The sequence below is a fragment of the Hibiscus syriacus genome, unplaced genomic scaffold (genome assembly GCF_006381635.1).
Source record: "Hibiscus syriacus cultivar Baekdansim isolate YM2019G1 unplaced genomic scaffold, ASM638163v2 tig00110015_pilon, whole genome shotgun sequence".
In the NCBI taxonomy this organism is placed as follows: domain Eukaryota; kingdom Viridiplantae; phylum Streptophyta; class Magnoliopsida; order Malvales; family Malvaceae; genus Hibiscus; species Hibiscus syriacus.
Window position 1 is genome coordinate 1,727,662 of NW_024062564.1, and position 59,871 is coordinate 1,787,532.

General features: G+C 33.5%; 3 protein-coding genes and 2 pseudogenes across 4 annotated transcripts; 3 read left to right on the forward strand and 2 right to left on the reverse strand.

Moving 5' to 3' along the window:
- Nucleotides 1-4,365: 4,365 nt before the first annotated feature.
- LOC120212641 lies at nucleotides 4,366-5,949 on the reverse strand. The gene is made up of 5 exons (XM_039210873.1): nucleotides 5,793-5,949; nucleotides 5,644-5,708; nucleotides 5,354-5,398; nucleotides 5,005-5,181; nucleotides 4,366-4,909 (listed from the first exon to the last, which is right to left on the reverse strand). Exons 2-5 carry the CDS (start codon nucleotides 5,656-5,658, stop codon nucleotides 4,433-4,435), a joined length of 714 nt encoding a protein of 237 aa, XP_039066804.1. The 5' UTR covers nucleotides 5,659-5,708; nucleotides 5,793-5,949; the 3' UTR covers nucleotides 4,366-4,432.
- An 8,631-nt stretch (nucleotides 5,950-14,580) lies between these two features.
- Nucleotides 14,581-16,492, forward strand: LOC120212735 (WD repeat-containing protein LWD1-like). 2 transcript variants are annotated; one of them, XM_039210950.1, is made up of 2 exons: nucleotides 14,581-15,711; nucleotides 15,982-16,492. In XM_039210950.1, exons 1-2 carry the CDS (start codon nucleotides 14,659-14,661, stop codon nucleotides 15,985-15,987), a joined length of 1,059 nt encoding a protein of 352 aa, XP_039066881.1. In that variant the 5' UTR covers nucleotides 14,581-14,658; the 3' UTR covers nucleotides 15,988-16,492. The 2 variants fall into 2 exon arrangements, with proteins under 2 accessions (XP_039066881.1, XP_039066880.1); XM_039210949.1 differs by lacking the exon at nucleotides 15,982-16,492 and having other exon boundaries at nucleotides 14,582-15,841.
- A 5,255-nt stretch (nucleotides 16,493-21,747) lies between these two features.
- On the forward strand, nucleotides 21,748-27,317 carry LOC120212736 (annotated as a pseudogene).
- A 1,198-nt stretch (nucleotides 27,318-28,515) lies between these two features.
- Nucleotides 28,516-29,590, reverse strand: LOC120212737 (flavonol 3-sulfotransferase-like). The gene has a single exon (XM_039210951.1). The coding sequence runs from the start codon at nucleotides 29,541-29,543 to the stop codon at nucleotides 28,539-28,541; it is 1,005 nt and encodes a 334-aa protein (XP_039066882.1). The 5' UTR covers nucleotides 29,544-29,590; the 3' UTR covers nucleotides 28,516-28,538.
- Nucleotides 29,591-40,680: 11,090 nt separating this feature from the next.
- Nucleotides 40,681-46,411, forward strand: LOC120212786 (annotated as a pseudogene).
- Nucleotides 46,412-59,871: the final 13,460 nt, after the last annotated feature.

The following is a 59,871-nucleotide window of genomic DNA, read 5'->3' on the forward strand; positions in this document are numbered from 1 at the left end:
CTCTTAGTTCATGCTGCTGTTGTTATTACTCGGTTTTTCTTTCATTTCTCCAATTTGAACAAGTGCTCTTTTATATTGCATTGTCAGATTATGCCTGACAAGTCGAAAATATCGTATGAAGAAATAACAAATAACCTTTGCACTGTAAGTCTGTTCATCTTTGTTCATGCATCCCCCCCGATAATACATTATGTAAGTATAGTTGATAGAGCTGCTGCAACTGACATTCATTAGGATGATGTCTATTTTTTTTAAAAAAAATTATATCTAACGTTATGTTTTGGTTTCCTTTTGATCACCCACTGTTAAAAAAATAACATAATTGTTGATCCGACATTTTTTATTTTTAAATGATGACGTGAAATTACCTTATGTTGATATGTCGACATCACTGTTAATTTTTTTACGGTAGGTGAAGTAACATCAAGTGTGATCTAAAAAATAATTAGGTGATTAAAATAAAATAAAAATTATAGTTAAATTACCCTGCTTTCTAATGATAATATGAGGTGAAGAAACAAGTAATATAGTCATAAGGGGTAGGAACTGATAAAAGAGATTTTAAATAAAGAAAAACGAAATTTCAGAAGATTTTAAATAACATTGAATTTGAAACACTCAGAAATTCAGTGGAGTTATCATAATTTATCAGCAGTTTTGGTTATACAGTTGACTCAAACAGTTCAAGCAGAAGCAGATAGCATTCTGTTTAGAGAAGCATCTTCAGCCCCAGCATGGATGGCACCCGTGCAAAACAGCTGCGTACCGCTCACAATTATCGTCAGCACTTCTAGAGTCTGCTGTATTAAGGACGGACGTAGAATTTTATGTTAGTAAATGAATTTATAAAATTTTAAGAGAATGAAAATTGATTAACAATAAAAATACAAATAAATATCTTTGGTCAAATTCCAATAAAACTTGGAATTACATGAAATCCTTTTTGTGGTTGGAAAATACAATTTAGGCTGTACCAAATTGGCATCTATCCGGCAAAAGTGTCCAAATAAGGATGTGGGAATGTTTAATTTTTAATCTAATGCACTCATCCGATTAATTTTTGATTTAGGGTGTTTTTTTACAGAATTTTAAGATCTCTCAACGTCTTTAGTTGTGTTGATTATTTCTTGGGATCTCTAGGTTTATTCGTCATTTTCTCCCTCGTCCCGGTGTTGTGGGTGTCTCCACCTCGGTTACCGGCCTCACCAATGTCATTCAATGGGATGCTCCTAATTTAAATGCAGCAGCTGCTTCATCCCTCCTCACTTGGGCACTCACTTTGCTAGCCACGGGGTTAGTGTCACTTGAACCAAATCTAATCCTTTTTTTTCCTTTCGCTTTTCCAAGAATTTAAATTGCAGTTACGGTTGCATTTTCAATCGCGTTACATTTATTACGGTTGTGAATATAAAAACTGCTATTGTAGTCATTACGAACATTAAACTCATGAATTCTTTTGAAGGAATTGATTTTTTTTTAAAAAAGAATGGAGTTGATTTTTTATAAAAAAAAAATAGAATAGCAAAACAATAGCAGAAGTAACTGTCACTATTATCGTAATTAGCCGATACTCGTTAAATTACGATCATGATCTACTGTTATTAGTGAAATTATGTTTTATACCATCATTTTTGGTAGTAACAATTTTGAACACTACCATTATCACCATATAACAACCGTTAGTCATGCAACTGCTATTTAAATACCTACTTATGTTTGATTTGACCCACCTTTTTCCTTTTTTACAGATTGGCATGCAAAGAGATCAACGGCAAAAGCTACAGGAGTCTTTAATTTCTAAACTAACGTGATTCTAACATTATTTCTTTATCTAACGTATTTTTTATAGTAATCACCTAAAGATCTCAGGACATCTCGGCGTCTTTAGGCTTAAATTTTTATACATGAATTACTGGGCGTCTTTAGTTAATTTTTTTTGCTTACTGTGCATTTTTGGCAATTTTACCAAAAAACACCTTTTCCTTAAATATTTACGTTTTAGACACCCTTTGAGATAATATTCCCGATCTAACACCCTTTGCAAAAAGGCACGACTCATGCATAGCTTTTAAACTTTTTTCTCGACTATAAATACACTCTCAACTCGTAAACATTCACAACAATCCTCTCAACTAGAAGAATGTCGTTGCTTCAGTACATATATCCAATATCATTGTTTCCGTTAACTTATACAAATTTTCATCCAAACGAAGTAGACCGCTTTCCATTTCCATCCAGCATGGGTCTCGCCTTTCTGCAAAGGGTGTTAGATCGGGAATATTATCTCAAAGGGTGTATGAAATATAAATATTTAAGGATATTTTACTGATCTAGTAAATTTTTAAATATTTCCTATAAAATTATTCCTGCATTAAATTACACAATACAATTATGTCTACCAATTATCACTTAACACTTTCTGATGTGTTTTTTACCCTTTCAAAATCCTATACGTATACTATATTCTAGGATTTTGAAAAAATAATTTTGCAGAAAGGCGACACATTCACCGCATAGAATATACTATACGTATATGATTTTGAAAGGGTCAAAAACGCATCAGAAAGTGTCAAGTGGTAATTGACAGACATAATTGTATTGTGTAATTTAATGCATGAATAATTTTATAGAAAATATTTAAAAATTTGCTAGATCCGTAAAATCATCTTAAACAGTGCCTAACAAGTAATTAATTTATGTTAAGGTGATATTTGTGTAAAAACACCAATTTTTTTCCATGGATTTCAATTGAAGACGCCTAGAGATCCCAAGAAATAATCAACACAGAGAGATCCCAAAATCCTATAGAAAATACCCTAAATCAGGAATTAATCGAATGAGTGCATTAGATTAGGAATTAAACATTCTCACATATTTATTTGGGCACTTTTGCCGCTTTTGACGCCCAACAAACAAAGAAATAGTAATTGCAAGCCGCAGTCGTTAAATCAGTGACAGATTCAAAAATACTTTTTAGGATGAATATATATATGTTAAGGATATAAAATTTTTGAACGAGGTAGACATAAATAAAATTTCAGGGTGGATATCATCAATAAAATAGGTCATAATCGAATAAATTTTAAAATTTCAAGGTGGGTACAATAAATTTTTAGGGTGGATACCATCAATAAAATAGATGACTAATCGAAAAAAATTCGAATTTCAGGGTGAGCCCGACCCTCAATTTTTTGGGGTTTTTTTTAGTGAAATTGATCCAAACATAACGAAACAATAATATTATTTTGTTCTTTTTAGAATATTAACATTTTTTATTTTTTTTTCTATCACACTATAAAACAAATAAAAAAAGATTAAAACTTGTAAAAAAAAGTTGATATCAACATTTCATTTCAAAAAAAATAAATCATATATATTATTCTTTTCAGAGTGTAACTTTTATTGAAATAAATATAATTTAGGACATTACAAAATATATAAAATAAAATTAAAACTTACAGTAAAGTAAAGACACAAATTACATGTGACAACTACACTAATAAAATAAAATATAACATAATTAAATATAATTGAAATGTGACGGTGAATATGATGAACTCATAACAGCAATTGCGTCATCTTTTTCTCCAACCAGTAATCAGTGTAATGAGTTAGAATAACTATGAGAATACTAGGATTTATATCCTTTTCTTTCTTGATATCAGTTTTGTGCAGGACTGGCATTGAAGCAAATACAAAAACAAACACATTGATACAACATGTAAAGGTTAATGACTACAAATTTTCGGCATATGATACCCTATTAAATTCTTTTTCTAACGTTTTTTCTGTTACACTTTTAGGTATCTACCGTTGAAAAAACCGTTAAGTAACATGTGTCACGTTTATATTTTTTTGAATTTTTTTATAAAAAAATATGATTTAAACATGACATATGTCACTTAACAATTTTTTTAACGGTTGACACATAAAAATATAACAGAGAAAATGTTAGACAATGTTTTTAATGAAAAATTCTTCAAACAATAAAAGTTAACTTTAGATATATTTTGAACACTTATTTTTATATTAAATCAAAAATAATATGAACCAAAATGACTATTTAATCTAGCATTATAAATATTTTTTTATATTATGCCAAAATTTCTGACTATCATGTTTCCAACCTAAATAGCCGTCGTTTCAGAACTGTAAAGAAGATTATTTTATCGGTAAAAAGGAAATTGACTACCAACACCCTTTAAGCAATTATATTATTTACCGTATAACATACAGAGCAGAGCAGAGCAGAGCAGAGCAGAGCAGAGCAGAGGATTTCTGGTAACAGGTATTGCCATACAGTCCCTAATTGTGCAAAATATCATTTCATCTTTTTCCACCAAAAACAACAAAACCCAAATTTCTTATTTTCCTCACCGAACTACAAATTATATACAATCATCAGGCTATCCATACAATGTCATCTTAACTTTCATCGACTGTTTCGAAAGAAGTTGAGATCCCACCGATGCTTCAAACCATCCATGATGTTATTAGAGGGGTTCCGTACCACTGTTACAGTGGCTTTTGTGCAACCTGACATGACCGGTTCAGATGAATTTTGGGTACTTTCTGAGGTATCACTACTTGTGTTCCCTGATTCCTCGGTCAATGGAGGTGTATCGAATGCGTGTCCCGAAGACGAGAAACTAGTATCAGGGGATGCTTGCTTGATGCCGACATCAGAGCCACTGGCTACTATGGTGGATTGATGATGTTCCACTCCGGTGGACGTGAACTCCAGGGGCACGGAGCTGCCCTTTTCTACTGTCGAACAAGCATCCCTTCCATTTATTTCATCTTTCCTTAAAGACTCCGAAGAATCAGCACAGGTCTTTGGTAGCTCTTCCATTTGAGGATGTGGTATGTCTAAGTCTTTTAAGGACTCAATTATGGCTTCCATTAACATCTGAACCGATCAAGGAAAATTTCACAAAGGATTAGGGTCAATTAAATAGCCATGAATTGTTCTGCACAAAGTGAAAGATGAATGTTTCAACTCACCCTCTCTTCTTCCTCCACATTACATGGAAAGCCTGTGAAGTCATCCAGTTGATATTCCACAAACCGATCATCATCCATTGTTGTTAGCACATGAGGGCCAAATGGATGACCATTGGATAATTCAAAACTTATCATATTGGATGGCGACGAACAATTATCATCATCGGTATTTTTATTCTGCAGCAACTACTGTTTAGTATCAGTAACACGGAATGCCTTTATCTTCCGCACCATTTGTCATTTTTTTTAAAAATCCTAGTGCCACCGTCAATTACAAGTGCTTTCGTACTGCATCCATTTGTAAATTCTTCGCTATGCATTCCACAAAGTCAAAAGCGGAGAAAAATACCCGACATCCAGGGTTATTTTCTTCAGATGGTATGTCAGAAGGAACCTGAGTATAATCAAAGCTGCAAATATTAGACACAATTAATAAAAAAGGCAACAATAATAATAAACTTGCATTTCCTTTTAAATTTATACGATAAACGAAAAACAGCAATGGAAGGACAGAACTGTTTACAATGATTTTGAATTCATTCTATTGCTTTCCAGTCAATTTAAGATGAATGTTTGAAGAAAATATATACAAGTCATTCTTGAAAAACGAAAAAAGAAGAAGAAGCAATTAGAACTAACCTCTGATCGACCCATGGGTCTTTTAGAACGAACTTGTTTAATGGCATCCGATGTGCTGCTAGTTGCTCGAAACAGTAAGACGGTGTAAGATAATACAATTAACGGGAGTAGCAAACCTAGGCATTTGAGAGAAGAAATACAAGTAGTACCTTCAGATGCAGCTGGAGAATCTGGGAAAAAGCCAACTTCAGGGACGGCCCAACTAGCCTGAATGTAAATCAGTTATGAATTAACCAAGAATTGTGGGTATGACGTCTGGGGACTTGTAATAAAACGACTACCACCATAGATATTTTTAGAGCAGAGCTTACCTTGCCAAAGTCATAAAAAGTTGCACCTGCCTCGTCCTCAGGAGGTTGCAGGACATTGTGAAAAAAGATATTTACGGAATCAAAGTAAAACTGACGGGGAGAGTTGTGATCTCCCTCGAATTTGATAATATTCTTATCACCCTGCAAAAGTAGCGAGGTAGATGGCATTGCCCGAAAATTCAAATGAATGTATGTAGATGACAGAAAACCATGTTTAATCACGCACAATGAAATTTGGAAGGTAAACTACCTTATTGGTCACTAAACTATTATCGTTTTTCTATTTTGGTCATCACGTTTTTCCAACTATTGAATTTCATGTTCTATTCACGTATATCATGCATGCCAAGTTTGAGTAAATTAAAAATATAAGTATTTATTTTATTTAAAAACTTTTCAACTGTGAAATATATATTAATAAAGTCATTACTTTGGATTGATATGACAGAAAAATATCATATTGATTCAAAAAATTATATGCATAATAAGTACAATGATATTCATAAATTCAACTGTTAGATTATTAAATATCAATCGTGGAAAAACTTATGGAGGTGTGTGAAACTCACTTAGTTCTAAACTAGTGTAAGTAGACCCGTCCCATCTATATAGGGTTAGGATCCAATTACACAATGTAATTTTTTTTAGTTTTACACTGATTTTAGATCTTTGGATGAGGGGAACTAAATTGTTGAGATTAAATCTTTTTTTTTACCCATATATAGGTAGGATCCAATTATACAATGTAAAATTTAAAAGTTTTACACTAATTTAAGATCATTAGATGAGAAAAAATAGACGGTTGAGATTAATTCATTATTTTTTTCTAGTAAATATATTCTCATTTCCTACTGTTAGTCTCAACCGTCTATTTTTACTCATCCAACAATCCTAAATCAATGTAAATCCTAAAGGTTAGGAGAGAAATAATAAATTGTGAAAAAGAAAAGACAATAGAGCTTCAAAGAAAAAAAGGCCCTTGCAATGAGTAAAGAAAAAAGGCATATATTTTTGAAGATGAAGAAGGAGAACTTCGTCAAGTGTTGTGGTTGTTGATGTTTCCCGAGTTTCCTTCTTTCCTTCAACAAAAAAAAAAACGAAAAATATGTATATGGGTAAACTATGCATATAGTCCGTCGACTATAGTATAAATGTTAATAGAGTCATCCAACTATAAGATGTTATAAATTGGTTACTCAAATAATGAAAGTTACAAAAAGGTTATTTCCATTAAATTTTAGTGTAAAATACCTAGATATATCCTCAATTGGGGTTTTCAAGTTTATTTAAACAAAATTCAAGCAATATTAGATTAAAAACCTTTAAATAAAGTAAATGAAGTTATATTATTCATAACCTAGCGAGTTATTATACAGGGCTTATAAAGAAAATTTCTATGATGGTTGCTCTTCTGACTAATTTTTTTTTGAAAGGACACTCCATTTGTGTGGTTAGAAAGCCAACAATAAAGTTTCAACTAGCTTAACCAAGTTCTGACTCATGCTCCAATTAAAAACTCAAAATGAATGTGAAAATTATTATACTGTGTTAGTGATGTCTCACACCAGGGATTAGATTGTGTATTAATGCAAGAAGGTGTCGTAATTTTACTTTACGATAACTCAAGTCGCATTAGCTTAGTTATCTGACTCATCTGAAATTGGCAGCCATTGTCTTTGCCCTAAAGATTTGAAAACATTATCTCTACGATGAAAAATATTACTTATTCATTAGTCATAAAAAGAGTCTTAAATAACTTATGAAAGAAGCAATCGAATCTCCGATAGAACACTTATTAGAATCTTAAAGATTAATGCTCTGTCGATAGATTATCACTCACGCAAGTTAAATGTTATTATGGATATAAATCCTTAAATAATCCTCTTTGATTTTTAACCATTGCAAGTCCAATCTTATCTTGTTATTTAGCTAATTCGAATTCCCATAATTGTAGCTCTAAAGGTTATGATGTCTGTTTTCAAGTCCAAAAGAATGAAAGCTTATTGGTTGAAATTCGAACCTGATCTGTCTTCCCTTCGAGAATTATAAAACTTCAGCAATCTAATGATAAAACTCTGAGTTATTCATGAACAAGATTGTTAAAGCCATTATTTGGTAGTCTCTAATATGATGCTTCATTTTCAAAAGAGTATGTGTTTTTAAGCCCAAAGTAGATATTCTTCGATAGCTCATTCTTTGTTCACCATGAAAAAGGATTTCGATGTTTAACTTATCAACAAGTTAGATCCTAACATCAATTGACTTCTGAATTTCTTCAACCAATTAAATTGTCTCAGTAAAATTCGAAAAGAATCACAATGAATTTTATGAGTGAATTATCATTATCCTCGAAGAATGATGGCTCAATTTGAGTTATTGTTTACCTTTCACTAAATAAAGCTCACTTTCTTCATGTTTTGAATGAATTATAGTTTAAATAAGCTAGTAGAGTTGTATATCTCATAAATAACAATGTTTCACGGAATTTCTATCTCTATTATTTTTAATAGTGCTCAACACGTAAGACTACACCTTTTTTGCTTTAAAGATTCTTATTTAGGTGTTCAGTGTATCACCATTAACGCTGGTTTCACAACCAATCATGTAACCCCTCAGATCGATGCGGATAGCCCGATCCGATCTGCAGTGTCATATTAGGGCCACTGGAGCGACCCTCTGTAAAATAGCGGAAAATTTAAAACTTTAATTAAAACATGCAACTTATAAAATCATTTATCAGTATTCAGAAGTAAAATAGATTTTCAGACTTGTATATAAAGCAAAATACAATTACATGCCCCCTAAACACATGTACCATACTCTGCAACAACGCCGAAAGAACTCCCTTACGGAAGTTGATAGCTACACTGGTTCAATTCTTTTAACCTGCAATGGTGAGTAATAGAGTGAGCTTCGAAAAGCTCAGTAATACAGAACTACCAGATGATGCTACATGACATGCAAATAAATGGGAAGTCATAATTTCCTTATTGAATCAAACGTATACCAATTGCGGAATAATCTGGGGTTCCATTAGTAGTTCATTGAGTAGAAGCCATGAATCTCAGTTCATAAGAAACCTTTCATACTATCATGTTTTCATGAGGTCGAATAGGATGTCTAGTGTGTTCCATCAATACGATAAATTCATAATAGGTACACTAATCAAATGATAGTTCAGTAAATCCCATAAACCATACTGTAGTAGAGCTTTTTAAACTCGTATTTTCAAAACCATCGTACAAAGAGTTAACCTAAGGGAACATCTTAGGGCCTGAGAGCCTACCCAAGAAAGTTCGAGGCCACGGGGCCTACCTAAGAACACATCTTAGGGCCACAGGGCCTACCCGAGAATGATCTCAGGGCCGTAGAGCCTACCTAAGAGTCACATTAGGTCCATAAAAATTTTCCAGCTTGATCAGAGCTGTACTTTACAAATTTGTATCTCCAAGATACAGTTTATAAAATGATACAAATCCATAAGCCATCACCGTTAAGTCGGTGCTCCATAAAACAGTAACCATAGATTTCAGTGTACCACATGTTAAAATAATAAAACAAATTTTCAAAATATAAGGAACACACTAAAGAATCCAAATATTTTTCAGATGCATTTTGTAGTTATCAATATGGATAACATGAACTTGTGCAATTTGATCGGATTTCAGGAATAAGATCTTATTGAAGAGAATCGATTTCTAACTGATCTAATCAGACATTTCAGATTGATACTTTAGAATTCCACTAAGTTTCCATGTGCATCAGGAAAACGTTTAGGAACCTTTATACATAATAATTCTAAATTCAGATTTACTGCTAGTGATTCCATTACCCAAACAATCAGGGGTATTCAGGAATATACTTTGAATTCATAGGATTTCAGCCCAATTGAACCAAATGAGGTATTCAGAATCTTTTCCTTCTGCGTTACTTGCGTTTTCAAACATGACATAAGTGATTTTAGATGAAAATATAAAATCGAAGATTCAAGACATTTACAATATATGACTATCGATCGTATTATCAAACAACTCGAGTTACACAACTCCCAAACTTATGCATATCAACAAGTCAATTCATTATCCTTCCAGTGTATTCACTCTTTAATACCATAATGCAGATTCATAGATCATCCCCATAATCATCGCTGAATAGATATTCCAACGGTCTTTATTTCATTTCCACGTTTCAACGATATCAGGAAATATGGACGTACTTGATTCATGGTTTATAACCCATAAGGACAATTCATCATGTAAGTTCAAAGGTGTTTCCAAACTCATCCAATCACCTATTTAATCCTCAGTCATTGAGGTTACTTAGTTCGTTTAGTAAGCAAGTATATTCCGGTTACTTTAGAGTTTTCCAGAATAATTCAGACGTTTCTGAATTTCAAATACATGTTGTACTTCCTTTCATTTCAATTTAGTCATATTATAAAGTCATTCTGGTATTCGTGGTTGATTTGTCTCACGAATACCCACTTATTAGTACTGTATACGCTCTAGAGTTGAGTTGAGCCAAGTACTTCCAGAATTATCATCGATCCAAATTTGAGAAGATGAACAAACATTCAGGTGGTACTTATATCGTTCAGGTAATGATATAGCACTAGCGTTGGTTGATCACTTAAGCTGCGTTCCATAACTTTTACTGGTAGCACAACATCCATGTTTATTTGGATTTCTTAATTAATCCAATGCATTTACTTATTCTAGGTCATAAGGTCATTTTGGTCATTTTGGTGCTCAATGTTTTTCTATTTATTTCAAAACTTGAGTATATCCATTCATTCCTGAGCTTGGTGACATTCTTGAGTCATTTCCATTCTAGGGGTATTTTGGTCATTTTACAGATCCAGTGTATTTCCATCATTTCCTTACGTCCGATCTTATTATTTAATTTAATCTTATCACTTACTTCAGTCATTTCAAACAATTCTAACCAAAGAGCACATTCGATAAATCATTCTTCAGGTATTTACTCTATTCAATAATTTCCAGGTTAAATATCTTTTCAAATGGTACTAACGAATTTTCAGAAATTTTCCATATAAAGGTAGGATCCCAACAATCAAATCAGTAATTTATCGATTTAAAAACAAATTCTCAGGTTACTCTCTCATTCAGAGTCAACTTGGACTATTTTCAACTCTCAAAGACATTTTTGTAATTTCGCACCCACATACTTTTGGTAACAACTCTTAACGAAAATAAATATAGTTCAAAGATTCTATGCTTAATTGCTTACCTGAACATTCTCGGATCTTGAAATGATTGATTAACATACTTCTAGTATCTTGCATAAACCCTATTGGGTTAAAAACTGGTTATCCAAATTTTCAAAGCAAACTAGCGTTTCTTATGCACATCTATAGTTTTATCAGATCAATATATCCTTTCAGAGTTATTAATCAACTTCCAGGGACAATTTTTGTCATCTTAAAACATAAGGGTATTTTCATAATTTTACTCTACCGAAATATTCTCATATCCAAGTACCTTTGATGAAATAAATGTTACAGATCCAAGTTGATTCCTTCATAACTATACACAGAACTTGTAATTTTAATTCTAACAATCCATCAATTTCTTATAAAAGTCATCTAAACCATAATCAGTTACCGAATTTTTTTATCGTATTTGGATCAAGTATAGAAATTAATCAACTACACATATGAGACCAATATTATCTTATTCATGCATTTACCAATATTCACATGTTCCATAAAGTATAAAGAGGTAGTAAAGTATTACCTCAATTTTCGTGCAATACTGATCGACCATAAAATTCCATTCGAACGCCCTCGATCTTAAAATAATCTTCCAATATTTCCTCGGATTCATACCAACAGAAATTACATAAAAAACGGAGTTTAATTACGATAAACGGATCGAATCGGGTGATAAATCAGTGAAAAATAGCTTACCGGGTTTGAATTTGGCGAAACAGACTTCGGATTCGGATTCAGGACGTCAAAAGCATAAAATATGACTTTTCAAAAATTTGGAATTTTCGATCAAAATCAAAGTCAACGAGTTTGACTGGAAATTTCGAAGCCTTCGGGTCTGAATTTCGAAAAACGGACTGCGGAATCGGATTTGGAACGTCGAAAAATGTCAGGATAGGTATACTCGGTCAAATTCAAAGGTCATTTCAAATCCGGTCAAAGTTTTGGTCAATAGTGGTCAACGCCAGTCAACGGTCAATGGGTCGGGTAAACGAGTCGGGTTGTAACCGATCAAAACAGTTCCAAAACCAGTAAAACCGATCACTTTTGCCTTCCCCACCCGCAGTGGCAGCGCGTGGGGGCACGTGAACAGTACCTTGATGTCGGAAAATTCCTAAAAATTATTTTAAGCAATTTCGAGATACTTACAAAGTTCGGTTCAAATTTTTGAACGGCGGAGAGCTCGATTTCAACGAATCGGAAACTTTAACCGCTTCACCTCCTTACACGTCACCGTCGATGGAGACCAAGGATGATACCGGCGTACTCGAAACGATGCAAGAAACACGGTGGTGCGGGAGGTGTCGTAAACGGATCATCGGATCGTCGTGAATCGACGAAAAACCAATTGAAATTGAGTTATTACCGACAATACTTCCGATTGAAATTAACGACGAACGGCGACGATTCACGACGAAAGGTTTGAGGGGTTTTGTTCCTCGCTCGACAACGAACACGATGGTGGTTTCGGCTCGTCGATTGGAGATTGGACGGCGAGTAGATCGGAGTTGAAAGAAGGGTTGTTGGAGAGGAGAAAATTAGAAAACCATTCTGGAAACTGACGGGGGAGATTTATAATTCAACATATATAAAAAAATGGTTAAATTATGGGTTTAGTCACTCAATTTCCTGCACTTCTTAAAACGGTCTGCCAACTTTAAAATTTTACAATTTAATCCCCCAATTTCTTCCAAAAATACCAATTAAATTCACCACTTTATAATTTCTTAAATTTAGCCCCTAAATTGGAGGTGTTACAAATCATTTATATATGTTGTTTGAACTACCCTTGGTTGAATCCTAGTTTTAGTGAGTAATCTGGTTAGGGCCAGTCTTTTGGAAGCTAGTAAACTCCAAGTGATCAATGCCAAATGCAGGCATGTGATAGACCCGAGTATATAAAAATCATTCAGCTTCATTCTGTTCATGTGAATGGTTCCGGATGTTGAGGAGATTGAGAGATATGACAAATGTTGAACCTCACTTTAAGTACTAGTTTCTGATTAAAGATTTTTCAACTGCTTGGGTTTATTTCTAGTAAATTTACTTCCAATGATATGTGCTTAAAATAACGTTGATGGCAGCTTAACAATACTACGAATAAGAACAATTTGTTAACTAGCTCCCCCACCCTAAGAAGAAGAAGAAGAAGAAGAAGAAGAAGAAGAAGAAGAAGAAGAAGAAGAAGAAGAAGAAGAAGAAGAAGAAGAGTGTTAAGTCAGATGATTTAACAAGCCAGGTTAGTATTTCGTTACTGCAGTAACGACGGTTAATGACGAGTGATTAATTTGTTATAAATGGATAACATTAGTGATCAATTTGTTATTTTTAAACTTTTAGTGTGAAAAACGAAGACTTACTCAAACATTAATGACCATATGTATAAATTATCCTATTTTTTAAGTGTTTATACCTAAATAATAAATTTTAAATATTTTTTCAAAGTCCTTAATTCCATCATAGTAGATGAATAAAATATCTAAGACTTTTGATATGTCAAATTAATTTACTAAGACAAAGACAAAATATAAGATCTAACGATTAAATGTCACGCTTTATAAATTCCCTTCAATCATAAAGAAAATAAGACTCTCGGGTTCTTCACCTCTTTATCTACACCAACCATTTATCTACCAACTCCACGAAAAATCCCCTTCTACTGCACAAACTTGTTCTCTTTCTCTCGTTGCTTTTATCTCAAATTAGACTTTTTAGATTTTAGGGATTAAATTGATTAAATACTAGAGTATTGATTACTAAATTTTTAAATTTAAAATATATAAAATTTAAGGGTAAACTATACTTATGATCACTTAATTATGGGAGGATGCTAGTATAAAAAGGGATGGTGCACCAAAACCATAATCTTCATTTTTTAAAAAAATTGATAAAGAAATATACCAATTAAGTATATGTTAACATTTGATAGAAGGTTGATCTGATAGTTAAAAAATTAATAAAATTAAATATTGATCGTCAATTAGATGGTAACACATGTAATTATATTAGTTTTATTAGCTATCATGTTAGTTCGTACATCCAATATTGATTATAGATGACATAATTAATATCATTTAAATAACCAAATGACATAATTTATAAAATTAAAATATTTCTGGTTAAATTGAAAATCTCAATAGTTAAGTGATCATGCTGTTGTTTATCCTTTCATTAATTACACGTGAACTGTCGGTTTGTTAAAATCAGATGATCATTTTATAAACTTTCATAGTTGTAGGACTCATAAGTAAAGAACCTTCAAAGTTTGGACCAAAAGTGTAGTTTTCGCAAAATAATACAGATAACTTTATATCAGGCGCGTATTCAATCATTTACTTTTTATTTTTTTTATTTTATTGTAATTAAAGTGATAAAGAAAAGGAAAAAAATTGGTTTCAAGTGAAAAGGAAACGAAAATGGCAGACTTTATCCTCTATAAGCTTCAATTAATCCAATACGAATAGTAACAGTTGTATGGTATCGCCGCCGAAGATGGCCGCTAGCAGCGATCCCAACCCTGAGGGTTCCGATGAGCAACAAAAACGATCGGAGATATACACTTACGAGGCGCCCTGGCACATCTACGCCATGAACTGGAGTGTGCGCCGCGACAAGAAATACCGTCTCGCTATCGCCAGCCTTCTTGAGCAGTACACTAATCGCCTTGAGATTGTCCAGCTCGATGACTCCAACGGCGAGATCCGATCCGACCCAAACCTCTCCTTCGATCATCCCTATCCCCCAACCAAGACCATCTTCATCCCCGACAAGGAGTACCAGAAACCCGATCTTCTCGCCACTTCCTCTGACTTCCTCCGCATATGGAGGATCTCCGATGATCACTCCCGCGTCGACCTCAAGTCCCTCCTTAATGGCAACAAGAACAGTGAGTTCTGCGGCCCTCTTACCTCTTTCGACTGGAATGAGGCGGAGCCCAAGCGAATCGGAGCCTCCTCAATTGATACCACTTGTACTATCTGGGATATCGAGAAGGAAACGGTGGATACCCAGCTTATTGCCCATGATAAAGAGGTTTATGATATCGCCTGGGGCGGCGTTGGTGTTTTCGCTTCCGTTTCTGCTGATGGGTCCGTTAGGGTTTTCGACCTTCGCGACAAGGAGCACTCCACTATTATTTATGAGAGTTCGGAGCCCGATACTCCGCTTGTACGGTTGGGGTGGAACAAACAGGACCCAAGATACATGGCCACTATAATTATGGACAGTGCTAAGGTGGTTGTTTTGGATATCCGCTTCCCTACACTGCCGGTGGTTGAGCTGCAGAGGCACCAGGCTAGTGTCAATGCCATAGCCTGGGCACCCCACAGCTCTTGCCACATTTGCACCGCTGGTGATGATTCCCAGGCCTTGATTTGGGACTTGTCCTCCATGAGTCAGCCTGTGGAGGGTGGACTTGACCCGATCCTCGCCTACACCGCTGGAGCCGAAATCGAGCAGTTGCAGTGGTCATCTTCCCAGCCTGATTGGGTCGCCATCGCCTTCTCCACCAAGCTTCAGATTCTCAGGGTATGAGTGAATGGGATTGGTATGTTGGGTAGTACTACACTACACAGTGCTAAATTTGCTAATTCTTAGTGTAGTAATTGTACTCAAATTTATGGGAATAACAAGATTGATGCTGCTGTTGTGTCTAAAATCTCAAAACTGTTTTGGTTTCCGTTGCTTGGATAGTTGATTGAAAACATCTTCCTTATGATTATACCAATCTCTTTATTTTGCTCTATGCTTGGTGTTTACCATTCCTTTACATCCAAAACTTTCCCTTTTTTATTGTAGTTGTGAGAGAAAGAGAGGTGCAGATTCATTTTTTTAGAACGCTTGGGAAGCATTGATTTATGGACCTTGAACTGAAACACAAGATCAAGACAGCCACTCTTTGCGGTTTGGTTTACACAACATGTTCTTTGTTGTTCTGTTGGACAAGATGAGAGTGTTTTCAGTTTCTCTGGTTTTCTGCAAAGTTTAATTAGTTACTATAAATGTGATAAACGATGGGCATGAAGATGGGTGGGGTACCCTGGGCTGCTTTGAGATGCTTGTGTTTGTGTTAATGTTGAACTAGCTTTAGCCATAGAATTGTTATGAACATGACTGAGTTCTCGATTGATCGATGGAAAAACAAATCAGTTATAACCTTGCAGGTGGAAGGATAGAAGACAATATAGCAATGACATCAACGGCCAACTACATGATTGAAGGACACCGATTGGTTCATGTAGAGTGAAATCTAATGGCAGTATAGTTGTTAAGGAGGGAAATTGAAAAAGATTGTGGGGGTTATGAGGATCAGTGATCAGTGATCATTGGTAGAGCAATATAGAAAACATGTTTTCATATATCTGTGTCTTTGACCTCTAGCAGTTGTGTTAGTTTGATTTCGCAATTGGAATTTCTGTAACCTGTTTTTGTTAAGCGCGGTGAAGAGTGTCATGGAGAAGTATCATAAACCTGTTAGTAGATCTATACATTAGAGAATTCATTGCAATTTGTGTTTCACTAGATAGAGGATTAGCTTTGCCCAATTTCAATTTCTTATTAGTGATTTGCAGCATCCTCACTGGGAGTTCAAATTGGGAAGTTTGCAGTGCACAAGGACGCACAAAGACATACCTAAGAATTTATGTTAGGGGTAAACTTATAAAATTTTAAGAGAAAAATATAGTAACAATATAAAATATTAAAAAAATCATATAATAATTTAATTTTTTTAGGAAAACGATGGTCCCTGTCGGCCCCTTTGGTTTATTCTGCATGTGCATGTTCCCTTACTTTGCCTTTGTTAGTTTATCTCAACCTAGTAAATAGTCTTTAAAGGAAAAATAAATAATAATGTTGGCTGTAAAATCCATTTGAATTTTACTTATTTAAAGGTATTAAATAGTCTTAATTTAACCCTAGTAGTTCTAGCCTTAAATTTAAATTTATATAGAATGGATGTTTTTTGCCAACACAGAAACAATTAGTAATCAACTAGAATGCAAATCCTCTTGTAAGATGACAGAGAGCTCCACCAGAGGTTTCATGAACTCAACTGTACCAATGGAGGCACCACGATTCAATGCAGCCGATCGATGTGCAGCAGTGTTTTGTTCATGATATACATGCCGGAATTTTGTAACCCAATCTCGATCACGATGTTCGGAGATAGTAACTAGGGGTGCACAAAAAATACGAATATCCGATTTTGCGAAAAAAATATCCGAAACCGGATTTGGGAAAAACCGGTTTTTTTTAACCGGATCGGATTTTTTTAAACCGGTTATTTTAACCGGTTTGGAGGAAAAAACCCAGACCGGTTTTTTTACCGGATAAAAAACCGGTTTGAAAAAAACCGGTTAAAAAACCGGTTTTTATCCGGGAAAAAAAATCGGTCTGGGTTTAAAAAACTAGCCGTTAATATAGCCGTTTGTGACCGTTTTTGACCGTTTTTTTCTTTAAAAAATTACCATTTTACCACCCTAAACATGTATAAATAGGTTGGGGATGTATTTGGTTGATTACAACTTTCTCAAATCTTATTACACAACATTTAAACATCTCTCAAATCTTAGTTTTGTAATTTTTTGTTCATCATGAGTAACACTGCTGAATCTTCCGTCGGGGGAAACCTTGAAGTCGTGAGAGTGATCGAACACACTCGAAACAAAGATATTTGGGATCACTACGATTTATGTGAGATGTCAAATGGCTCGAGGAGGGCGCGTTGTAAACTTTGTCTAAAGTTTCTTGCATCGGAAGGAAACACAACGTTGAAGAACCATTTGACAAAATCATGCAAGGCACTTCGCTCAAGATCGGATCCTAGTCAATCGAATCTTACACCGCAAGGTGGTGTTTTTGTTTACGACAACGAAAAATTACGAGAAGCGTTTACAAAGTTCGTGATTACAAAAGCATTGCCGTTCGACCACTTTGATGATGAAGATTTCACGACAACAATTCAACAACTAATGCAACCACGTTATACTCAAGTAAGTCGTACTACCCTTAGAAGAGATGCTATAAAAATGTGGCGTACGGCGAGGGAAAAAATGATTTTAGGATTCCAAGAACACCGTTATGGTGTGTCGCTTACATGTGACGTTTGGAGTTCCCCTCATAATACCGGAAATTCTTTTTTAGCCGTTACGTCACATTGGTTAGATCAAGATAATTGGCAAATGATGAAAAGAACAATCGCGTTTGAATTATTCGGTGAGCCGCATACCAGTGCTAATTATTTACACTTTTAAAACGGGTAATTTGTCTTTATAAATTAGAAAATAAAGTTTTTTCTATATCCTTTGATAATGCATCGAATAATACAAACGCGGTTCCAAGATTGAAAATATTACTTTCACCGATTTTAGACGGTGCATTTTTTCATACCCGTTGCGTTGCACACATAATTAATTTATCCGTGCAAGCCGGTTTGGAGGTTATTGAGCCAATTAGATTAGAATTTAAAACAATGATAAAATCGATTCTTTGTAACAACAATAAAAGACTAAATGATTATAAACGATTTTGTAAGTCTGTTAATAAAAAAGCTTTGGGTCCTAATTTGGATTGTCCAACTCGTTGGAACTCAACTTGGATGATGATGCATACTGCCTTAAGGCAAAGGGAAACATTGCAAACATTTCACGATCGGCTTTTCTAGAGGGGTCATGTCCCAAACATTTATTCGGATTCGAGTTGGGAAACTATAGCCAAAATAACCGATTTGCTTGAGGTTTTTAAAAATGCAACAACTTTTTTATCCGGTGTTTATTACCCTACTAGCCCGTTGGTTCTTAATCAAATATTTTTGTTGGCTACCTGACTAAATGACTTTGAATTTGAAACCGAAGTTTTTCAAGAAATTGGCTTTGCAATGAAGGAAAAACTTTTAAAATATTTTAAGGAGATTCCCCCCATTTTTACTTGTGCCGCCGCTTTAAACCAACGTTAAATGTTGGTGGGGTTGAAACACTAATTGAACAAATTGCGTTTGCTTTTAATCTAACCGATGATGAACCCAACTTTGTCCAAAACCAAATAAATTATTTTAACAAATGTTTTCGAGACATGTTTGCAATTTATTTAACTAAATACGGATCAAGTAGTGTAATACACGATCAAATGAGAATGAATGCGGAATCATCTAGTAGACGTCCAAGTAACATAAATTTGAATCTTTTTAACACTCTTGTAAATTTCCAATCCAAACGATCACGTACTACCACCCCAAGTAGCGAGTTGGGAAATTACATGTCATGCGATTTTCTATCAAAAATGACATTTGAAGAGTTTGAAAGTTTAGATATTTTGGCTTGGTGGAAAGAAAAGGAAGCACAATTTCCGATTCTAGCCGCCATGACCCGTGATTTACTAACCGTCCAAGCTTCTACGGTAGCTTCGGAATCCGCTTTTTCTGTTAGTGGCAGGGTTATATCACAACGGAGATCAAGACTAAGTCCCGAGTCGGTGGAAGTATGCATTTGTTTAAAGGATTATTTGGATGGAGCGGCTTGTAAGCAACATATCACCACCCTAGAAGATGCAATTGATGCCGATTTGGAAGCAAACTTACACATTGAAGAAGTCGAACTTGGAATATCCCCTCCAAACGAAGAAGGCGAAGATGATGAAGAAGAGATGGCAATGTAGTTTATTTTATAACTTTATTTCAATTATCGTAAACTTTGTTTCAATTATCGAACTTGAAGTTTTTAAGTATTTGAATTTATCGAACTTGGAAGTTTTTAAGTATTTGAATTTATCAAACTTGGAAGTATTTAAGTATTTCAATTATGTTGAGTTAATTAAGTATTTCAATTAAGTATTTGAATTTATCGAACTTGAGGTTTGATGCTTTCTCTTGATTCTCTCTTGATTCTAGTTGCTTGATGTTTCTTGTCTTTGATCAATGGCTTCTAAGCTTGCTTAAATACACCTTGAATCACTTCTGAACGTTAGTGATAATTAATGAAGATAATATAGCCGTTTAAGTGTGAAAACATTTAATAAAAATGCTTAGAGCATGGGGGAATCGGTACCCTCTCATAGGGAATCGGTTTCCTCTCATAGGGAATCGGTTCCCTAAGTGTAAAATTCAAATATTTCGACCGTTGAATAGGGGGAATCGGTACCCCTATGGGGGAATCGGTTCCCTCCGAGCATTCTGGAAATCTCGGAGCCAAACCATTCAGTGAGGAATCGGTACCCCTTGGGGGGGAATCGGTTCCCTATGAGCAATCTGGAATATTAAAATCGGTTTTTTTATAACCGGTTTTTTAAAAAAACCGATTTTTTAAAACCGAAACCGGTTACACCGGTTAGGATATCCGGCCCTCCAAACCGGTTAGAAACCGAACCGGTTATTTTATAAACCGGTTTTTTTTCTATGGGAAAAAACCGGATCGGATAAAAATCGATCCGGATCGGATTGAAATCCGAATTATGTGCAACCCTAATAGTAACTACCAAGACACTTCCGCTAGAGCCTGGAATGGAATTTTCATAACCTCAAGAGCATCCGTTTCGAATTTAACATGTTGAACCTCCAAACATGTGTTAAAATAACATGAGCAGGGGGATTGAATATTTTTCTTAGATTATGTTTGAAACCGAAATTTTAATCACCCTCAAATTATATAAAAATATCAATTCTAAAATTATCATATATTTTGATAATTTCTTGAGAGCAATTATTCAATCCCCACAACATTTTTTTACTTTTATTACCACTAGCGTTGAAGTCTTTAAAAAAAAGTTAAAATAATCTTATTAATTTAATTTTAACTAGTTATTTTATTATCATGATATTCAAGTTTTTAATCCAATTATTAATTAATTAAGCTCGAATTAACAAACAAGTAAAATTTATGTATCTAAATACACCATTCACGTAGCTAATCGATTTTTTTTTATAGTATTAGTATATAACCTTAATATTTTTAATATAAATTTATAATTCTATCCATTATTTAGAATTACTTTTTATGTATGGGCATGAAACGCATTAAAATGGAAGGAAAATAATCAAAATCTGAAACTAAAAAAACCAATTGCAAAATTAATATAATTAAGATGCCAAATTTATATCAATATACTGCTTAGCTGGATTATAATAAGAACATAGTGGAGCCACAATTAAGGTTTTATAACTATAGATGCAACCCTTATTTCATAAATTTTAAAAGAATTTGTAGCTACAAACAAAACAATATTGATATTAGAAGGGGGGGAAAACAATCTGTTGGAGACCGAAAGGAAAAGCAGCAATAAGAAGCGGACAACGTGAAGAAACAAAAACATCACACCTTGTATTGCATATCCAAACTGTGTGACATTCGTGCATTCATCTTCTGCGTACGTGTCTTCATCTCTTTAATCCACGTGTTCCCTCTTGCATGCACCTCTCTCCCTTCCTTCTCTCCCACGACTCTGTCCAACCTCAACTGATTCATCCATTTTCAAATTTCCTTTTTGGAACAAAAATGTTTAGCCTTCTCATTTTCCATTCAATGTAGAAGAAACCAAGACAAAAAAAAAAACCCCATTTGTTTTCTTAGTCCAAGAGGAGACACGGAAGTGAAAGAAGGGCAATGGCAGCGAACGAGTGGATAAATGGGTACTTGGAAGCGATACTGGACAGTGGGGCAGCAGCCATCGAGGAGCAGCAAAAGCCGTCTGTGGATTTGAGAGAAAGGGGTCACTTCAATCCGACAAAGTACTTTGTTGAAGAGGTGGTCACTGGTGTTGATGAAACCGATCTACATAGGACATGGATCAAGGTTGTCGCCACCCGGAATGCCAGGGAACGTAGTTCAAGGCTCGAGAACATGTGCTGGCGCATTTGGCACCTTACCCGTAGAAAGAAGCAGGTCCCCTCCTCTATCCTTATCATATATGTGTGTGTATGTAATGCAATGTAACTATGCATGTTTATATGTATGTATATCTGCTCATGTAGTATGGTACCTTGTGTGAACGAATTCCTTATTGAAGATAATTAACTCAGTGATGTATTCTTTATAGATATGCGGTGTATGTAATTATGTATGTATAAATATGCATATAACTTGGTGTGCATGTCTTTGGATGTCCTATGCGTGTGCAAGGACTATTTTGATTCTTAATTTATGGCTTTCATATTTATACTTCTCATCTAGCTGTATGGTACCTTGTGTTTGAACAAATTCCTTAATGAAGATAGTTAACTCTGTGAATGGACAATTATGTAAGTGCTTCTTCCTGGATATGGCTAAATGAGAATTTTTCTAGAATATTTCTAAAGTGTGACATTTACCCCTTCAAATAAAATAAGTCGATAACATAGCTTGAGCTCCAAGAAACCTGAAATGAGTTTTTACTTACTGAGAGTGAAGCAATTTAGAGTACTCAAATCAAAATCTTATGATGTAAATAGTTGGAATGGGAAGAACTGCAACGATTGGCAAAGCGGAAATGGGAACGTGAACTTGTGCGCAAGGATGCCACTGAGGACTTGGTTGAAGACTTGTCAGAAGGAGAGAAGGGAGATGCTGTTAGTGAGTTGATGAGCGCTGAGACCACGAGGAAGACGTTCCAAATAAACTATTCCAACTTGGAAGTCTGGTCAGAGGACAAGAAGGGAAAGAAACTTTACATAATCCTTATCAGGTATCACTTTCCCTCCTACTATGCATTAATCTTGAATTCATCTTAAGATTTGTTATTGGAGCAGTTGGAAACAACCATCATCCGTGTCTCTCATTTTCCCAATGGGTTGCACAATTCATTAATGGACATTTTTTTTAGTGCATGTATTCTTAAATTTCTTCATTTCATTATTCATAGAAGCAAAAAGAATGTAAATCGAATAACATTGCCTGAAAGTTACCATAATAATTAAACTCCAAGTGGAATGACTTGCTTGCATTTTAATGAAAGGGAAACTTCAGAGATTATGTAAGGAATTCTGCATTAACAATTCAATTGAAACACTGCTATATTTCTTCTCTGTAAACCAGTTTGCATGGGTTAGTCCGAGGAGAAAACATGGAGCTTGGTCGAGATTCTGACACTGGTGGACAGGTAAATGCTGTATTCTACAATTATTGCTTGCATTTTGACTTCACTTAATTTATTTTATGTTTTTAAAACAATAAAATGGTCCACAGGTCAAATATGTGGTAGAGCTGTCTAGGGCTCTTGCAAAGATGCCGGGAGTGTATAGGGTAGATCTTTTACTCGACAAATCTTATCACCTGAAGTTGATTGGAGCTATGGCGAGCCTACAGAAATGTTAACGACCGCCAGTGAAGATGCAGATGGAAACGATGTTGGAGAGAGTAGCGGGGCGTACATTATAAGGATCCCATTTGGTCCACGTGATAAGTACCTTCATAAAGAATTATTGTGGCCTTATATTCAGGAATTTGTAGATGGTTCTCTGGCTCACATTCTTAATATGTCAAAAGTTCTCGGTGAACAAATTGGTGGGGGGCAACCTGTATGGCCATATGTTATCCATGGTCATTATGCTGATGCAGGGGACAGTGCTGCTCTTCTCTCAGGAGCTTTAAACGTCCCCATGGTTTTAACAGGGCACTCTCTTGGGAGAAACAAGCTTGAGCAGCTTCTTAAACAAGGACGACAGTCAAAGGAAGACATCAATTCAACATACAAGATTATGAGAAGAATTGAAGCAGAAGAATTTTCCCTTGATGTTGCAGAACTAGTTATCACTAGTACGCAGCAAGAGATTGAAGAGCAGTGGGGGCTTTATGATGGGTTTGATGTCAAGCTCGAAAAAGTATTACGTGCCCGTGCTAGACATGGGGTAAACTGTCATGGTCGATACATGCCAAGAATGGTGGTAACAATATTTCTCCCTTTTTTCCTCTCTTTTCCCCTATTTCGAGATATTGTATTGATCACTGCTTCTTTCATATGGGTGTTACAGATGATGTGAAAAGAGAATTACCACAGAAGTATATTTTTCCTTGTTCTGAAACATATTGTTAACTCCGCATTGTCTCGATCAATGAGATGATACTGAACTATATGGTTTGCACCTCTTATTTTAGCTTTGAAGTACAATTTGTTTGCAGGTTATTCCCCCTGGCATGGACTTCAGCAATGTTGTAGTTCAAGAAGATGCCCCTGAGATTGATGGAGAAATTGTCTCGGTTATTGGAGGAGGTACTGATGGATCTTCTCCGAAGGCAATTCCAACAATATGGTCAGAAGTAAGTAGGTCAGCTATGTTATACACTCATTTAACAGATCTGTTATTGATTCTTCCTAACGTTGGCAGGTGATGAGGTTTCTTACAAATCCCCACAAGCCGATGATCTTGGCCTTATCTAGACCTGATCCAAAGAAGAACATAACCAATCTTTTGAAAGCCTTTGGAGAATGTCGTCCTTTACGAGAGTTTGCTAATCTTGTAAGTTAGTTTGTGCGACAATTTTGATTTACAGAGTGGAAGAAAGGCTACTAATACTATTTTTTTTGCAGACACTTATAATGGGGAACCGGGATGATATTGATGAAATGACTGGTCCAAGTGCTAGTGTGCTCATAACAGTGTTGAAACTTGTTGACAAGTATGACCTCTATGGACAGGTTGCCTATCCAAAGCATCATAAACAGGCTGATGTTCCCGATATTTATCGACTTGCAGCAAAAACAAAGGTTAACTAAAGTTCATTTTTGTTGGAACTAGTTCATGTGCTATTGTTTTTATATTAACTGTATGTAAATATCACAGGGAGTTTTCATAAATCCAGCTCTGGTTGAGCCTTTTGGACTTACGTTGATAGAGGTTGGTTTTTTATCGGTTGAAATTTGTTTTTGAATGCCATCTTATCAAGTTCAATGAGATATAATCTTTCTCTCTATTTATTTGATATAATTCAGGCAGCAGCCCATGGCCTGCCGATGGTGGCAACAAAAAATGGTGGTCCGGTTGACATCCAGCGGGTAATATTGATGAATATATCTTTCAATCATTAGATATTTCTGGTGGAATTTCCAGATCTTTCAGAACAAGGGACTAAAAAACTAACTTGAGAGGAGCTATTTGTTGAAAGATTCTGAACATCCACATTGTCGTCTGTACGGTTCTTCTACAAAATGTTACAATAGTTCAATTCTTGACATTACTTTTTTTCCCCTTTCTGATGGATTTTAGGCACTAAATAATGGCCTTCTGGTGGATCCCCATGATCAGAAAGCGATTTCTGATGCCCTGTTGAAGTTGGTATCGGAGAAAAACTTATGGCATGAGTGCAGAAAGAATGGTTGGAAGAATATACATCTGTACTCATGGCCTGAACACTGCCGTACATACTTGACGAAGGTGGCAGCTTGTCGAATGAGACATCCTCAGTGGCAAACAGATACACCGGAGGATGACGTCTCTGCAGAAGCATCATCTTTAAATGACTCACTTAAAGACGTGCAAGACATGTCCCTTAGGCTCTCAGTTGATGGAGATAAAGCTTCACTAACTGGATCTCTTGACCCTGTAGCTTCATCTTCTGGTGAACCTGAGCTGCAAGACCAAGTAAAACGAGTCCTAAGCAAGATAAATAAGCCGGAAACAAATTCGAAAGAAACTGAAGGAGTGAAGCTTGAAAATGTGGGAAGCAAGTATCCTATTTTGAGGTGGCGGCGTAGATTAGTTGTTTTAACACTTGACTGCTATGACAGCAAGGGGTTCCCTGACAAGAAGATGGTTCAAATTATACAAGACATATTTAAGGCCATTTGGCTGGACGCTCAAATTGCAAAACTGACTGGGTTTGCTATATCAACTGCTATGCCAGTCTCAGAAACAGTAGAGTTCTTGAAATCAGCAAAGATTCAAGTAAATGATTTTGATGCTCTGATCTGTGGCAGTGGCAGTGAAGTGTATTACCCTGGAACTTACACAGCAGAAGATGGAAAGCTTTTTGTCGATCCTGATTATGCGTCTCATGTCGCCTTTCATTGGGGCTATGAGGGTCTAAAGAAGACAATTTGCAAGTTGATGAACCCTGAGGGTGAACAAAATTCTCCTTGTGTCGAGGAAGATGTGAAATCGAGCAATGCCCACTGTGTTTCATACTTTGTAAAGGATCTGACTAAGGTATATATATATATATACACACACATTGGTGACATGAATTAATAGAATTTGTTGTTTGGATCTTATGGTGGCTGCTTTTACAGGCAAAGAAAGTCGATGATTTGAGGCAGAAGCTTAGGATGCGAGGTCTCCGTTGCCATCCGATGTATTGCAGGAACTCAACTAGAATACAAGTTGTCCCTCTCCTTGCATCTCGAGCACAGGCACTCAGGTAGAGTTCTATAAACTTATGAGACTGATTTTTTATATTAAGATGGATCTTGATTCTTAAGGTACATGTCTGATACTTGTATCCAACATGTGCATTCGGATATGATCCTCCCTCCAAAACATGGTAAAACTTAGAAAAAAGTGAACATACCGGTGTCCGACACATGCCCGTATCTCACACTCAACTCCAGGTGTTATAGGTTTAAATGCTTTAAAAATGAGACAATCAAAGGTGCATATGGGCATATGTAACATGTAAACTAAGTCCATATCAATCTCAAGACAACTAATATCATGTTCTATTTCATCTAATAAGAGGTTTTTTTTTGTAAGATCTTTCATTCATGATAAAGTTGATTAATACTCTAGAATTCCATTGTTGATTTTTTAAGTTGATTTCATGTGTAGTTATTCAATCACTGTTATTCTCTTTTTTCATGGTCCTCACTGTACCAGGACTTGATTATAATCAACTTTCGGATCATTACTTATTCATCGGATTAACCTGTTCGTTCTGATTATTAGGTACCTTTTCGTGCGTTGGAGGCTGAATGTCACAAACATGTTTGTCATCGTCGGCGAAACTGGAGACACCGATTACGAGGAATTGATAGCAGGGGCTCATAAGACTTTGATCATGAAGGAAGTGGTGACAAAGGGCTCCGAAGCGTTGCTCCGAACAATGGACTTTAAAAACGACATCGTCCCTTCGGACAGCCCCTTGATCAATAGTATTAAAGGTGGAGCAACGCCACAGGAGATATCTGAAGCTTTAAAAGCATTGTCTAAAGCAAGCCTGTGAAAGTTGTTGTTTAGAGCATGAGATGGTAGTTTAGTTTCCATATTTCAAATAAAATAATTACTGTTAATGGGAAATTTCCATGTCTTAAGGTATTATTCTATCATGTTTATGCCAAATGTAGATAGATAAGCTTCAAATGGTTTTTTCTTCATTCAGGTCTATAAATGTGCAAACTGGTTCTATCCTGTATTTCATGAAGATAAATTTTTAGCTACCATTGCTCAAGTTATTTGCATCTACATATGGTCGGTGGTGGGTTTCCTTTCTCCGGTGTCCATTCTGAAATTTAAACTGTTTTTAGTTAACTATTTTATTGGTGGCCTTCAATTTTATTTGTATTCACTAAAATTTTGTATTGTTTATTTAGTCAAAACGGCATTTAAAGCTTTGTGCTTTGAAAAAAACAATCAATCTGACCCAAATCATTTTTTTCAATTAATGTGACCTCAAACTCAAAAAAATATAGTTAGTGCTGCTCACTTGATATATTTTATTGGAGGTCTCAAATTTGAAATTATTATTAAAAAGTGAGTTTGAAAAGATAACATGTCTATTATTGACATTATGTTATAAATTAAAAATATAAAATTTAAATTATATTCATACTTATTAATACTATGATATAAATATATCATTTAAACTATAATAATAAAAATATATGAAATATTTTAAGATAACTCGTTAATTATAATAAAAATATATTTTATAATAACTCACTGTTAATATTTTAATATATAAACCATGAATTTTATTTAATTTTAAATAATTAAAATAAATTATTAATTATTATTTTTAAAGATTTTAATAATAAATTATTAAAATAAAATATAAATATATAATTGAGTGAAGCTTATACATTAATAAGGGTAAAATTATAATTTGCTCCCAAATACAAAATTAAAAATGAAAAAAATATTAGCTTTTACGATTGGTTTGAAACAACCGTATTTTTTCTTTATGTTTTACTCATTAACATTGATTTTGCAATAAAAACGAGTTTTTTTTAGCTAAAATTGAATTTAAAAAGTTACGTAAAACGGGGATTAAATCAAAATTCATAAACAATTTTAAGATTTTCTTTTTATGTTAAAGAAATTATGTGAATCAAAGAGAAAATTAACTCAAAAGTTCACAACGAAACATGTTTTAGACTGAGATTTTTTTTTGAACTTTTCAGCAACATTAACAGAAACAAGAACATAGAAAGGTGAAAATTGTGATGAGGAAGAGCAAGCTTTATTTGTTGAGGAAGCTGAATCCAGAACCGGTCAATTTGTCCTCCATGATGTTGTCAAGCCGATTACCCATCTCATCACTCAAATAATTCCTCCAATCTCCAACTTTCCCCTTCCTAAAATATGCACTGTTCTCCATATACCCATCCTTCTTCACCTGTTTACCACTCTTATTAACCTCTAAATTACTCAAACTCTCAAAGCTACACAACTCTATAATCTCCTCTATTTTCCCTCCTCTTTCTTCCTCCAAGCTGAAAGGGCACCCAAAGAACTCAGCCAATTTCTTCACACATGATTCGGTCTCCTCCTTCATGGCTTCGTATCTCAAGAACAATATCCTTTCAGGGTGTTCCAAGCTGGCTTTCCAGTACCCTAACACATGGTCCCAGTACGGTCCAAAAGAAGAAACGCCTCTGCAGAACAAATCAATGGCTTCCTCAATGGAAACAAAGGACACTTCTTTGCCTGTTTTGTTGGTTTCCACCATCCTTTTGAAGTAATGCCACATGGAAACAAATGTGTCCTTTGGGTCTCTACAAAGGTAGACTATTTTACAACGTGAATGTATTATTGATTTTGGCAGACATGTGTATGGAATGTGTGAGCCGTAGAGTGGGATTTTGGGACCTGTGGGCGAGTAGTACTCGCCAAATTCCAGCATCGGGATGCAGTCGTGTGGCAGTGCGTTTCGGATTGGAGTGTTGGAATCGTCGAAGTGGGTTCGGGTTATGATGCTGAAACTCAAGGCCTTAAGCCATGTGCAACCGGTTTTCATGAAGTTGCAGAGAAAGATGTCACCTGGTTGAGCTTGGAAGTGATCTTGAGCGTGCATGGCTCCTTTGAGAAAGAAGGAATGGAACCAAAAGTGTTGGTATGAGCGAAGAGTCATCATGGAACTCCAACCATTTTCTTTGGGGAGAGTTGATATCTTCACCTCATATTTGTGTAGGGATTCCGGTGTGTTTTTGGATGCAATGAGCTTTGAGTTGAACAAGGATTCCATATCTGGTTACCAGGGAAGAAAAAGAAAAGATTTTTTTCGATGGAAGAAGGATGAGCAAGAAATTATTCTACACTAAGAAGTTGTCTTCATTAATGGATGATTTGTCATATTGTCTTTTGTAGGAAGATGACGTTTTGTGTTATAATAGTCTCATCTTTAATCTATATTCAAGCAAACTCTTGATATTAATTTATATCTTAACTTTAAATTTATATGTAAATAAATTATTACCATAAACTGTCATCTTCCTACCAAAGACAATATCATCGCTGGATCCATGATCAACATGTCCGTTTCAGGCGGCGCAAACAAACTGAATTTAATGCATTTGGGCATTTAAAAATGGTCACATGGCACATCTAACTGTATGACAATATATAGAGAAGAACAATTGATTAGTTATGTTATCATCAAGGAAACAAGTCATTTTAATGACATATAGCAAGTTCATTAAACAAACATTTCATACATGTCCTTTCCAACATTATACGGGTAATTTTTTTACTTAATTGATATGATCAACTTGTATTCATATTATTTACAAGTTCAACTTGCATTTGATAACAACATATTGTAACTACATCACAAGTAGTTATTTTTTATATATATATGGTGAGTCTCCTAGCGGGAATTTTTCTATATACACAAAGACTCGAACTCAAGACATTATTTAAATAATATCAAACGACTTACCACTTGAACCAATCTCGTTGGTTCACAAGTAATCATTTTATATAGCAATCTAAACCTTTTTTGTTACCTTATAACCGAAACCATGTCTAAAGCATATCTAACGTACCGAATTATATTTCTAGGCACATGCTTTAGTAGTCATTGATGTTCGAAATCAAAGGATTCAAAAATACTATCTCTACTTAAAAATTGATGCCGCTTAGTCAAATTATATCTAATTCTTTTTAGCAGCTTGCTCTCTCTCTCTCTCTCTCTCTCTCTCTCTCTCTCTTTTTCCATCTTTGTTAATAAGCTACGGCACCAGCCATAAGATTTTATAGGAAATTTTAGTTTTCAATAAGTATGTTTTATGATAGGTATTTCTCTATTTTTATAGTATATTTTTATTGTATGTTGACAAATTTTCTATCTTTTCTATTGATTGTTTTATTGTTCTTTTCATTTAAAATTTTCAAGAATGGATATGATATTATAGTTGTCTCACGATGTTCAACTCTGATTTGCGATTTACGATGGTCTTTTAATAATTCCATCCCTTGTTATGGTTCGTTTGCCGATGCAGTCAGATCTGTTTATATCGATCTTTTGTTCAAGTTTTTTGGACGTGTTTTTAATATTTTCCTTGTATGTGTTTACGCTTATGATTGTATGTTTTCATTAGAATTTTGGATATTTTCTCATTTTTTTAATAAGACTAACGGCTTCTATTTGTATTAAAAAACACTATCTCTACTTTACCTAATTCATCGATCCGATAGTCTTGCAACTTCTTGTCTTTCGTGTTGAGAAGTTTGGTATTGTTTCTGCTCCCGAACATACACTAATCATTGATGATTCACTCTTTCTGATTTGGACGAAAAAGTACAATCGTTAATTTTAAAAGGAGTGATAAGATAAAGTCGATGGATGATCCGTGATTTAGAGAGTTCAAATCCCTTTTAGTCTTATATGAGAAGTTTATATAATGAATTTTAGTGTTGTCATATTTAGGATCATAATGGCTACTCGTAGATTAACAAAATAAATGAATTTAACTACCTAACTTTATATAGTTCTAACATATCACGCTAGTCTATAATAGTATAAAAATAATTATAATCACTCAAGGTTAGAGAATTCCTCCAAAGGGTTCATTCTTCTAAAGTTTTCATATACCAACATGTGATAATAAAAAAGATTTGGAAGATACATAACACTCATATTAAAATCATTATAAATACATATAATTAAAATTTAAGGTATAAAATATCGTTTAGTCAATTTTATCAAAATAAGTCTAAATCTATAACTTGATTCTATTAATCAAACCACCTGAGCACTCGGTCCAATGTGAGTAGGATCGTTGAGTCATGCTTCATAATTAGAAAAACAAGCACAGTGGAAATACATGTCGCTCAACCAAAGAAAAATGATATAGAGTTAATCAAAATGGGCACTAAATATTTTGCAAGAGATATCCTCCAAATCATTGGCATAGCTATCGAAATCGTGAGCATCTAATAACATTTTGTTGGTTGTTTACTGATGCAGATAAATTTGTTTGTATCTTTATTTTATTCGAGATTTTTAGTTAGGTTTTTAATTTTTCCTTATTTGATCCTTATGTGTTCTAAGTAGTTAGTTTTGTCTCAATAATAAAAAATGTCATAATTATATTTTAGGTTTATGATTATGCTTGTAAATATTCATTATAATTTTAGTTATTTTTCTATTTTTAATAAAATTATCAACTTTCAATAATAAAAAAACCCCGAAATCCCCAAAATCTTTAAGTTCTCCATTTTTTTCTACTTGTTTTCTTGGTAAACTATAAAATGGCCACTAATGTTTGAGTAAATTTTTATTTTCATTATTGACGTTTTAAGAGTCACAAATCGATTATTAACGTTATCGTTTGTTACAAATTGGTCACTTGTCGTTAACAACAATTAACAATCGTTACTGTAATAAAGAACTACAGATGTGGCATGTTAAATAGTTGACTTAGCATGTTTGACCGATTATTTGACTCTTGTTGTTGTTGTTGTTATTGTTGCTGCCGCTGCTGCCGAGGGTGGATCTTTGAAGAGAGGAATAAAAGGCAAAAAAAAAAAAACTATTGATCTTGGCGATCAACATCAAGTGCCTGAAGATCAAGCTGATCAAGGCCAAGCCATTAGAACGGAAGGAACCGGCTTTAAGGTAGGAAAGCTGGGATCATCTGTTCAAAATTTTCTATCTATTCCCTTCTGTCAGACACCTTGGTCAATGCATCCAATTTTACCAACTTTTTTAACTGAGCAAATAGCTATAAATCAAGGGCCTGATGCTTCTTTATACAACTATGTTCTACCTAGAGCTGCTGAGAAGAAAAGGTGCATGAATTCAGAAAGAACAAATCAAATGTTGGAATCAGGTTCTAGTCAAGGACCATTCCCAGTCGTGCCATCAGAAGAAACCATTCGAAGATCCTCCTCGTCAATGGGATCGCGAAATATGGATTGCATTAATCAAATACCTCAACAAGGTCTATATATAGGTTTAAACATTTCAAATCCAAGGCAATTCAATCCAGAATATCCAAGACAAAACAACCCACAAACTCTTCCACGAACTAGCAAACCTTGAAGATGAATGGAGGAGCTGCTAAGTTCTCTGGAGGAAGCTATAATTTATCAGAACATATCGCTGCAAACAATCACCATGGAATGTTGAAAAAGGATCATGTGATTCGTTCACAAATCACAATTGTCTTTCCTTGTTTTGATGTGCAACTTGAGAAAGGCCAATAATGCACTTTGGTTTTGAGTATTTGACGGTTGCTTTACTTTGTGTTATTAGCTTACTTTCTTCCAAACCCAGTAGATCCATCGTCTCATTCATGATTTTAAAAGTTTCAAACACAATACAAAAATCATACCAGACATTATTTGTTTCTCGAGGTCTCGTAAAAATTAGAATCATCTCACCTAAAATTTAGGAGGAGGAGGAGAGTCAAACAGTCAATCAAACATGGGCACTGCCATCCATACTCTTAACCATACCTTTTCATCTCTCTCCTGCTTTACCATCTGAAGTAGAACTCCTCTCCTCTACTCTCCTCCATGGGCACTGCCATCCATACTCTTAACCTTGTCTGTTGTTGAAGGAGTGATGCAATGCAACCTACAAAAGCTCTTCAAACCGCACCTCTGCCACTCAGATGCACTTTGTTTCCTTCCCAACACAGTCCAGCCTCATGCTTCATATTTATGCTTTCAATGCCTCCTGCTTCCTGCCCATCCCACTTTGTTCGTCATCTCTTTCTTTTCATTCATTTTCTGCGTTTTTTAATACTGGGTTTTCGCTTATTTTCTTTATGATCTCTCTTCTTTTTGTAGGTTATGGATATTGTATGTAATGTACCCTTCTTCTCAAAGGTATGCATGTTTTTTCCTCCACTTTTATTCTTTCAGCTTCACAGATTCTACTGATTTTTTTGTCTTCTTTATACTCTCCCTAGTGGTAATATGAGTTAAATGAATACTGATTTTACCGTCACTAGTGCTAATATGGTTATTTAATTTGGTTGTTATTTTAGTTCTGTTTCAATTACTTGTTAAAAAATTAAAATTAACAATGATATTACTATAAAGATAGACATAAATTTTATATAATTTTATATTATTTTATATTATGTGTACACTTATAAATCTTATGAGATGACAATAAATTATTAATATATAATATAAAAGAATTTAGAAATTTCAAGCAAAAGATTGCTCCTACATGCCCCATTTCGATTCACCCTTAAATACTTATAATTTTTTTAAATAATAATATAGTATTATTTTATAATGATACAATTATATATAATTTTTAAATGATAAAATAGATAATTTATCCAATAAATTATCATTTTTCGTATTTGAATGAACGATGCATGTGAATTTCTAGTCTAGTCAGCTTTTTCTCTATGGTGACTGCAATTTGAAAGATGCGTGACACGTGTCTTTATGCATGGCGTCTTTATCTCTGACCGCCCATTTTATGCATGTCTGATTACTTCTTTGAGTGCCTTGAGTTCCTCGATGTTTTTATGGGACCAGCTCTTTCTTTTTAGCCGTTCGATGACCCCCCCTGCCCAAAGAGACAAGGACATCTAACGGTCAAGATTCTGTCTTGTTGATATAAAATTAATCTTTTTTAGTTGTATTTTTAAAATTTTAGTAGTATTTTCTTTGGCCTTTTTTTACCTAAAAATCATACAACCATTTAATTGGCAAAACTCTTGAGATAATGTTGTGAAAAAAAATCTTGAGATAATACTGTTGAAGAATTAATTGTTGAGATAAGAAATTTGCTACAGTCGTATCTTTGGTCGCCAGGTGGTCCGAACGACCTGTGTAGGTCGCCTTGTCGTCTGAGCGACCAAGAAAGGTCGCCAAGCAAACCATGCAACGTTGTTGCGTGCATGGCCATACACCATCCGTAGGTCGCCAAGCAATCCATGCGACCAAGCAAAGTCGCCATGTGATCGTTGCAACCAAGTTGCTCTCTCCCTTGCATGGAATAATTGATGCAATACAGCAGCCTTCATCGCCCGCCCGTGAAATGTCTATGCAGGTCGCCATGCAAGCCGTGCGACCACTTAGGTCGCCATGCGACCACTTAGGTCGCCATGCGACCAAGCCCCTTGATCGCCTCTCTAAATGTTGCATGTCTCTACTGCTGCAGCAGCAGCAACTACTGCATGGCAGCAATAATTGCTGAATGATTTGCCTTCAACGCCCATGATTCTTAATGCATGCAATAATTTGTTGCATTATTGCAACCGGGTTGTTATATATTGGGTGGGGGGTTCGGTTGTAAGAAGAAAGAAAGGGAGAAGAAAGAAAGGATCATAAGGTAATTTTTTAATTAGTTTGTTAATTATTTTGCCTAGTTAGGGTATAGTTTAGGGTTAGTTATATTATATAAAAAAATTAGTTAATTAATTTGTTAGTTTAAGTTAGATTAATGCCGAAGAATTATATTAAATGTGTTTGTTGAATTATATTGAATTATATTAAATTTATTATGTCGTTATTTATTAAAAATAGTTTTAGTTTAAATTATATTAATTTTATTATATTCGTTTAATTAGTTTGTTTATTTGTTGAAGTTATATTATATATAAAAATAGTTAATTAGTTTTTTAGTTTGTTAGTTTAAGTTAAGTTGGATTATAATAAAAAATAGTTTATTAGTTTAAGATATAATTTATTATTTTTTTGTTCTTGTGTAGCGTAAATTAGTTAGTTAACATTAGATTAAATTAAATGATTTTTTTAAATATTATTGTTTAATTTTTTTACAGATTCATTCGAATAGCTGACCAAAATCCACAGCTCATTTTTTACAGATTCATTCGAATAGCTGAGACTTGATAATCAAAATTTATACTCATTTGGGAATAATGGTGTTATTATTATTTAATAAAATAAAATATTTATTTAATGAATTATTATTATTAAATATTTGAAGATTATTTTATGATTGTGATAATTTTTTTGATTTATTTAATTGCAGGAGGACGAGCAGTGAGTCTTTCGTCATCTGCTAAATATTCCGGCCAAGTCACACCAATTGATAGAAGAAAACTTGCAATAGGTTGGATTTTACTTGTAACATTTGTGCGAGAATACAAGTTGGTCCCAGGTTTGATCAGTGCGATGAACGTTGGAGACCATAAATGCACATTTCATTTCCCGTGTGAAGAATGTACGATAACTCTGGAGGAAGTGGCAATGCAACTTGGGGTCCAAACAAATGGGATGACGAGATAATGAAAAATGAGTATAATAATGGAATAACTTTGCAGTACGTTTCTTGGGCAAACTCCAGTAAAACCAGTGTAAAGGGTGGCGTATGAGGTTGTTATGGTTGAATAATCAATTTCAGCTCCAACGAAATAGTACGGAACAAGAAATTATATATGCAACATGAGCATATATATTGCAGTTGATTGGGGGAATTTTGATGCCGGATAAATTCAGTAATCTAGTTTACACTCAGTATCTTCTATTTTTAAGAAATTTTGTGAATACTATGCGATATAGATATGGATCGACGATATTGAGATTCTTGTATCGTCAGATATGCAAGGTGTCATTAGTCATGAATAATAATAATACAACAGAAATCAGTGGATATTTGATATTGCTACAATCATGGGCTTGGCATAGACTTATGTTTTTGACACCGATTAGTCGGACTGCGATTGACTTTCCACTTGTCGAAAGGTAATATGAATTCTATATTTTAATATAAAATATTAATTATAAATTATTTATTTGATTAAAAATATTGAACAAAATGATCATATTTTTGTTTTGATTGATATACAGATGAGGCATAAAATAGAAGGCACGATGTTTTTGATGGGTGTCAATATTGATGTTTGTTATACTATTGATTAATTTTACTTTTGTTGAGATCCAATATTGTTGTGCACCAACTCTATGCCTTCTATTTTATGCATTCATCTGTATATCAATCAAAACAAATATGTCATTTTGTTCAATATTTAATCAAAAATAATATTTATAATTAATAATTTATATTAAAATAGAGAATTCATATTATTTTCCGACAAGTGGAAAGGTAATCGTAGTCCGACTAATCGGTGTCAAAAACGAAAGTTTATGCCAAACCCATAATTGTAGCAGCATCAGACATCCACCAATTTCTGCTGTATTATTATTATTTACGACTAATAACGCCTTGCACATCTAACGATACAATAATGCCAATATCACTGATCCCCAACTATAGTATTCACAAAATTTCTTAAAAATAGAAGATACTAAGTGTGAACTAGATTACCGGATTTATTCGGCATCAAAATTCTCCCAATCAACTGCGATATATATGATCGTGTTGCATATATAATTTCTTGTTTTGTATTATTTCATTGGAATTAAAATTGATTCTTCAACCATGACAATCTCACACGCCACCTGTTACACTCTGGTTTTACTAGCATTTGCCCAAGAAAATCACTGCAAAGTTGTTCCACATTATTGTACTCATTTTTCATTACCACCGACATCCCATTTGTTTGGAGCCCGAGTTGCATTGCCACATCCTTCAGAGTTATCGTACATTCTCCACACAGAAAATGAAATGTGTGCGTTTATGGTCTCCAACGTTCAATCAACGCACTGATCAAACCTGAGACCAACTTGTATTCTCGCACAAATGTACATAGTAAATCCAGCTTGTTGCAAGTTTTCTTCTATCAATTGGTGTGGCTTGGCAGGAATATTTAACCGATGAAGAAGGACTCGCTACTCGTCCTCCTACAATTAAATAAATCAAAAAATTTATCACAATCATAAAATAATCTTCAAATAATTAATAATAATAATTCATTAAAAAATATTTTAATTTATTAAATAATAATAACCCATTATTCCCAATGAGTAGAAATATGATGATTATCAAGTCTCAGCAGTGAATTTTGATCAGACATTCGAATGAATCTGTAAAAACAATTAACAATAATATTTTAAAAAATCATTTAATATAATCTAATGTTAACTAACTAATTTACACTAAACAAAAACAAATTATAACTTAAACTAATAAACTATTTTTTTATTATAATCAAACTTAACTTAAATTAACAAACTAAAAAACTAATTAACTAATTTTTTTATATAATATAACTTCAACAAACAAACAAACTAATATAAATTAAACAACATAATAAAAAATTTAATATAATTTAAACTAAAACTATTTTTAATAAAATAACGATATATAAATTTAATACAATTAATATAATTCAACAACAAATTTAATATAATTCTTTAATATTAATCTAACTTAAACTAACAAACTAATAAACTAATTTTTGTTATATAATATAACTAACTCTAAACTATGCTCTAACTAGGCAAACAACTAACAAACTAATAATTTAAACTAATTAAAAAATTACCTTACGGGGCCTTTTCTTCTTCTTCATTTCTTTCTTTTCCCTTTCTTTCTTCTTACAACCGAAGAATCACGAGCGTTAAAGGCAAATCATGCAACAATTATTGCTGCCATGGACAATTGATGATGCTGCGGGAGTAGAGGCATGCAACTTCAGAGAGACGATCACGGGCTTGGTCGCATGGTTTGCATGGCGACCTGCACATTTCACGGCGGACGATGAAGGATGCTGCAATGCAACAATTATTCCATGGAAGGGAGGGAGTAGCAATCACATGGCAGCCTTGCTTGGTCGCATGGATTGCTTGGCGACCTACGGACAGTGCATGGCCCATGCACGTAGCAACGCTGCATGGATTGATTGGCAACTTTTCTTGGTAGCTCGGACGACAAGGCGACCTGCACAGGTCGTTCGGACCACCTGGCGACCAAGGATACGACTGTAGCAAACGTCTTATCTCAACAATTAATTCTTCAACATCATTATCTCAAGAAATTTTTTTCACAACATTATCTCAAGAATTTTGCCCCATTTAATTATTATCTATCAGACACCGATCGTTCTAGTTTTACCGATCTAACATCCTTTGTGACAGCGTGGCAAAAAGGCACGGATGATTATCCGCGCTTTTATGGGGTTCATCTGAGCTGCCGCCACGTAAGGGTAAAGTGCAGTCACTATCGATGCCTTCTTGGGGTTCTTACATGCGACGAAGGAGTGGCCATGCACATCTTCCATTATTTACTTTAATTATTAGATACTCCATCATTATTTGAATTCTGGAATCACTCACCTCTCCCCTATAAAATAGCATCGTTAATAAACATAAAACCACACCCAAATTTAATTTGAAATTCTTCCTTCTATAATTTTTCTCTATCAAACTAAGTAGATTTTTAATTTTTATTATTTTATTTTTATTTTAAATTTAATTATTTGATTAATTTTTTGTACTAATTATTTTTTTTATTTTGTGCGAGTATAAAATGGAAGAAATGATCAAATCTCGAGTCATTTTTCCGAGACGATAACAATGTTAAATTGTGTTATTAAATTTACTGTGAATTTTTTTAAATGTTTTAGCATTAATTTATATTTAAGTTCGTATATTTTATTTAATTAGTTGTATTTAATCTATTGTTTTGCAATATGAGACTCTCAATCTTTCAAACTCTAAAAATAAGGTGTATTTCAACTATTGTTTACTATGATGGAGAAATTAGGGAAGATGAAACATGCGGTGTCTTCGCATCAAATCATTATGTTAGAATATCCTTCAAGAGAAATATCACTCTTGAGAAGCTGATCACTAAAATTTCAAGGAAGGTTTATGTTGAAAGTACTAGAAGACTATCCTCATTTCAGTACAAATTTCTAATAAAAGTATTTTCGTTAACTTATACAATGTTCAAACTATTGGTTCACATGGGGTCTACGTACTTTGGACCATTAAAAAATTATTTCCAGAGGAACTTGTCCAATTTCACTGTAGCAAATATCGTGAGTTCTAAAATAAACTTCAACATGCCCCGTTAGGATAAATAATTAAAATATATTTAAAGTATTCAATTTTATTCATTTAAGTTTTAAAATATTAAATGAGATATTAATTAAAGATTTTTTTTAAAATATTCTAAGATGAGTATAAGGTAATATGTTTATAATATTTCTTAATAATTGATAACGCATACCTTAAAAAATTGCTCAATACTTCAAGAGAAAACAATGCTCATTTTAACCACTAGGCCACTCATTATGTTCAATCAAAAAATACTTTAAAAGTTTATTTTGACAAAAATGATAGCTTTAAATATATATTTTAGTAAAAAAAATATTTTAAATATTTAGAATTTTTTTGAAAAACTTAAATGTCTCGTTAAAAGTGAGAAATGCTCACTTGAGGCAGTTTTAATATACATCTAATAAAGCCGCTACCGATTTTTTTATTATTTTAAATAATAAAATTAGTAAAAAATGACTAAAAATTATTATTCTATCGGTTTTGTTATTATTATTAATTACCGATATAGGTAAACGCGATAGAAAATCCGGTAAGATTTTTTTTATCACGTTTACCTATATCGATAATTAAAACCGGTAAAAATAATAATATTTTAGGTCATTTTTTACCCTTTTTATTATTTAAATAATAATAAAATTGATAACGTCTTTTTTAATCGTATATTAAAGCTGTCACACCGTAGAAATTCCCATTAAAAATCCCTTACCTAACGCCAAAATGTTAGACTTAAGAGGGGACAAAAGTATCCAGAACTATATAAATTAAATAAACGTTACATCAATCGCAATTTCAGTAAAAATAATACCGGAACAAACCGAATCAAAATAAATACTTTAAAGAATGAATGGCCCATTAGATTAAGAAGTAATATACTATATACGTCTTTAATTAATTAGTCCTCTTTCACTATAATTGACATATACAAGCCCCAATTCCAGCATAGGCCCATCTAGTCTACTACATATTTTTCTCTTTCTCCTTCCTTCTCGGAAGCTAAAGGAATAAAATAGTTCTCTGTTAACAGAACAGAAGAGATTAAACGTTTTTCTCTTGGACCAATCGGAGGAGATCTGCTACACTCCTCGTCCCTCAAACAAACTTTCCCGTTTTCATCCCCACACTGACAAAGAAGCAGAAAGACCATCAAATTACGTGTTCTTTTCCCTTTAATTTTGCGAGTTTGCGAAATTTTGAGAAGAGAGCAGAGAGAAAATGAACATATTCAGATTAGCAGGGGACATGACCCTTTGTTTAGTGTTCTTGTTTTGCTTCTTAAGATCCATACCATCAAATCTTGTGCCGGTACGCCCAATTTAATTGCATTTTTTTCCATTTTTCAACAATTTACCTCTTTAAGATAACAAAAGTTGAATTCTTAGGTTATATTGAATGTGGGTTTTTGTTTATTTACTGTTTTCAATACCCAAATTAGATCTTTCTGAAATGTGCAAGTGTAGCTTAATAAAAATGTGGCATTTTTTTCAATTAATCGTAAGTGAATTCATGTATTTCTCTGAATGGATTCTTACTAATTTGAATGTATGTGCATATTTGAATTTTTAGAATAAAGGATAAGATCAGTTAGGACTTTGATTTTTAACTTAACGTCCTGTTAGTTGACAATTTTGAGAAAATGGCTAAAGGGATTTGTATTGGGTGGATTTGGGAGGGTTCATGGTTTGTTAACTTTGAGTTCCTAAAATGGAATCTTGTTTTTTCTTACTTTCCTTCTATCTGTAGCCTGAAATCTATAGGGATTTGAAATTTTCAGTACTAGTTTCTTCATGGTGGGAAATTGTATGGAAATCGAAAGGCAGATTTCATTTTATAGGATTATACCGTAGGTTGGTGGTTTTTATGTCTTGCCAGCATCCGGATTTCGTGACAAACATTATGACCTAAAACTATAGCTGTAGTTAAGGTAGTGTGTGTTTTCTCTCCTTATGAGGAGTTGATTTGGGGTGGGAATGGCACCTTTAGAGTTGCTTGATCAAGTTCAATTATTTCAGTTTTGAACAATTTGCTTATGGGAAAGTTCTGTTTTTCTTTTTTTCCATCCTTAAAAAATGTTCTGTGGGATAGGATGACTTGAGCATTTATTAGTGGCTAAAACCATTTACAAAGTGGAAGTCAAGGCCGTTGTCATAAGAAGTTAGATATTTATTGGCTTCGATTTTTTATCCTTGATATGGCTTCTTATCCTTTTGTGCAGGCGTTTCCCTGAAGACTCAGGAACTTTATGCTCTTGTCTTCACTACTCGCTACTTGGATTTGTTCACTACTTACATCTCTCTTTATAACACTATCATGAAGTTAATATTCCTGGGGAGTTCTTACTCGATTGTATGGTACATGCGACATCACAAGATGGTTCGCAGATCTTATGATAAAGACCAAGATACATTTCACCATTATTTCCTAATGTTGCCTTGCCTATTTCTTGCCCTTGTTATAAATGAGAAGTTCACCTTCTTGGAGGTATCAACATCTTTCCACCAAATTTTCAAATGTAACAGTGCATTTTATTTCTATGTAATCACATGATCATCTTTCTGACTGCTAAATTTATTCCAGTGAACTTAGTAGCTACATGACATTGTTGATATGTTATACTTATTACTTATTGATTGACCATCAGGTTCTATTTTTTTCAAACTATAATTTTCATCCATTGATATTTGTCTCGGAAAATTGGTTGAGCAGGTAATGTGGGCATTTTCCTTATATTTGGAAGCAGTTGCCATACCCCTCAGCTTGTATTGTTGCAAAGGACAAGAAATATTGACAACTTGACTGGACAATATGTGTTTCTCCTTGGGTAAACTCCACTCCGTAAATCCTATTCAGTTTCAAGTTTTCCATGATTTTATTACATTCCATGAAGGACACTTGCTTCCCAGCTTCTAGTTCCACATACTGTTTCTTCATTTCGTGTTAATGTGGTGTGGTAGAAAAAGAGAAAATCTCTTAACCAGAGTTGACATCATATTCTGCTTGGCTGCCACAGATTTCTCTTTTTGGGAGAAGTTAATATGATTTTATGTTAGATAGAAGTTCTCTTTTCTTTTTTTCGGAACATGGTTAATTGCACTTGATAATTGATATTTTGCCACTTTAACCGATATTCTTCTATAACATTTGTTTCGTGCTTTTCATGGTGCTTTTATTTTTATCTGCTACCGCTGAGGCAAGATTAAACCATCCATTATAAAATCTATCTGTTACATTAAGTTGTTAAGAAAGGAAAAACAAAAGTGAAAAGGTTCCTTATGATTTTGAATAACAGAAGAGACATTCCATGGAATTTGTTACACGAAAGTGGCTACAATCTGTAACCATAACTTCCATTAAGTTATTGGAGAAATGCAAAAGAGAGTAATAAAGTACATATTATTGGGGTTATTGTAGATGAGGCTGGCATTAGAATATGTATCTCATGAAATAGGAGCAATGTTGATTTATAACTTTTTTCTCTCAACATTTATTGACCTTTTGTTATATTATTTTTGACACAACATTAGCAAAACTACCTTTGGTTCCATCTCTTTTCACAACCATTATGCATGTTGTCAAAAGATTAAACTTCAGTACATAGTGCAGAATGAATCCCTTGAATGATTTTCATATTGCCTCCGGTTTTGCCTATTTTATTGTAACAAGTCATCTGATTGACTAAATGTTCATTTCTTGGTTAGGGAGTAATATAATTCAATTTCTTGCAGTGCATACCGAGCACTCTACGTATTGAACTGGATTTATCGGTTCTTCACTGAAGAGAACTATGTCCACTGGATAAGTACGAATCTCTCTCGCTCCATATACCAGTGCACATGGGTATATGAGAATGTTTCTTGCAATGTATACATTTCATGTTGTATATCTTATTCCTAACACCTTGTTAATATGGATTGCTTTCAGGTTGGGTTTCAGGGCTTGTCCAGACCTTGCTTTATGCTGATTTCTTCTACTATTACTTCCAAGGTAAAGACTTTCTCATTTTTGTCAAAGTATCTTCCGAACATATCATGAAGAAACAGAGAAAAACCCGAATGTGCCGGTCGCTTACCCATAGTAGATGGTAGCATCAACCTCAATCATTCTAAACGAAAAATACTTAACACTTACGTTGATGATTGTAATGATTATAATTATCTTTCAATGGCTGCAGCTGGAAGAACAATGTAAAGCTTCAACTACCAGCTTGAGACATGAATGGTGCAAGTCTGTAAGTAGCATACATAGATAAAAGCTGGTCGGATTCGATTACTGGTGCTTGGCATTCTTTCTTTTGCCCTTTGTTTGGGGGTTTTTTTTTGCTAGCTTGTAAGCAACATTGATATAAAACTGGCCTGATTTGATTACTTGTGCTTACCATATGGCTTGAGAGAGATTGCAGTGCCATATTCTTTATATGGCAGATAAACAGACAAGTCATTTTGACTGACAATACCTTACTGTGGATACATTGTGAGGCTCAATTTTCTTTTCAACTCTTCATATGGTTTAATGTGAAAACACACGCACTCAAAAACATATTAATGAATAAATTTTAATATTTTATAAATTAATCTATTGGTACCTATTAAATAAAATGTTTGAAATAACTGTTGGTTAATTTTCGCATGTCATCAAAACTAAAAATGAATGGTAAAATTTGTTTTTTTTTTTCTAAGTTAGTGGTACAATTTAATAAAAATCAAATTTTAGCTGCAAATATCAATTTAAAAAACATATAGTCGTATAAGAGAAAAATGGCAAATATCATTCAACACATAATTTAATGGAAATTTTCAGTATTCTCCTATAGTATGGTGACAATTTACCTTTCAACCCAAATATATCATAATGATATCAGCGGCTAAATCTTTGTTTTGTTTACCGTGGGAGCTCCTATATCCCTCTTAAATGAGGACTAATTTCTCAATTTCAATTTCTTATAAGTTACATTCACTTTGACAGACAGATTTAACCGGGTATGTATGTTCTTTATTAATATTTTACTAAAAGTATGTTAAGTTTAGGGACATGGAATGAGTTTTACGAGGACTTGTCTCATTTCGTACTCAATTGAATGAGAATATTTATGTGTTTTATGGGTGATGAAGTGAAAATAAAGATAAAAATTAGATATGTTGTAAGTGGTGGGATAAATGTAAAAAAAAATTTGTACATATTTCGTTCTCACACACACCTTATTTTATTACTGCCTACCCCATATCATCTTCATTTGTCCGGTATACAAAATAAGTATATTCAGCTAATGATTTTGCTTTCTCAGATTTGGTATCGCCGAAACGTGTTTATTCATGAAGGACAGTTGACTCCAGGTTGGCTTACGGTAGGATCGTCGACAGCCATGCAAGTTGCTTATGGGCATGCGGTTCTTTCGGTTGATCTTGGCAATCAAGTCGGGATGGGCAGTACTCGTCGGGATCATTGGGTGAAACCTCCGGCAGATTATGTTAAGTTGAATGTGGATGGCGCTCGTCCGAGCTCGGTTAAACCATTGGTCGTAGGTGCGGTATTGTGAGATTCTGAAGGTTTCGTATTAGCAGGTCACGCGGTTTGTATCGATGGACCTCGCGATGCAAGTGTTGAGGAGGCTCATGCAATTAGGTTTGGTATTCAATTGATGGTTGAGATGGGCTATTTTCGAGTTATAATAGAAAGCGATGCAATGACAATTGTGCAACAGCTTCAACAATTTCATTTTGATTTATCTTTTGTACGTTTCATCTTGGCTGATGCTCGATGCATTTTAGATGACAACCCTGGTTTCATGCTCACTCACATTTGTCGTTCGGCAAACTCTGTGGCTCATATTCTAGCTTCTTTAGCCTCTAATTCTTCTTCTTCTTCTTCTGTTTCCTTTATATAATTATCCTTCGTGTTTGAGTCATGCAATTGTAAATGACATTATTTTAAGTTAACAAATGTGGGTACTCTTTTCTCCTTAGTAGGTTTAGACAGAGTTTTTAATGAGGTTCGATTATTTTCAAAATAATAATAATAATAATTTTGATAGCACTTAAATTGCATGTATTGATTGATAAAACTTTTGCAATTGTGTTGCATTTGAAGACATGATATATATCATTTATATTTAGATGTTATGTAAGAATAACTCACTGAGTGACCTTAGAGGTAAAAAGAAATGTTGTTTTACTGAAAAAATTCTTTTAAAAGTTTCGAGTTCGAGTAATTATCTTTATAAGATGTGTTGTTAATGGTTTAGAAAGATTTTGAATAGACATTACCTTATAATTTTTTGAATTTTTTTAATCAATGTTAAAGTTATATTTTAATTTAGGCTTAAGGGTCACAATTGCTTTTGTAGTAGATCAAATTTATCAATTTCGCTCCTATTATATTTTCGCATCAATTTTACCCTCGAAGTTGTTTGATGTCATCAATGTCTACCTTTGACCGTTTTGACTAACGGAACCGTTAATTTTACTTACGTGGACTCCAGTTATTTCTACCTAAGATAATTTTGCTGACATGTTAATAAGATGACGTGGCAATAACAAAAAAATTGCATATGGAGCAGGGCATTCCAGCTATGTCTCCTTTGCTGAATGAATTTCTCCTCCGAAGGCAGTAGCCCTGCCGCCTCCGACGACACCAATAGCACCAGCTCCAGCTGGAGGTGCTGAAAATTACATTTTATCAGATGAAATTACGTTTCCTGATTACATTACAATTGAGTAAACTCTACTAACCAATCCAAGAAATTATCCAAACTAATAAACAACGTATATAAATTAAAAATCACAAAACAAAATTTTGATAGCTCAAAATAATTCACTGTATCCTTCAAGGTTTTGCAATGAGAAAAAAAATGGGTAGCTAAGGAACAAAGCAACAAACAGAAAAGCAAAAGCAAAAGTAACAAATCCAATATCAACACTAGTCGAAACAAGAAGAAGAGAAAATAAGAAAATAGAAAGGTCGATGGATGAGTTTGACATTTTTTGACAACCTACACGTCGGTTGGAAGATCCGTACAGTGGAAAGGTTGAATGGAAATACAGCAACATAATGTGAAGATGGCTCCATTGGATGGTTGTTGGCGATGAAATGGAGTATTTTGTTTCGAAAAAATTGATTGGTTTTTCTAGATCTACAACAAGTAATCGAAGGTCGGATTCATGACGAGGAGCACAAGACAATTTTGCAGATGTATTTTTGTAATACCCCAAACATAGGCTAGTGATCAAAGTGTAATGATTTTAAAGTTAGTGTTATTTTTGATAAATTAAAAAGTTCAAGGACTAATTTTGAAAAATTTTGTTTATAACTTATTATCAAAGATTGAAGGATTGAAGGGTAAAATGGTCTTTTGATAAGAAATGAATTAAAAATTCATTATAAGGGTTATATAACATGTGGCATATTAGGAAACTAGAGAAAAGAAAAGTCTGGAAACTCTTCTCTTCTTTTCTTCCAAACGTAAACCTCCATGCTAAGATTTGATTGAAAGTAAGTGTCGAATGAATTAACGTATAAGGATAGGGTGAAAGTGAAAATGAGTTGTTTAGGGCTTAAGTGAGGCAAATGTGAGTTCTACTTATTTTATATAATTGGGGAACGACTTGCGATGAGTCAACCTCAAATGTTTTTGAACAAAAATTTGTATTATGTTATGAAACATGTTTTATATTGATTTATTAAATGTTATTTTTACTATGATTTTGGGTATAAATCACCAAACTATTTTACATGATAATTGAAATAACTATTGAGAACACTATGAGTATATGTTCTATGGGAATACATGATAAGTCGAGAAATGTTATATGAAATGTCATGAGTAAATTAGTTTATGAGAATATGATTTATATGAATATGTTCTACGTGAAATCATTCTATATGAAAATGTTCTACGTGAATGTGAAATAATTATATGTAATAAACCCAAAGTATATGTATGAGAATTAAAGGTATAGTTGGCATGTCAATAGTCGAGGGTTTACGTGGTCCTTCGGGATAAATTCTACGCGGTCCTTTGGGACAAATTCTACGCGGTCCTTTGGGACAAATCTACGTGGCACTTTGGTACAAATTATATGAGCAGTGGTGACTGCATTTTAGTGCACAACCTCAATGTACTCAGATACCTTGAGTTCTCAGTAATATACGATGGACTAATTAAATAAATGGTTATAAATTAAACAAAGTGATATGGATTGAAAATATAAGTGTATATGTAGTTATATGAAATGTAAATTGATTAAAAATTGTAAAGTGTCTAAAAGTATATATGTTAGTGATATGAATAGTAAATTGATTTTCGTATTATGTATTTTTCAATGAAATGTATAAGCAGTATTTTTTAATATTTTATTATACTCATAAATGTCTCACCAAGTCAAGATTTAGTGTGTGATTGTTTTCACACGTAAGTTCAGAGAAGTTAGCAAAGTAAGTAAGGGTAATACAACATATCGCTGAAGGATATTAGATCATAGTAAATTGAATATTATGTGATTTGTTTTATGTAAATTGTTGGCATGTACTAAAAATGTCATCATAGATGCTCTAATATGTATTTTAATTATGTGTTATTAAGTTTAGTTTTTATGTGTCAAATAAAAGTGAAAAGTCAGATTTCAGAGTTTTCAAGTGTTAAAAAATCAATGTAACAACTTAGATTCGTATTCGGGCTGAGTACGGGTCAGAGTGTTACATTTTTTGTCCTAAACGATGGTCAGGGACAACAACCGATGCGATGGTCACTTGTGGACAAAGGTGGTTGGTGACACAGAGTGGAGAGCACATGTGAAAGGCTTAGAGAAGAAAAGAAATAAAGTGAAAAATTATTGGGGGAGGAAACTTAAAATGGTATATGTATTTGTTTCCTAAACTACTTAGTTTTGGGGTTGTAGAAGAAAGAAGGGGAGATCACAATTTTTCCTTTGACGTGGAAACGAAATCATAATTTTAGCCTTCTGTGGGAAATAGTTGAACTCCACGTAAGTAGAAATTAATGATTTCGTTAGTCAAAACAGTCAAAAGTAGACATTGATGAAATTAAACAACTTTGATGACAAAATCGATACGAAAATACGATAGGGGCAAAATTAATAAATTTGATCTATTATAGGGATAAATGAGACCCTTAAATCTTTAATTTATCAATTAAAGGGTTGCGATAACTTATTAGTAATATTTTTAAGAAAATAATGATAATTAGAACAATGTCAAATATTGGAGTTGGGATGACAGATATTTTACATTTTTTCGTTCAAAAGATTAGTTTATACTTAAAAAATATATTTATGAAATAGGTTATGGGTGGTACACAAATACTGGGTGGGTGTTGATTTTAGATAATGTAATGGCAAAGTACAAAACCATTGACATACACTTCATGACAAATAATAAAATGGTAATCTTCACGAGGATTGATAATGATTTGATTTATCAGATCTCGACTTCCCTTTACTTTGCTGGACGATGTATACCACTACTCTTGAGACGTCAACCACGTAACAGTGACAGATACATTAAACCTCATAAGGTCAAGTACATATATGTTATTTTGAAAAAATATTAAATTTAGTTTAATATTTTAAGAAAAAAATATAATTTTTGCATATTCATTATTTTTAAGAAAATAAAATTAAAATTTTAGATTCCTATTTTTAAATTTCTAGATCTGTCACTATCATATAATGCACAAAGATCTATTAGATCTTGTCGCAGAATCAACAATCCCAAAAAATCAGTTTTCCAAAATCAAAAATCTAGATTCGATTTATTTACTTTTGATCGATTAAATTTATCCCTCCAAATCAAACACAAAAACACCTTAAACATCATTTAATGATCGAATCAAATTAAGATCTAATTTCTAGAGAAGAAACAAGATCAAGCTATAACAATAAAAGATCGCAAAGAAAATTATCCAGTTTTTTAATCCACGTTTTTAAAACATTAAAAATAATCAATCATTTAGAATCATTGCTTCAAAGATTAATAGCGAATAAATTTTAGAATCCGTATTTTAGTAATTTTGGAAACCATACAAAGGATAGAATCACATAAACATGTCTTTAATGTTTCTTATTTTAAAATAAAATTCATATAGTTTTTTCATAATTTTTACCTCTTCTTCTTTTTGACTTAACCTTTATAGATTATGACCAAGTTCCTGCTATATAAAGAAAGACGCTTTTGATAGCAAGTATCTTGGAAACACGCTTTTAACGTGGAGTTTTTTGTTTAATGTCACATAAATTGATATAATATCAAAAATAAACTGAAAATAATATTATTTTATATATTATTTTTTTAGAATGATATTTGAATAAAAAAATTTAGTGTTAAAAATGTATATTATTATCATAAAATATGAATAAATTAAGTTATCAATTATATTATAAAGTCACAAGGTATTATAAGTATCATGAAAATAAAAATGTAGATATTATTAAAGTTGTATTTATAATTTGATGATGGGCATAGTTATAAGTAGGGCTGTAAATGAGATGAGACAAATCGCGAGCTACTCGATCAAGGCTCGATAAATACTCAGATCAAATGGACTCGAGCTCTTGATATTCGAATCGAAAAGCTTGTGAGCAGCTTGAAAATATAATATATTAAGATTTTATTTTTTTAAAAATAATTATTAATAATATTAACTTTTATGTATTGATTTTTTTTAAATACAATAAGATTTTCATTTATTGAAGGTTTAAGTTCGAGTTTGAGGCTTCAATCGAGTTAAGTTTAAGATTTTTTTCTCATTTCGAGCCTTTTCGAGCTGCTCACGAGTTTCAATTCAGGATTTTGAGTTCGAGTCAAGCTTGAAAATTTAAAACTCGCGAGTTTCGAGTCGAGTCGAGCTCTATTTCAGAGTTTTCGAGTCGGGTCGAGCTCAGTAATACTCGAGCTCGGCTCGTTTACACCCCTAGTTATAGTCAATAATTGATTCAATCATATATATAAATGGTTATGGTCCCTAAGAAATATATATCGTATTTTCTCTTAGTTCCGTCAGAGAGTTTACACTAAAGAGAATTTTATCTTCTTGGAAGATCACAACCAAAGAAAGCTTCAAAGATCTCAACTTCTAGGTAATATCTAACAATAGATTCATGTACACTTTCACAAACCTAGTATTTATTTTATTCTTGATGGTTTAACATGATTTGATTCTGACTTGAATTTCATATTTATTTATGATTTTGTTCTAACAAGTGATATCATCGCCTGTGTGGTTGAATAACAATCAAATGATTTTAAGATTCGTGAATTAGGGATTGAAACTTGCGACAATCTTACATTTGGTTGTTCTTATAATACATTCGATTGATTTTAAAAAAGTATAATCAATCAAGAATGAGTTAGGGTATACCGCCTAAACAAATTGAAGGAAAAGTTGTTTTGTGGCCTTTAATATACCTTGTGTATGAGTTTTTATTTGAAATTTGTTTTTTACACAATTTCGATAATACTGGAATTATGCAATTGGTTTTATTTATTTTTAGTATCCGTGCACCTCTTTTTTTAATTTTTTAAAGGCATGTTGTTAGCTAGTATATGGAATATATATTAACATTCAGTTTGATTAAAATTTTAATTTTGATCATTGGTTATTAAAGAAATTATTCAGGAATAATAAATTCGTATATTGGCTATGTCTGGTATTTTAGTGAATTCGTTAAAAAATTGTTGTCAAAGAAAAGTTAATATTTGGTCAGATTTCAAGCGACACATGTGGTAATAATATGTGACAATTCTAAGGTATTTTTGTGAACATTATATTAGTCCAAAGATCAGTCTTTTGTTCGACATAGTTTATTGTCAATGTTTGATTACTACAACAAAAGTACAATTTACTGTTAGTATTATTGTCCAAAGACTTGATTAATGTAGTGTTTGGTATCTTATGATGAAAATTAGCCATTATTTTGAATTTATTATTTTCTTATATGAGCTTGTTATTTATTTTGTTCAGCTAGTTTTTTTTCCTGCTGCCACAATTTCTTCTAATATCAACACTATTCTCATGCTCAATGGGACAAATTTCAAGGAATGGAAAAGGCACTTACTTATAGTGAATGGAAAAGACACTTACTTATAGTGCTTGGCTATATGGACATAGACATTGCATTAAGAGAAAAACACCTATAACTCTCACCGGAAAGCAATCATGATTCAAAAAGGGATTTTGAGAGGTAGGACCATTGAAATCACATGAGTTTGATGATCATGAAACATGACATTCTGGAAGCCTTTAGGGGCACTGAATATGAAGAGATTATTAAGGCTAAGGTTTTCCTTTACAAAATTGAGAAACGTTTTGTTAAAATTGATAAGGTTGAGATGACATCACTTATTACTTCTTTGATGTCTATAAAGTATAAGGGTTAAGAAAATGTGAGAGAGAACATTATGGGAATGTTCTTTATTGCTTCAAAGCTTAAGGCACTAAGATCAAGCTTTCTGAATCTACCCGTTCTTATGGTTTTGGTATAGCTTCCTACGAAGTTTAACCAATTTAAAATCAGTCATAACTGCCATAGGAGAAATGGACTCTAAATGAGCTTATATCTCATTATGTGCAAGATGAAGAAAGGTTAAAGAAAGATAAGATTGAAAGTGCTCATTTGGTATGTGCCTCTAAAGATAAGTGCAAGAAAAGAAAATTAAAATAAAACTGTTAAGGGTCCAACTAAAAAAAAAAAAAAAACATGATAAAGAAAGTTGTTTCTTTTGTAATAAGTCTGGACATATAAAGAAATATTGTACTAAATATCACACTTGGCGTGCAAAGAAAGATATGATTCTTACTTTGGTCTGTTATGAGGTTAATTTAACTTCAGTATCTAGAAACACTTTGTGGATAGATTCTAGTACTACTCACATAAGTGATTCTATGCAAGGTTACCTGAACTACTGAAAGCCAAATGATGGTGAAAGACACATTTTTGTAGGCGATGAAAAATTGGTAGAGGTGGAAGCAAATGGAAATTTTAGGTTGCTATTAGGAACTAGTTATTTTGGATTTAAAATACATTTTTGTTGTATTATCTTTTAGGTGAAATTTGGTTTCTGCTTCTTTATTAGACAAATTTGGTTATTATTGTTCATTTAGAAATAATCAATTTACTTTGTCTTTAAATTCAAATGTTCTCGGAACTGTTTATTTTAATACATATGGCAACCTTTATTTACTAGATAAAATTGCATCTTATAATGAAACCTTACACGTGAAAACACGTGGTACTAAGAGAAAATTAAATAAGAAAAATCAGAATCATTATGGCATAAACGCCTAGGTCACATCTCGATAGGTAGAATTGAATACTTAGTGTCTAATGGTATTTTGGGGTCCCTTGATTTTACAAACTTCAATGTATATGTTGACTGTATCAAAGGAAAACAAACCAAAACTAAGAGATTAGGTGCCAATAGATTAATAGACATCTTAGAATTAATTCATACATATATTTTTGTGTTTGTCACACCCTGAAGTTGGGGTTCAAATTTTATAATAGTTCTTGGAAGAACTAAGTTGAATTTTGAGGAAAACTTAAAGATTAGAAAATGATTTTTTTTAAAGAGATCAATGGCTTATAAGGAATTTACCCATCCCTTCTAGCAATAGAAAAAAATAAAAAGTAAGGTTGCTGGGTTTTGAACCACATGTGAAGCATGGTGAACCATACCCTACCAACTAGGCTAGGTCATTATTGGTGTTTAATTTATTAAAAATATCTATTAAGTTATCTAGTTGGGAATTTAAACCCCTGAATTAGTTCTTCCCCTGTGTTCTTAAAATAAAAACCCAAAATCCTTAAAGCTTTCATCGTTGACCTCTCATTGTCGAGCACTCCTCCATTTTTCGTGGTGTGCACCACCGCCACCATTATGATCGATGTTGTTCCCCGATCAAACCCTGACTGCCAACTACTTTGAATACCTCATTGATCATAAAAAAAATCCCAAAAAAATCATTCGAGAACCCATCTCCGGACATCAATTATCGTCGGTCATGGCCATCACCGCCTGTACTATTGAAAGTGTCTTGTTGTTTCGACCAAAGCCCTGTTGAGAGCTTACCGTGAGACTCCATCATTTACGGTGAAGAATTGTTTGAAGCTTCGTTAGAATCCCCGTCGTCGTCATTTTTTTCACGATTTTTGGCAGATTTGGTCGACTATTTGCCTTACCGCCGCTATGGTTAGACTCCCCATTTTGTTCCAACCAAAACCCAGTTGGTATCGTATTCTCCTCCCACTATTTTTTCCTCTATCTGTCATTGGAGTAAACTTATCAAACATTTTTTTGGTCATTTTATGTTGATTTGGGCTTATTTTTGAGCTGTTGTAGATTGATTTTTGTGTTTGGTTGCCTTCCAAGCGTTTAACCGCCATTCTCCATCCCTGCTGCTATCGTATGAGTTACCACACACTACCGTCACATGTGGGCCTCACTCCAGTCGAGTCTTTTGGAAAGCTGAGTCAACCAAGTCAACTCGGATCAAGTCCACTCGAACCAGTTTGAGTCAACTCGTATTGGTTAGTGTCAACCTAAACCGATCTAACTTGTTGACTTTGATCGAACTGTTGAATTTGATTTACCATTGATAGCCCAGAGTTGACTTTGACCATAATGTCAAATTTTATGAAAAGTCTTATTTTATGTATTTTGACATCCTAAGTATGAATTCGGAGTTTGTTTTGTCAAATTCAACACGGTAAGTTGTTTTTCAGTATTTTATCTTCTAATTCTACCGATTGAGTTTCGTTTCTAACGTAAATTCTTTTGTTGTGTATATGAGACCTTATGGGACATCGAATTCAAGTACAAGAGCGATAGAATGAAATTTAATTAGCCGATCGAGGTAATTTATTATCCTATGCATGTTTTATGGTACATGTTGGTGACTGGTTAATGCATGATTGTGATGATTGGTCAATTACATAGTTAATTTTGATGGACTCAAATTGAATACGGTATAAAGACAATAAACCCAATAAGACTCGATTGACTTGTGTAAGGAACTAAAAGATCGATAAGAGATAAATCTAAGTTCAACGATTTAATCAGTAAATTAATTAATCTCAGGACCCGTAAATTCTAATTAGTCTCGTTAAAGGTTAAATATCGGGAATACTTGGACAAGAAATTATGAAAAATACCCCTATGATGTAAAAGACAATGATTACCCTTAAAATGGAAATAACTTTGGATATACATTTTTGGAAAACCCCATTAATCGTTTATAACCTCTGAGATGGTAAAAGACTTAGAATTTCTAATTCCTTAGCGAACACCTAGAGACTGAATTATAAAAGTACTTTGTATGCCTGAATTTCTCTAAATGAATATATTATATGAAAAGTTGAATTGAATGGAAGTACTGTATGTGTCAGAATTGTTGAAACGACTAAATTACTCTATAAACTATGAAATGACCAGGATAAACTCGAATAATTAAATACCTAAATACCTTAATGACCTAGAATTAAGTGGATGACTTGGATAAGTCTGGAAACACCGATGAACCTATATGTTGTATCGTCCATAAGGGTTATGAACCACAAAGTAAATACATCCGCCATTCTTGATACCGTTGCAATTCAAAAACGAAATAAATACCACTAGAATACATTTTGTCTCCCTATGATCCGTTCAATGATGATTATAAAGGTGATTAGTTCTACTAGTGCAATTAGCATTAAAAGGTGAATATTCGTGAAGTGTATCGTCCCAAATAATTGATAAGTATCATAGTGTAGAGATTTTTTAGTACGATTATATTTGAAATATTGATAATTCGATATAAATCCAGAATACTACCAATTACCATTTTACCCTTAATGGGTTAAATAAAAATTCTCCATGAGTCAAATGTTTAAAATGCCCTAATAGTCTGAATGATAGATCATGCTTGTTATATCTGAATCTTCAATAATTTTGATGTAAGGTTTCAGGATATCTTTTTAATGCATCTCGAATCCTAAATGATCTAAAAATATCATTTTCTGAATATTTAATTATATTTGTTAATAATCGAACCCTTTTAATAGGGACATCATTTCTAAAATTCGATTAATTCACGTACGTTCATGTTTTATATTCCTGATAACTACAAGTGCCTCTGAAAAATACCGGGATCCTCTAGTGTGTTCCTCATTAGCTATATGATTGTTTTATCTATTTTGAAACATGAATGTTTTACTTGATCGATATCATGATTTCCTGATTTACTGATTATGAATTATGCTTACACTATACATGTTCTTTGGTTATATGTTTTTACTGGAAAATAAAATTGTCTGATTTATGGATTATGGAACTAATGTATTATTTTATTAGGATATTATTTAGGTAGGCTGGAGTACGGAGGTTTAACTCTGATCAAGCTGATAAATCCTTACGGACCTAAAGTGACCCTTGGGTAGGCTCTTAGGACTCAAGATGCTCCCTTGGGTAGGCTCTTAGGCCCAAGGTACTTCATTGGGTAGACTCTAAGGCCCCAAGGAAGCCTTAACCTCTAAGTCAAATTCTTGCAGTAGTAATATCCACCTAATTATTCTAGGTTTGACATCCTTCTTATTCACTAAATATTGATAGTTGAGTGATCAGTATGAATAATAACTTTGGTGCCAATCAAGTATGCCCTAAACTTGTCAAATGCAACTACCATGACAAGTATTTCTTTCTTAGAGGGTGTGTAGTTAAGTTGTGAATTATTCAAGGTACAACTAGTATAGTAAATAACATGAAAAATCTTACCTCGATGTTGCCCAAGCATTGCTCCCACGACATGGTCACTTGCATCACACATCAACTCAAATGGTAAGTCCAATCAGGGGGAACAATAATGGGTGCTGAGATAAGTCTTTACTTTAGCTATGTGGATGTGACATAGCAAAATTTATCGAACACGAAGGGCTGATTTTGCTGTAGCAAAGTGCACAAGGGCTTGGAGACTTTGGAGAAGTCCTTAATGAATCTCCTATAGAAATCAGTGTGTCCAAGAAAACTCCTAATGACCTTCAGAGTGGTAGGTGGAGGTAACTTCTCAATCACTTCAATCTTGGCCCCACCTTAATGTCCTTGTGTAGTTCTTATGACCTAGTATAATGCCTTCAGTCACCATGAAGTGACACTTTTTCCAATTCAACACAAGGTCATTCTTTCACATCGCTTGAGTACCCTTTCCATATTGCCAAGACATTTTTCAAAATTATCTCCAGAGACGGAGAAATCATCCATGAAGATTTCCAGAAAATCCTCAACCATGTCAGAGAAAATGGCTTGCATGCATCGTTGAAAAGTTTCTTGTAACATCCTCAATATCGGGTTAGTGACTAAATTGTAAGGTTTCAAAATTTGGTGATTTAATTAGAATAATTGAATGGTTTAAAGACTTATATGAGAAATGTAGTGTAGGACCAAATTGAAAATGAGGAGGAATGAAATGATAGTATGGTCATTTGTAAAGAAAATATTTATGAATGGTATATATACAGTGGAAGGAAGGAAACAAAGTTTAAAAGTTTCCAGAGTTTTCTTCATTTCTCTTCTTCTTTACATGTGAAGCCAAGAGCAAAGGTGAGTTTCTGGTTAATTGATTTCTTGTTGAATTTTAAGTTTGGTTTTGATTATCAAGTGACTCTTAAGCTTAAGGGAAGCTTAATTTGTCATAAAACAATAAGAGGAAAGGTATAGAAAGGATTAAATGAAGGAAGTGAATAAATGAAATCTTGGTAGAAAGACATTTATGGGATTTCCAGACCAAATTTGACTTGTCAAGGATCTAATTAAGAAGTTAGAAACAATAGAATTGAATTTGGAACATATTGGAAATTTAGTGTAATTCTTGAATTACATATGGAGAATAGGATTTTGATATTAAAGAGGTGATGAATGAATAAAAAATGAGTTTGAATATGTGTATGTGAGTTAAGAATATAAAAGGGGATGAAATATGAAGAGTTGAGCTAAAAAGAAAGTGAATTTCGTGCTCTAACTGGAATTTTTGGGTTGTGTGCATCGATGCACATTCATTGTGTACCGATGCACTCTCAAATAATTAAACATCGAATGCAATGAGTGCATCGATGCACAAGTAGTGCATCCATACACCCCATTAAGAAGAAAGCATCGAATGTAATTTGTGCACCGATGCATAGGTAGTGCATCGATGCACACGTTAAGGAATGCATCGATACACTGTAGAGTGCATCGATACATACCTTCACTAAGAGATGAAATTAGCCTTTCTTTTGGTCTAAGGAATGAACGAGTAACGTATATCAAGTGGAGTACTGATATACATCAATGTATAATTATGTAGATATTGAACGTGATTTTGCTTCAAAGTAATTGAAGGGTTAGAATTTATTCAATTCAAACAAGGCTAAGGTGAGTGCAAATGCATAGCATGATTATGTTAGTATATTCAGTTCTAGACTTGCGATAAGTCTATATTTAATATCTTGATACATGATTCATTCAATATTATGAAACATGATATGAATTCATACCACATACATAATGTGATATATTTGAAATGAACATGCATGAAAAGTTATATGTCTATGGGATATACTATGTAAATTGTGGTAAGTCTATTTTCTATATTAGAGCTTATATACATGATTATATGTGATATATATATTATCGCATACGTTACATGAATTGTGTGAATACATGTTAGTGAAATAAGCTATGTGAACCAGTATAAATAGTATATGTGATTACATAGGTTATATGATATAAACCTGTGATATAAGATATAAGCTAAAGAATTATATGATATGAGATAAGACAGATATATGTGGTTATAAGAGATATGATATGAAAAATAGGAGAAAAGGAAAATGTGATATGTGAAAGTGAACTATATATATATGAATATTAGAAATGATATAAGCTATGTGACATTATCTATATGATTACATGAATATGCAATATGTGATACATGTGATATAATATGAAATATATGGTTACACATACATGTGGTATGTGACCGAAGAGAAAGAACAAGTGATATGAAATGTTATAAATGATAATGTCCATGTTATGTGATATGAGAGTTAGGGGTATAGTTGGCATGCCAAGAGTAGAGAGTTTACCTATGTTCTACAGAACATATGGAAAGTTTTACCTATGTCTTTCGAGACATATAGACAGTATACCTATGTTCTAAGGAATATAAGAACAATTTACCTAGGTTCTTCGTGACCTATGGACAGTTGTCGAGGTTCTTTATGACCTCTGAATAGGTCATTCGGGACATTCATTGAGCTGTGGTGACAGTATACGTGTGCCACATCATAGTACTCGTATACCTTGAGTTCTCAATAGTGTATATAGGCTTAAACAGGACATAAAGAGTATGTATAATAATTGTATTTTAATATGGTATTATTATGATTTACATTGTTCCATATGTGGTATAAAAAATGATGATGTGATAGTATAATTGCATTTGGATAGTATACTGCATGTTTATATTTTTAGTAATTATTTATTATGTAATTATGCCTCACTAAGTGTACGACTTAGCGTGTAAGCCTTTTTACACGTAGGTTATGAAGAGCAAGAGGATCAAGAATAGGAAGTTGTAGAGCAGCATATCTCCACTCAGCGATCAGATCAGAAGTAAAGTCACAGTATGTATTTTGTTGTGTTTAATGCGTTGGCATGTAAGAAATATGTTCGTTACAAATGCTCTGATCAGTTGTGTCTTGTTTTGGTCAACTTAGGTAAAGTAACAATGTTATTTTAAGGAAAGTTTAAAATTTCTTCGGATTTCTTTAAAAGTTAAAGTTTGTAAAGTAATGTGACGCCTCAAACTCGTATACGGGTCGGATAACAGGTTGGGGTGTTACATTTAATGGTATCAGAGCTACGATTTAGTCGATTATCGGCATAAACCGAAGTCTATAGTGTCTTAAAAAGTGTTCATGCCAACATAATAGTAAGAACTTATGATCTAATAAGAGTAATGAGTATGTTGTTTAGCTAATAGAAAGATTTTGTTATCTCTTATTAGATGTCCAGACAATATAGCTCCTGAGGTGAAGCGGGAGATGATAGATTAGCTTAAAGTAGTAATTCACCTACCCTAGCCAGGCAAGGTGAAGGATAAACACCCTTTAGAGTGCCTGTGCAAGATCAAGATGTATTCTTCAGGA

Coding starts and splice junctions, on each gene's coding strand:
- LOC120212641 (XM_039210873.1), bottom strand. Junction 5,182..5,353: donor AAAATAACCCTGGATGTCGG/GTATTTTTCTCC, acceptor TAGTTGCTGCAG/AATAAAAATACCGATGATGA. Junction 4,910..5,004: donor ATGTGGAGGAAGAAGAGAGG/GTGAGTTGAAAC, acceptor TGATCGGTTCAG/ATGTTAATGGAAGCCATAAT.
- LOC120212735 (XM_039210950.1), top strand. CDS start 14,659: ATGGTATCGCCGCCGAAGATGGCCGCTAGCAGCGATCCCAACCCTGAG.
- LOC120212737 (XM_039210951.1), bottom strand. CDS start 29,543: ATGGAATCCTTGTTCAACTCAAAGCTCATTGCATCCAAAAACACACCG.